The following is a 71,752-nucleotide window of genomic DNA, read 5'->3' as shown; positions in this document are numbered from 1 at the left end:
ATGGCTATTCCGGAAATTTGCCTTGCCTGCATGAAGGCTCTCTCTGCTGACAGCATCAAGTGCAAAAATTGCTATCACGTGGGCCAATGCTCAGCCATAACCAAAACGGCCTTCAAGAAAGTGGCGAAGAAAGATATCGATGCTTGGACGTCCCCTACCTCTTTAGCAGGTGCCTCAAGGCCCTTAAGGACGCAGAGCGAAAGTCGGTCAGACAACACTGACGATGGTAGTCGGCCGAATGAGCTCTCTCTGAAAGATGTTCTGGCCTGTGTTAAGTCATTGTCAACAAAAATGACTGATGTGATAAACCGGCTAGATAAACTAGAAAAGACAAATGAGCTTCAAACAAATAAACACGACGATGTGTTAAGTGAACTAAAAGAACAACGGGAAAAGATGACGGCGATAGAAACCTCGGTAGAGCACATGTCTGCTCAGTACGACAGTGTACTGCTGACCATCAAGGGCCATATTGATGACCTAAAGGGTTTACAGGAAAAAAAGCCTTTCCATGCAGACGGCTATTGTAAAGCAGCAATCTGAGCTGGAAGAAGTAAAATATGCCGTATAAGATTTAGAAGAGTATTCGCGAAAAAGGCACATTGAAAGACATGGTGTGCCACAAATTCCAAAGGAGAACTTGAGAAACACACTTCGATTGTTGGCGCAACGACTTGAGTTGACTGAACTTTTGAATGAACATGTGGAGGCTATTCACCGCATGAAGGCTGAAGAAGGGTTGGTCCCTCCAATACTTGCAAGATTCGCAAGTACAACGATAAGGGACACGTGGCTTCAAAAACGACGTGCGTTGATGGAGGATAGCATCTATATCAACGAAAACTTGACCGCTCACTGCAAAACACTGTTGTGGCTGGTAAAAAACAAGCGAAAGAGAAATCGTATGAATTTGCTTGGGTGAGGAACGGTAAGGTTTTCGTGAGTGAGGAAACAGGAGGGTGCACCTTCTATAGGAATTGCGAGGTTGGACCATCTAAAATATATAAAGTAACATGACCCAAGTTGTCCAATCGTTTGACGAATGGCAGTCATACTACGAAAAGCACTTAGAAGATGAGAAAAAAGTTCAAGCTTTAGGCCTTATTCATGCAAATGTTAGAAGCTTACGAAAGTATTGGGATTATCTCGAACTGTACCTAAGAAAATGTATTACAAACTTGGATGTAATTGTTCTTACTGAGGTTAACGTAGATACTGAAGCTGCAAAGCTATATCAAATTCCCGGTTTCCACAGCTTTCATTGTGCCGGGATGGCAGGAGGGGAAGAGGTGTATTGGTGTATGTTAAAATGTATTGGTTGTGCGAAGTGAAGGAACTTTCGTTCTTAGAAGCGGAGACAAAAATGATTACTGCTGAAGACAAGGAGCTATTGTTTGTTATCTTAGCGGTGTATAGGCCTCCTGCTAAAGATATTAAAGTTTATCTTGATAAACTCGAGTATACGTTACAGAAACTTGATAAACATGATAATGTGATACTTGTGGGGGACTTTAAAGGGACCCTGCAACACTTGCCATCGACTACTAGTAATGTATTTTGGGATAAATTCTATTGTCCCAGAAATCTCCTCCCACAAGAATTATGAAAATCCGTTCACAATTAACGAAACCACGCGCGATGAGAAATCGCGCATAATCGTTCCCGCTCAACTCGACCGCGAACAACGCGACGAAAGCTGCGCGCTCTCTCCCGGAGAGGGGGGCGGCTCGCGGCGTTCTCTTCGGCGGCCTTCGATATATGACATGTCGGGTAGTTTTCTCCTTTTCTCCGCAATGCGGAGGGGCCTATTTCCGGTCTGCTGCCACAAAAAGCAGGCATAGGTGCCTGCTCGCAATTGCGCGCTCGGGCTGGTAAGGCATTTTTGAAGCAATAAACGTTTGTAGTCGAGTGGTAACGTTGAAAGGAAAGTATTGAGCTCATCACTCAAGCTCCGCGCGCACTCAGAACACAAAAGAAACGGCAAAACTGTGCCTACAGGTTCAGGCATAGAAGAGGTTCGTACACAGCGATGACGACGATGGAAATGGGAGAATCTAGCCACGAAGTTGACCAGTGACACCCGATCGGGCAGACATGGCCTATGTCACGTCCCTTACCAGGGGTTGCATAATGAGGACAACTGAAGAGAGAGCGGTTGGTTTTTCCGCGTCTTTCACATCGATTTGCGCGCTCACCGCTTCACGTGCAAGTGTAATATTTGGCTCAGGTATTCCTGGCAGTTTAATCTAAACGTCGCGCAGGTTTACTTGCACTGCTCAAAGAGTGTTGCAGGGTACCTTTAACATTGATATACTTTCACCAAACAAATTTTGCGTTCCTGACTACTTAACAATCACATCTGGATATGGCTTCGAACACCTTTACTCGAGAAGAACCACATGGAACCGGTCTTACACGCTCCTGCATTGATAATATAAATGTTCGTATTCCAGACATGAATGTGATTTCCGGAATTATAACACAGAAAGTTGCGGATCATTACTTCGTAACTATGTCAATTCTTCGTCGTGGGCATTGCAGTTAGACAGAATGCAAGCGGGACCTAAATACGTACTTCATAATAGAAAAATAGATGAGCTAGTTAATGACTTTGATTGGGATTATCTCATTCAGAATGACCATTCTTTGACTTATGATCAATTTATAGGTAAGTTTCAGGAAATATACCGAGAATGCACTAAAAAAATTACCTTGAAAAGACGGAAGGTTGAAAAGCCTTGGATAAACAATGAAATAATGGAACTAAGTTTCCCAAAGGAGCGACTGTGGCATCGATCTAAGAAAGACCAATCTAACCTGTCTTTAAAAGAAGAATTAAGGCAGTTGAGAAATAAGCTCATCCCTAAGTTACGAATGGCAAAAAATTGGTACTACAAAATGAAATAAATAAATGAAGGAAAGACCCGAGGAAAACCTGGAACATAGTAAACTCATTAAGCGGGAGAACAAAAAAAAGTAGTATCGACGAAACTATTACAACCAACTTTCAAGGCATTGAAAGGCACACGTTAGCAAATAATTTCAATAAGTGTTTCACTAATCCCGCTGTTAAATTGCGAAGTAGAAATTCACCAGTACCGATTTCGAATTCAACTGTGCAATCAAACATGCACTCAGCATACATGTATGATTTGACTGAGCTGGAAATATTTTCCGCACTGAGAACTTTGTCCTTGACAAGATCTGCAGGACACGATCAAATCCGCGTTAGGGATATTTTTATCAGTTTTCAAAAATTAAAGAAGTTACTTTATTACATTTTTCAAGCATTTCAAGTACGGGGGTGATTCCATCACAAATAAAAGTTTCCTTAATAAAACCTATCTACAAAGGTGGGCTGAAGCAACGGTATGATAATTATAGACGCATTGCAATATTACCTGCTGTGTCGTGTTTGCTCGAAAAAATTATGTATAGAAGGATGTCTTCATTTAGTGAAAAGTACAAGCTTCTATAAAATACCCAATACGGATTTCGCGAGGGTAAAAGTACAATTACACCATTTGAAGACCTTTCAGACTATGTAAATGAGGGAATCGATAATAATAAAGTTGTAGAAGGTCTTTTTTTAAATTTGCAAAAGGAATTCGATACAATAGACCATACTGTGTTAATAAATAAGTTATCTTGTTCAGGATTTCGCGGGGTATATGCAAAGCTATTTTTAAGCTATTTCCAGGAACGATATCAGATGGTAAGGATTAATGACACTAATAGTGACTTGTTACCATTGACGTATGGTGTCCCACAAGGGTCAATTTTAGGACCTTTATTGTTTAATTTTTACATACATGATTTGGCTCCGTTATCTTTACATTCCAAAATATTCCAGTACGCAGATGACACGGCACTTTTAATGGTTAGTGAGAGTTACATGGCTGGAATAAAATTAATGCAAGAAGATATATCTAGATTAATTACATGGTTTCACAGTAACTTTATTTTTATTAATCATGATAAAACGCAATTAACCTGTTTTCACAGCCCATACAGAAAAATTGATTCTTCGTTTGAACTGTTTCTTTATGAATATCCTTGCAACAATTGTACATGCCAATACCTCAATTACCTCACGAAAGCAAAATATTGTTACGAAGACAAGGACGAAGCAGTTGTCTTGAATGAGAAATACGTTTATTGGAGCGAACTTGTGCTCCCCTAACAACTCAAAAGAATACAGAGGCGGCGAAGCAGCGGTCAACAAAGCGACTTGCGTCGGCGAGCGTCGCAGAATCGAATGCCGCGGCGTCTGCAGTGCAGGCTTTTATCTTTCGGCGCGAGAGTTTCTGGAACCGTCGATTCACATCCAGAACATTGTAGATCAAAGAAGATTATTCTGGGCTAGGGGCGTTAGGACGAAACACTCTGCTTATCGGAATGAGATAGCCCGTGCGGCATAAAAATAAAGAATGGAACACGGGCTTCGCATGGGACACAGATAACAGATCCGGGACCGGCCGGGCATTAAAAACAAACGATAAATAAACAAACCCGTATATGGTTCGCGGCAATACTTAGGTCTTTTCCCAGATGACAAATTTTCATTTATCCATCATATCGAGCACGTTGCGCGCAAAGTAAGAGCAGTTTGTGGTGTTATTTATAAATTAAGAACGGTTTGTGATGTCCGTCTATGAAAGATGCTGTACAAATCTTTGGGTGAATCGATATTGAGGTACGGGATAACAATTTATGGGTGGGCTTCAAAAGAGAAATTAAATATTTTAAATACCATTATTTGTAAAATAGCAAGATACGTTGTTTATGGATCAACATGCAGTACGGCAGCCATTGCAGATATACTGTGTAGTCACTCTATGAACCAGTGCAAAAACCTTCTGGTGGCTACATTGCTCACAAAACACCTTTTTTTAGATAAATACAAAATAAAGAACAGGAAAACCCGGGACCTCCGTCATATAGAACGTTTTATCAGAGCTAGAGCTTACACAGGGTAAGGTAAGAGAACACGAGCCTTCTATGTACCTTTATATTTTAATAAATTTCTTACAGACTCTTCAGTGGCTTCAGCTAGCAAACTGAAAAAGCGTATAAATGATTGGGTGCAATCATCAAACATAGAGTAGTGTGTATTGTCACTCTGTAATGTTATTTCAACTGTGGTGTATAGAATTGCCTGTTCTTTTATGTGTGCTCTCTTCTTGGTTGACACTCATGAAAATCATGGTATTAGTTATTCACTTCTCCTATATGCTTAGTTATGTATGTGCTTTTTCTTCGTTATGTAAGTGCTTTGCTGCTCTTAGTTAATTTTTGTTTTTATGTGCACAGTTCATGCACAGTTTTGTTATTCAATTGCGCTGTCAGTTGCTTTCTGTCTATTGTTATAAGATGATTGGGTGATTGATGTATGTGTGACCACTGGGCTGCCCCGTCCGCATACAAGCTGCTTCGAGTGCTTCTGCGGGGAGGCAAGAAAATATATTGTATCATTAGCGAAATAAACTCAACTTCAACTTCTACTCCTCAATTATATTAACGAAAAGTTTCCAGCAAACCCTCGAGGAAAGTGTCCTTCCTGCTCAATTTAAAATCGGGAAGGTGTTTCCCCTACATAAGTCCAGTAACAAGCATTCTCCGCTCAATTACAGGCCCATTTCACTAACCAGCATTCCATGTAAAATCCCCGATCATATCCTCTTTTCGAATATGAGTAAATTCCTGGAGTCGAATTCATTTTTTCTCTATATGACAGCATGGCTTTCGAAAGACCTATTCATGTGAAACACAGCTACTTTCCTTCACACATAAGCTTAACCTGAGTCTCGAATTGCATTTTTTTAGACTTTTCTAACGCTTTCGATAAAGTTTCTCACAAATTACTCCTACATAAACGGCGCTCGCTTAACCTGGATGACAAGCTAATAACATGGCTAGAAGTTTTCCTTGCTAATCGCTCCCAGTTCGTTGAAGCTAACAATTATGACTCTGAGCCCAGCGGCGTTCATTTAGGTGTTCCTCAGGGCTCTATATTGGGTCCTCTTTTCCTAATTTATATTAACAATTTACCGTTTTGCATTTCTGCCCACACCAATTAGTTCAGTGATGATTGTATCATTTATCGACAAATAATCTCTGACAACGACGCAACAACATTATAAGAAGATCTAAAAGCTGTAACATCTTGGTGTAAAATCTGGTGCATGGAGCTAAACACTAACAAGTGCAAGTACATGCACGTGTCCCGAACTCCTCAAGAGCTACCTTCGTACTCGATTAATAACTCCCTTCTATAAAATGTGTCACGCTCTAAATACCTAGGTGTTCGCCTTTCAGCTGACTTTACATGGAACATTCATACAGATTATGTCGTCAATAACGCTAACCGAGCATTAGGATACCTTCGACGTAATTTTTCAAGAGCGCATTCTTTACTAAAACTACTACTTTGCAAGACGCTGGTTTGGCCAAAGCTTGATTATGCGGCAGCACTCTGGGATTCAAGCCAAGTCAACCTGACCCAACAAAAATAATTAGTTCAGAATAACGGGGCCCGTTACATACTATCCGATTATAACCGTACCGCCAGTGTCACACACATGAAATTGAGCCTTAACCTACAATCTCTAGCGTCTCGTTGTAAAGTTCCTTCTCTGTGTCTTTTCCATAAAATATTCTATCGCCCCGAACTACGCAGCGAATTCATCCTAGCGCCTCATTACATTTCTGCTCGTTTAGACTACTCAAATAAAGTCAGGATACCCCATGCACGGACTAACACCTTCTCACAGTCATTTTTTTTCCCCGGACTGCCTCAGACTGGAACCACCTTCCCGACTGTATTGCCAGTATGCAAAGTCCGGTATTGTTCAAAAACACCTTAGCTAATATTGTATATTAACAGTTTTTCGTACTTACTTGCCTCTAATTACGGCTTACTGTACTTATTTGCTTTGTAACCTCGACAACATTGTATAGTTGGAAAATGTTTGTGCTTCATATTGCCTCTAATTTCACTCACTGTATTTGTGTATTACCCACTCCCCTGTGTAATGCATTCGGGCCCTGGGGGTATAATAAAAAATAATAAATAAATAATAAATAAATGTACGCTTTATGCGCGCTGCGTGCCTTTTTCGCACCGTATGTGCGCATGAAAGGCGCAGACGAGAGTGGTTTTCTTCAGTTCGGTACCTAAATGTTCAATGTATTGCATGGAAGCAGGTATAAGCTTTCATTTCTCCGCCGAAAAAGCGGCGACTCATCGGGTATCACTGAACGGCCGAAATAATGGCGATGAACCGGTACACCGTGGTTCGTAGCACGCTCAATCTCTCACGAGTATTTGCGTTCCTTTTCAAAATACCTTGAATAATAATAGAATTATGGACACATCAAGAAGCACCATCAAGAAGAAAAGGAGGGATCGTCGGTGTATTTTACAGATGTCAGTCATTTTTCGTCTACGGAAACAGGAATCGCAACCTTTTTATACGCCACTTGTCGCTAATTTCCCTACAAACGCCATTTTTCTGCCCGCGAAATGTCACCTCCCTAGAAGAGCACTCTATCGCTCTTGCCATAGAACATGCTGCTCGCACAACCTCCACCGAACACTCCACTTACATCTTCAAATTCGCAATCCGCCATCAGAAATTATTTACGCTCTACCGTCAACCCCTTTTCTTCTAACCTAGTGACTGACTCTCAAAAGCCATCCTTCTCCCCTCTTTGTCCTAGTATGGGTACGTGGCCACGCTAACATGGACGGCAACGCAAGAGAAAACGCGCTTTCCCGAGATCAATCCCCGGGTGACTTTGGCCAACCTCATACCATCCTCTTTCCTTTGCAGTGAGGATAACCTCGCCTTTGGCCAACCTCATACCAACCTCATACTATGCTTTGGCCAACCTCATACCATCCTCCTTCCACTCGTCTTCACGATCGCGCGACCCGTAAATTCACTTTACTTTCCTATCGCCTCGCCCTCCAAGTCTACGCTTCTCCTGACCCGCGCCTCACTCGCGCCCAAACCGTTCTGTTGCACCAGGCTTATACCCGCTGCCTTCCATCTCATCCCATTCTACATAGCATATGTACGTGCTCCGGACCACGACCTGTACTTGCGGCGCATGCCCCTCTATTCCACCCACCTACTGGGACTGCCACCCCCCGAAGCTTCCCCCGTCCCTCTTCCGCATCACCTCATGGGACACTTGGCTGGCTCTTCCATCCCGAACAGATGCTCGGGCCGCCCGCGAGGCTCCCTGCCTTCATATCCAGAAGATCTCCAAGGACATTCTGGTCTACTATGAAGACAGTGACGCCTCAGTCTCCGTCGTTTCGCTGACCTGAGCTTAGGTCGGTGACTGGGAAATAGATGTTTTCTTTCTCCCATTCTCATCTTCGGGAACTTCCAGAAAAGAAAACCACTCAAGTTGTTTACCCGTGACTTTTTAACTGTGCCGAAGAATTGAATACCAATACAAAAACGAAGTTTAGTGCACAACGCAGCGCAGTTACGGGGGACCCGTTCAGTTATTTCGAAACGAAAAGTAAAGAGAAACGTTTTTTAATACCTTTTACTGGGCAAATTTATTTGCCGTTTTTATGGTTTTCTGACGGAATATTTCAAACACATCTCGCTGTTCTAAGCACTTGTTATATTTTAAAAGGAACGCAAATGGTCAACAGCGCAGCCGTAACAGAAAATGTGTGCTCACTGCAAGTTCCAAGAAGCTTGGTTTACAGTAGTGTAACCCTGCTAGCCACCTTGCAAAAATCTAGGTGCACATATGTTGATTGTACTGCAGGCATTAGTAACTTTCTTCGCAATTTCCCTTGCGATGAAAGACTGCAATAACTGACCCGACACTGTTATTCACCAAACCTGCCTCAAAATTGCTCAAATTTCACTTAATAAGGCTGCGCGTAAAAGACCCGTTTGAACGTTTGCATTTACATCTCTGCGCTGATTAAAATTCAGACATTATATGTTACCTTCCGTATGCAAAAAAAGGATATCGCAAGTTCTTACAGAAGTGTTGGGGCAGTGAAGCCCTCTTACCGTTTCAGTACATCCCACAAATGCAATTATGCGTAATGTTACGAATGAAAGCGACTAAAAATGCTGTCGTCATCTGGGTTCGGTGGAGGTTGTGCGAGCAGCATGTTCTATGGCAAGAGCGATAGAGTGCTCTTCTAGGGAGGTGGCATCTCGCGGGGAGAAAAAATGGCGTTTGTAGGGAAACCAGCGACAAGTGGCGTATAAAAAGGTTGCGATTCCTGTTTCCGTAGACGAAAAATGACTGACATCTGTAAAATACACCGACGATCCCTCCTTTTCTAGGAAGGAGACACGTTTGGTCAGGGCTTTACATCGTAGAAGGCGGCCGGTGACATGCCTGGAGCGGTTCATATTATACAGGTGATGGCTACAGTGTTCTCAAATCACCTACAGTTGTAGAGAACGCTTCACCCGAAAAGTGAAATATTCAAGCAACTTTAAACGAAAGCAAATAGATATGAACAACAAAATTATGCGTGCTTTATCCTTATATCCTTGACTCATTCAAACTACGTCAAGAAGCTGCTGATACAACGCATTCACTACCACCAAATGCAACGCATTTACTTGAGTCCCCCTCGTGGGGAGATGGGCCCTTTTTTTATCTGGTTCGAAAGAAATTGACAGCGAGAGCGAACGCCGAGAATCGCCCCATCACGGCACAACCGCGCCACGACCACGTCACGACTACCTCACGATCATGCCAAAACTGTTGTTGCTCCCGCGCCAAACTACGACGCATGCGCGCCCCACCTGTTGCTGAACGCGACCCGAGCACGCAGAGAACACCCGAGGAGCAGCGGAGAGCAGGCGAGGAGGAGTGGGGGAGAGGGCGCACCTGGAACGGCTGTTGCGGACGCCGAGGCACGCCAACGCCGGCTAACATCGTGAGTTAAAGAAAGGCTCTGCATTTAAAAGACAGTCCGAACATACAACAACAAAAAGTCCGTCATCTTGCATAGTAAGGTTTCAAGCGAACCACGTGGACGACTTCGGGCCGTGCTCGTCGTCGTGATGTTCCGGAATCACCATCGCGGATCCCCTCGTAGTTAAGTTGGCCGACACGTCGTACAATCTGGTAGGGTGCGAAATACGGTCGCAGAAGCTTCTCACTGAGTTCACGTCGTCGGGTGGGAATCGAAACCCAAACGCGATCCCCTGGTTGGGACTCGGCGTCTCGGCGTCGGAGGTTGTAGCGCCCGGCATCCGTCAGCTGCTGTTTAACACAATTGAAAGTTGGGCGAGTTGGTGATACATCTTGGGAAAAAGCGCGAAAAACGACTACACGTAGAAAAGAATACAGGACGGCGCGCTTGGTCCGTTGTACGAAATGAGCGAGCTGGCGGGCCTCCTCCGTACGATAAAGGTATCGTTGGACGTCGAGGTTGACGTCGTCGTCTTCCACATGCGGAAGCATGGCGTCAAGCATCGTAGTCGGCCGTCTTCCACAGACAAGCTCGAACGGCTTCATCTGCGTAGTTTCCTGGATAGCTGTGTTGTACGCAAACGTGATATACGGGAGCACTTCTTCGCAAGTCGTATGTTCAACGACGACGTACATTGACAGCATATCCGGGATTGTCGTGTTCAGACGTTCCGTTAGTCCCTTCGTTTCGGGGTGGTACGCCGTCGTTCTTCGGTGATCCGTGTTGCTGTAGCGTAATATGTCTTGCATCATCTCCGCAGTAAAGGACCTACCGCGGCCCGTGATTAGGACTTGCGGGGCTCCATGTCGCAGCCCAACTTGGCTTATGAAGAACATTGCGACTTCTTGCGCAGTCCCCCTCGGAAAAGTGGTGGTCTGTGCGTAGGGCGTCATGTAGTCTGTCGCTCCGACAATCCACTTGTTCTCGGATCGGGATGTAGGGAACGGGCCCACAAGGTGCATTCCAATCTGTTGGAAGGGCCTCGATGGGATGGCGATTGGCTGCAGAAGTCCGGCGGGTTTCGTCGGTGGCGTTTTTCGTCGCTGGTAGTCACGGCAGCTCCGGACGCACTGGGTGATGTCGGATGTAAGGCGGGGCCAGTAGTAGCTCGCCTTGATTCTTCCAATTGTGCGGGCTGTGCCGAGATGTCCGGAAGAGGGGTCGTCGTGGCACGCTTCCAAAATATCGTCACGAAGGTCAGTGGGGATGACAAGCAGATACTTCGTTCTCGTTCCGGGGCTGAAATTCGTCTTCACGAGAACGGAGTTTTTCAGGCTGAATGCTAGTAGATTGCGTTTGAAGGTCCTAGGCACGGCGACATTGCATCCTTCGAGGTAGTCGATTATGACGCGTAATACCCCTGTCACACGGGCACTTTCCATCGCGATTGAAGTGAATCGCGATCGAGTTTTCGAACGCGCTCGACGTACTGCCGCTGCTACACAACACGTTTCAATCGCGATCGAGAAGTTGCACGGGTTGCACTCGTGTTCGCCAGATGGCGCTTATAATGTACTTGCAGCTGGCGTCTGGTAATTCGCGCGGTCGTAGGTATATGTAACTATGTAAATATTACCTCACGCATATTTGGGTCAAGTTATTTGACACCATTTGTGGCGTTAGTTGAAGTTGTCACCTTCTGTGCCATTACTGAGCGGGGTCGCGAGTATCGCCGCTTTCGTTCGATCGCGCTTGGAAGCCTCGATCGCGCTTGAGAAACCAGGATTGAGTTCGAGCGGGATCGAGCTGGATCGCGATTGAAACTGCCGTGTAGCAGGGGCCCGATCCGGATTGAGCTCGATCCGGATCGACTCAATCGCGATTGAAAGTGCCCGTGTGACAGGGGTATAAGTCGGGGTTGGCACGCTGCTGGACAGCTAGGTCACTCTCCGTCACGACTCCGAAGAACGCGCTGTCTTCATCAGAGTCTTGTGGTGTTGGGTCGACGGTAGCGCGGGACAGGCAGTCGGCGTCGGATTGTTTCGTGCCGGATTTATGGACGATTGTAACGTCAAACTCTTGCAGGCGCAAGCTCCACCACCCGACAAGCCAAGAGGGGTCCTTCAAATTTGCGAGCCAGCACAGCGCATGGTGGTCTGTAACAACCTTGAATGGTCTACCATAAACGTATCGGCGAAATTTTTAAATCGCGAGGCACTCTTTTTCAGACGTTGAGTAGTTTTTCTCCTCTTTCGTCAGACCATGGCTGGCAAAGGCGATTACTTTTTCGCAACCGCTTTGTTTTTGGACGAGGACGGCACCTACGCCTACATCACTGGCGTCCGTGTGCATTTCCGTTTCGGCGTCTTCGTTGAAATCGGCGAGCACGGGTGAGCTTTGCAGGTGTTTTTGCAGCTCGCAGAATGCTTCTTCTTGCTCGTTTTCCCAGCTAAAAGGGGTGCTATCTTTCGTCAAGCGTGTGAGTGGCTCTGCAATGCATGCGAAGTTTGCGACGAAGCGCCTGTAGTATGCGCACAGTTCGAGAAATCTTCGCATGCCATTCTCGTCTTTCGGCCTTGGGAAGTTCGCAATGGCTGAAGTTTTGGCCGGGTCAGGTAGTATTCCCGTGGCGTTGACGAAGTAGCCCAAAAACTTGAGCTCCTCGTACGCGAAACGGCACTTTTCAGACTTCAGCGTTAACCCCGACGTACGAATGGCCCCGAGTACAGACTCCAACCTTTGAAGGTGTTCGTCGAAAGTCCGGGCGAATTCCACAACGTCGTCGAGGTATACGAGGCAGTTGTGCCACTTCAGGCTAGCTAGCACAGTGTACGTGACTCTGAAACGTTGCTGGCGCCGTGCACAGCCCAAACGGCATCACCTTGAACTCGTATAGTCCGTCCGGGGTTATAAATGCGGTCTTCTCTCGGTCTGTCTCGTCCACTTCAATTTGCCAGTAGCCTGTCTTCAGATCCATCGATGAGAAGTACTTCGCATGGCAGAGGTGGTCGAGGGCGTCGTCGATTCGTGGCAGGGGGTACACGTCCTTTTTGGTGATTTTGTTCAGTCGCCGGTACTCAACGCAAAACCTTAATGTGCCGTCTTTTTTCTTCACCAGTACGACCGACGCAGCCCAGGGGCTTTTCAATGGCTGTATAATGTTGTCGCTGAGCATGTCGTCGACTTGAGTCCGGATGGCTTCCCGCTGGTGTGAAGAGACGCGGTATGGTGACTGTCGCGTGGGTCAGGCTCCATCTTCGGTTATTATTCGGTGCTTCGCTAGAAGTGTCTGGCGTGGTTTTGAATTCGACGAAAAACACTCCCTGTAGCGACGCAGCAAACCAATAATTTGTTCCGTTTTGCTTGCGGTAACGCCGGATTCACGTCGAAAGGATTTCGAAGCTTGAAGGTGTCTTTGGGTACGCGTTCAAATTCGGCAACCACGATCACGTCACTTGCTTCTTGCGTTTCTTCGAGGAACGCAATTGCAGAGCCCTTGTTTAAATGCTGGTACTCGTCGGTGAAATTAGTGACCAAACCATGGGATTGGCGTTGCCTAAGTCGCGCAATGCCTCTTGCGACAGAGACACCATGACCGAGAAGCAGCCTCTACGACATCGTCAGTCTCTACGACATCGTCGGCATCAGGAACCGCATCTTCACAGTAGACGCTGATCATCAGGATTGCGCGGGGTTGCAGGGTGACATGATCGTCGGAAATCCTTACAGCAGCCCGGTGTTCGGGGTTCGGCTCCGCCGTCATGCACTGATCGGAGGAAAATGTTATAGACTTGGCCAGCAGATCAATTATTGCAACATTGTCCGTCAAAAAGTCCATTCCGAGAATTACGTCGCGGGAGCAGTTAGGCAAAACGACGAACGCCGCAATGTGCAGTCTATGGTGACGCGCGATGTGCACGTTCCACTTGGCATCACGAGATGGCCTCCTGCTGTGCGTATGTGTGGACCGTCCCATGTGGTCATGAAGACGCAAATGTGGTTATAAAGACGCAAATTAGAGAGTAGTCGACTCGCGTGTGTATGAGGGCGACTACATCAAAGCCGACAATGGACACCTTGACGGCGGACGCCGCCTTCCTCGAGTTCCGGGTGCGTCGGGGCGTCGCCTTTCGGCTTGTGCGTGTTGACGGTCGGGCACTGTGCGTCGTCGTTGTCTTCGTCTTTTCAGTGGCAGTCTCGGTCGTTTCGGGTACGCGTCGCGCCGTGTAGCTGTCGTCGTGCTCGGGAGTCTCGTCAGGGTTAGATTTGGTCGTCGGGATGAGGGCATGTTGTGTATCACTGTCTTCGGCGCGTCCTTGCGTCGTTGGAGGGTTTCCGGTTTTTCGCCGTGGAGGAACTTCGCCTCCAGAAGTTGCTGCTTTTAATGTCCCCTACGTGGGCTTGGGGAACTCCCACGCGTGCAGTCTGCATTGCTTCGATGGCTTGGCTATCGGTATGGGTAGGGTGATGGCGAACGGTTAAAGCGCGCTGGACCTTGATTGGCGTTGGACAGGTAATCATCGATTTCAGTAGGGCACTGGCAGGGCCGGGGGCGTGGTGCCTCAACGGAGAACCCTTGCAAACCGAGCCTCTTGTAGGGGCAGCGACGGTAGATGTGGTCGGCCTCTCCACAGTGGTAGAACAGCGGTCGATTATCTGGCGTTCGCCTCACCTCGGTCTCTCTTAGGGCGGGGGTTTGCACCGCAGGTGGTCGGGCCGGCGACAGGGGACGACGGTATGGAGGCTTGTGACGATAGGGTGCAGGCGGGCGAGGTCGACGGACAGCAGCCGCGTAGGCCATGGCTTGCGCCTCGCGGGGTGCTTTTGGCGTCGTTGAAGTTCCCAGCGTTGGCTGCACTTCTTCACTAATCACGTCGCTAAGGGAAGCGACTTGGGGTTGCGGCGGCATTGGGAGAAGGTTCCGCAGCTCCTCTCTGACTATTGCACGGATAGTTTCGCATAAGCTGTCGTACGGAATTCACGTGCTGTCGAAGTAGTTCGCATTGACCACGCTAACTACTTGCGATCATACTGCTTAGCACGCATTTCGAGGGCCTTCTCTATTGTGCTGGCTTCGGTCACAAATTCGGCGACGGTTTTGGGTGGATTGCGGACAAGTCGAGCAAACAGTTCCTCCTTCACACCACGCATCAAGAAGCGTAACTTTTTTCTTCCGCCATGCACGCCTTCCAAGGGTCAGCGCGCCTGGAAAGCCTCTTCATCTCCTCTACGAACACAGCACTGCTTTCGTTAGGTTGTTGTGTCCGCGTCTGCAGCAATACTTCGGCCCGCTCTTTCCGCACAACCGTGGTGAACGTCGTTAAAGGGGTCCTAAAACACCTTCCGCCGATGCATGGATGTACACGCAACCAAATAAAACAATGTATTAACAATCTCCTCCTGCAAGAATTTTGTTAAAGCGATGAGTATGAGCTGAGAAACCGTAAATCAAAAACTGCACATTATCGTCGCACCGAATTTCCCCCTTTCAATTTTTCTCCGCTGTTGACGGCGCGGAAGCCTTCCCTCCCACGATGCTGCGCTCCTCAGTGGTGACGTACTTCCACTATTGCGCTCTTCAGGCTGGCGTCTGCTACGGGCAAACTCTTTCGGTTTTTTATCTTTGTTGACGCCATGGACATGGATCCCGCACTCCGCTCAAGGCTGGAAAAGCGAACGAAAGACCTGGCCGCATGTGTGTGGCCTGGCCTTCCCCTTTTGAGGTGTACGTTGCTGCACTTGCGATCGGCGGCACGTGACTTTTTTATCGGCGGCGAACTCGCAGCCGCACGGGGAGAATCGTGCGCTCGTTCTCTTTGATGCACCGCCCAGTGTTTATCTAAAAAGCGACGTCTCAGATGTGGCCCAGCCGGTTCCAGGTCTTATTTTGCGGCGGTGGTAATTCCTACCGGCGGCATTTGAAAAAGACATTTTAAACCGACACAGAACCTGTGCACAAAACGCACCGTATCAGATGGCTTTATGAGTGGCAATGAACGGGAAGGCGCAGAGCAAATCAGCGCCGCACTGAAGCAGCGAGCACCCGCGTGCTGACAAGCTGCACCTATGTTTTGCATTCAACACTGACGGGAAACGTTTGTTTGCACTTGTTTGGATAGTCGTAAAATTTCCAGGCACTCCGGCGCTCTCTAGCAGATCAGCCGGCGAGTCATTTCGCAAAACATTCGACAGACGGCGCCGTATGCATTAGCGTGTCGCTACGCAAAACTGATGAGACGCTCTACTAAAACTCCCCTCGCGGTGTTTAGTAGTGGGACACAAACAATTAGCGTTTAGCGTATGCAAAACAAAATTAGCAGCAAAATAGCGTGCGTACGTGAGGCCGCTTGCGTCTCCAACATAGCGGCAAGTAGCGCGATATGGAGAAAATATTTTTTGCTTCCGATGAACCAAGTTCTTTTCCCCTGTGTTTTCTATACGTCAAGTGGTTAGCACGTCGCCCTCACGCAGCTCTGTATCGTCGTAACATCACTGACTGTCCGAACGAAGCTTGCAGCTAAGCCAAGGCAGCGACCGAAACTGTGTGTGCGTGTGTGTGCATCATCTCCTGTGTGTTGTGGACGCGTTCATTTCGCGTTGAAATGCGACGTTGTACTCTTTCGGGTGAATAGTGCTTCCCATGGTTTGGATTATCTTTCTCGAGCGACGTACGACTCAACCTCGTATGGGGTATGTGCAGTGTGCCTGGCTAAAAGCCTTCTCGGCTTGCGCGCTGTTCGCCCCGCAAACCGGGCGCGAGGTGAGTGCCGAATTTATGACGGGCAGGAGGAGGCCCCCATCGTCTGTCAATCGAGGTTCAGACTTGCAACGCATGTTGTGACGTTGTGTTCGTTCGAAACGCATCTCTGGATTGTTTTGAAGTTGAATAAAATGTATGCGTCAAACCCGCGCATTCGGCTCAGGGCGTTCTCTGCGATTGCACGAAAGAAGTGACACGGGGCTTCGACGCTTTCTTTATGGTACGTACTCACGTAAGAAAATATCCATGTCGTGTTATGCCCGTGTTGCATTCAATACAAATGGTTAAGAGTTTGTTTACACTTGTTTCGTTTGTCGTAAAATATCCAAGCACTCCGGCACTCCGCTGGCAGATCAGATGGCGAGCCGACGCTGAGCAGACGACACATATCTTTGCCGGAAGTGCGTAAAAAAGCCGCCCAATAGCAGGATGTCTAGCTCATGACAAAAATCTGGGAATCGATAACGTAGACATGTGAAGATGGCGGCGTCCAAAAACACGAAGGGAAGGGTGAGAAAAAAAGCCACAAACTTTGCAACAAAAGTATGAGCTTTCCGCTGCACGTAAAAGAGTAATACTTGGCATAGCTGATGTTGAGGACCCAATCTAATGATTGCGCTAGTTCATTTAGCGTGCTCAAAACGCCCTTTTTGGGCCCCTTTAAAAATTGTATTCTGAAAGAGTTACAAGAATGTAGGGAGCTCTCATGGTTTTCGAACCAGATCCGCGCAGAGTCCTTAAAGTAGGAGAACACTTCCCTCAGTGCCTCCGCGTCATCCCATCGATTGAACAGCCTGAACCGCTCGACCTGCTCCAACCAGTCTTCGGGGTCCTCCGCCGGCGACCCATGGAATGATGGATGCTCCCTGGGCTGCTGAAGAACGAGGGCAGGATTGGAAGCGCTGGTCATGGTGCTTGCGTTGATCATGGTGGTTTTCACGACGTCTTATTTCTTCACTTTATCCGGAAGCAGTGCAAACTCTGGCTGAAGACCTTGCTGTCGGCGGCTGACACGACTTGGGCTTGCTTGTCGGCTTGACGAGGGTTTATGGTTCATGTACCCCACACCTTACCAGATGCCACGAAGCCAAAAACGACGCAGTTGTCTTCAAGGAAAACAAGTTTATTGGAGCGAACTTGTGCTCCCCTAACAACTCGAAGAATACACATGCGGCGAAACAGTAGTCAGAAAAGTGACGTGCGCGAGCGAGCCTCGCAGATTCGAATGCCGCGGCGTCTGCTCTGCAGGCTTTTATCTTTCGGCGGGAGTGTTTCTGGAACCGTCGATTTACATCTAGAACATTGTAGATGAAAGAAGAAGATTCCGGGCTAGTGACGTTAGGGCGAAACAGTCTGCCTATCTGAATGAGATAGCCCGTGCGGCATAAAAATTAATGAATGGAAGACGCGCTTAGCTTGGGACAGACGCGGGCGTGGCGGGGCAGTAAAAACAAACAGTAAATAAACAAACCTATGCATGGTTCGCGACAATATGCTAAAACTGTCTACTCTCGCACATCCTCAAAGATATACGTCAAACTATACATAAAAATTAACAAGAATGTCGCACAGTATCCGCAACGACCGTCCAGAAATGGTATTTATTTTTAAAATGAAACGAATACAATTCCCTGACATAGGCTATTTTCGTGTGTGAAATACGTCCCCCGTAAAGTATTGGCGATAGCTCCCGGGTCGTGTTCCGAATAATATTTTTTCTTGTTTTTCGTCTTTCTAACAGAAACAGCGCACAGCGCAATTTTACAGTGGTGCGTAAAATGTACGGTTATACACGAGTCTTGTCGTCTCTTGCCGGTTCCGTGTAGTTACCATTTCTCCTTTAATTAACCCCCCCCCCCCTTCCCGCCGCCTTCAACAAAGCACGCTTTGACGTTCCTAGAGCAGCAGACGACGGCACTCATCGGTAAGAAAATCCAAACTGTAGAAACAATGTTTTTAATATGTTTCACTCCCAAGCGGTAACCACGGCGACGATGTTTCGCGAAACTAAACAAACACTTTATACCGCAACGGCCGCTGATTATTGCGTCCCTAAATGAAATTCGCTGGCAGCGGTAACAATGCGATTACTGATGCCAGACAAGCACACATTTTCGTTTTGTGTGTGTGTGTGTGCAGCCCGCGCCTTGCTCTGCTCGCAGCGGGAACGAGCAGCCGACGCCCGAGCGGCATCCACACTAGGGGCGCTTCGTCCCGCCGCCGCCAGGGGCCGACTGTGTTCGTTCTCGGGGCGAATAGAGGTGTCATTTTGAGAGTACAAGGGACTAATTTTAACTTTTCGCTGCCTAATGCTCGCAATAAGGACAAACATCTTTCCCTTTTTTGCGTCCAGCAAAATTCGACATGCGGCAGTATCTGTAGCCCATTATTACATTCTTGGCGCGGCTCTTCCTTCTCTGTCAGGCTCTATTCTTTGTCATAGTGCCACAAACTCTGTCAAACTGTCACTCAACCACCTTCCTTGACCTCTATCCTTTTTCTCCAATTACAAAATTCCCGTGAACTAAATAATTTAGGCAATATATCATCTGGTTTGTACGAAACAGCTACGTTGGACATTCACAATGCAGCAATAGACCTGTTATACATGTGCCGCATGGGCATTTTGAAGGAGGTAGAACATATTTTTCCCACAGTCAATGGCGAATTGCAGGCTCACTACCAGGCTCACTTCGATGGCCGTAAACCAGCTGACCATCTAGTGAGCGTGGGAGCCTCAACACCACTTGGAAGTTTGTAATCCCGTATGCATGCGAAGCATAACGGCTACACTGAACCATGGCGTACAATTTCGTGCACAAAAAATGATGCCCGCTGCCGCTAACCCAGCAGCTATCATAAATGGTCATTTTTATATTTCACTTAGCCTGCCATTTACTATTAGTGCACTAGAGAAGGCAAACATGGGAGGGGGCGGCAGAAAGTTAAATGGGCTGATGAGATCAAGAAGTTTGCGGTGATAAATTGGTGGCAGTTAGCACAGGACCGGAATTATTTGAGATCCATGGGAGAGGCCTTTGGCCTTCAGTGGGCGTAGATAGGCTGAGGATGATCATGATTTACTACCACCCGCCATTTACTTCTTCATAACCCAGTGGTAATCTGAATCGACATACTCGCCGCATTCTCTCAGTAGCGGCCAGTGTGTAATGCTGCTAGATCCGAGGACACAGGTCTGATCCTGGGCGTGGCGTACGTTTTTTGATGGAGGCAAGCAACTGGCACACCAATGTGTCGCTATTTAAGCGCACGTAAAGGTCCCACGGTGGCATAAACGATTACGTGGATCTTGACGACGTCTAATCTTGTAGCCCAAGGGCAGCTTGGGCGCGTTAAACCACATAATTTGAATTCTTTTAATCTAGAATGCCACGCAGCCGTGAGTGAGTTTGTGATTAACCTTTCTTCAGTTAGCACCAGATGCAGATGGTCAGGCACCCGCCCCATGGATGGCATTCTGCTCGTCATCCACTGCTCGTAGGTTTCGATGGCATTGGGGGGGAGGTAAAGGGTTTGCTGACACTCCAATACCTCGTGGTACAGGGTGCCAAGAGAAGGACAGAAATTACAAGTGGCAGTGAACTTAGTGGGGCTGAAGATGGATACTGGGGGATATGTATTTGCTTGAAGTCATTGAAGAGTTGTGGCTTCATATCTCCATCGCCATGAGTGCCGTGTCTGCTATTTTCTTCTGTCAAGACGGTAGTGGGCAAGACTCTCAAATTGTTGATCACTAATTTGGTCTAGGGAGCAACACATGAGGTTTTAGCTTCTTCGGTAATGATCTCATGCGTATGTGCCGCCTCATTATCTTGGAGAGATTCATGACCGGGTACCCAGGCGAGGTGTACTTCAGGGAGCCGGGAATCGGGCTTTAGGAGGCGTATCGCTGTTTTAGATATGCGTCCGCGTAGGTAATTACGACTGGTTATCTCCGAATCTGTGAACAGTGTTGTAGAATTGACACCTGCTTGCCCTTTGAGGCAATTGCAATTTTTCGGCGACTTCTGCAGATTTTGGGCGAGTGGTGAGGGCGATAGGTTCTTACTCCGCTGCGTTGGTCACGCATATAGCGTGGGCTGGCTGATGCGCATACGAGTGAGTAGAAAGTTATGGCGGCAGGCTATAAACTATATTACAGATATCTCTAGAGTGTAATAAATCTCCGAAGTGTATAGGCCTCGGTATAGGACATTCGTTTCTAGTGTGGCTGCCGCTTAAATACGTGTCAACAGAGTGAAGGGTGAGAGAAAGTCAAAAGTATTTGCATCAATCGTGTACTGGTGTTGTTTTGGGATGCGTAAAACGTCACGGCCGTAAAAAATATTCGGCCCTTCAATCTGGCCACAGAGTGGGGCAGTGTTCTTGAAGTGCCGATCACTTTAGGGGCTCGCCTTGTCGCCGTAGCTCGCTCGCTGGACCGAGCCGCACGGCGTTCCGCCGTCGCGACGTAACCCAACGGCTTCCAAAGCCACGCGGTTTATATAGTCATAAGCGTTCGAAACTCGTGAAGCACTCGCGCTTGTCATACATCTTCTCGTTGTTTAGCGGAAAGAATACTGTTGGTACATTTGAAGCAAAATATACTTAACTAACCGCCAGTGCCCGCGGTCATTTGGTTAGGAACGCTCGTTCGGTTGGTTTTTACGATAGTAAGAGAAAAAAGTGGCAGTATAACGCCGGCACGTGCGGGAGGAAAAGCACGCACAAAAAGCAGTTTCAGGCAGTAGGCGCGCGAGCACTGCGAAGGCGGGAATTTTGAATTTCATTGGGTGGTAGCAGTGAGTTGTTAACGGCGCTACAGCCCATTATGGCGAATCACTGTTCTTCACTTCCGACCCAACATTGAATGGAACGGCTTTAATTTTTTTTTTTTTTTTGTGAAGGCCACGCTTCGCCAAACATTCGCTCATTCTCGAGAATTTGCTTAAAACAGCCCTTGAAATATTGGGTTCTCCAAGGTATTTTCGTTCACTCTCTTTTCTTTTTGAGCGTATTGGCACAATAAAATCTATTGCTACCTTGCCGTGTGACGAAAGATAAGGACTGAGAAATGTCCGGACGTAGTAAAAACTCCCTAAAACTCGACAGGTGCTTGTGTTTGCTATATTTCCGAACTCTTCGGCCAAGGCTATTACAGCTCGCGTGACACATGAGTGCCCACCAAATTTGTGTCCGGCAGAACCGTTTCTAAACGGCTCACTGGAATTCCAATAGCATCTACAATTGTATAAACCAGCTCTAGCTTTCCCGATAACACACAGGTATGGTGGAGGGAGCGAAAATCGAAAACGGCAGAAGAGCCGACTACAGTAGACCTAACAAGATTTGACACAATAGCATGACCGTGGATTGGAGCACTACACGTGCGTCTGAAGGCGCACGCAAACCAAAATGCATGATTGAACAACTGAGGGCATGTAAGGGAAGCATACTACAAAGATGTTGGCGGTCGCCGCAAGCATCCCCGCTGAGATTTGAAGTTCAGGGAAAAAACCAGTGGAAACACGCTACACAAGAGGAGAGGCAAGACAAGGGCAGTCACTGGGAATTAGATTTAGAGTTCTCGCCAGAAAATAAAGTGTGATTACAGTCGAGTTTATAGGCAGCAAACAGCAAGGTTCGCAGAACGGATGAAGGAAGCAAACGGATGTGGCGATTTAGGCATACCCTAGGTCCCACGCTCGTTACTGTGGGTAATTTTTAAGTTTTTCTAGGATGTTAAGTGCCTGGAGCCATCAAGCTGTGGATCCTAGGCAGCAATTATACAAAAAAAGAGGGCCGAACGTGGCAAATCTAGCCGATTAATGTGCCTCAATTCACGTTAAGGAGGAGAAACACCATAGGCTTTCCGACAAAGGAGACGCCGCGCAGCAGGGGAGGGCGCCGGCAGTAACGAGAAAGTAGAATGCGACCCGCCGGCGAAAACACCTCCCTCGGAATCAGAGAAGTCAGGTGCCGAACCCTGACCATGTGAAGCGAACAGTCTACTCCAGCGTAGCATATTTAAAGCCTAAATAGCTTACCTGTTACAGCTTTATTTCCCACAGGTCAGATCGCCCTAGGCCACCGGAGGTGCTAAACATTTTCACTTGCATCTGGGAGCCCATTGATTCCGGTAAGCTTCAAGGTCATCATAATTTCTATTGCGGTGCTACAGTAAAGACTGTGGCAGGCTCGGACAGATAAGAGTGTTTCCGCAGAGCGAAAAATCGAGACTAGAATGGCTCACTGCAGTAGATGAGCGTGACTGGGCGTGCGCAGAGGAACACGCATTGGCAGGTGCGCACGCCGGCATCACCTACCGGGTGCCGTTCCTAGTTGGGATTCCCGCATGGCTATTACTCTGATAAATATCATAATAGATTCCAACCAAATGTACAGTATGAGGAGAACCCGACATTTCGAAACTAGCTCGGTTCCTTCCTCAGGGGTAACTGGGACACGGATGAGTGGCGCTTATATTCTTCTAGCGCGATCGGCCTCTCACAAAGCTTCTTGCCGAGGGGAGGAGCCCGTGCGTGTACAAAGACGGGAATATTCAAAGGCAGCTATTCATGTTTTGTGGAGTTGACTGAATGTGCCACGACTCACCTAGAAGTATCTCGCTCCAGTTGGTTTCCTTCTCACTGACGGCCGTTCGGGGCGGAGTACATTTTGTGGTAACATGTCTCGCAGTTCTCGGCGATGGCGCAGCGCTCCATGTTTTGTTTCGGGACGTTGTTCCTATGTTGCCTTATTCCTGCCGACAGATATTTGATCTCGCCAGTGCATGATAACAGGCACTCAGCGCACGGAATCTGGTATACTACACCGGGCGTTTTGTCTTTCATCGCACGGTTTTTACCGCGGGAAAGGACAAAACGCCCGGTGTAGTATACCGGACTCCGTGCACTGAGTGCCTGTTGTCATGCACTGGCGAGATCAAATATCTGTCGGCAGGAATAAGGCAACATAGGAACAACGTCCCGAAACAAAACATGGAGTGCAGCGACATCGCCGAGCACTGCGAGATATGTTACCACAAAATTTATTTCGCCCCGAACGGCTATCATTGAGAACGAAACCAACTGGAGCGAGATACTTCTAGCGGAGTCGTGGCACATTCAGTCGACTACACCAAACATGAATAGCTCCCTTTGTATATTCCCGTCTGTGTACACGCAAGGGCTCCGTTTTAATGCGAACCAGGGTAGCGTGTTCGAAGTCGACCGTGGTTGCTGTTGGGACGGGGCAGTCATGATGACGAAAATGAAGGAGAAGTAAACTGTATGTACAAGTATTTACCTCTCGATCTAAGAGAACAGGCACTGCGCTCCTGCGCGCGAGACATCAAATAGGCACGTTGGGTCCGTTCCCTTTCACCCTTTTCCTCGGCGGACGTCAGGATGCACCAGTCACAAAATTCATGGCGCTGATAGTAGCGCCCCCACGCACGCACGCACGCACGCACACACACACACGCACACACACACACACACACACACACACACACACACACACACACACACACACACACACACACACACCCTCTCTCACACACACGCACACGCACACACGCACGCACGCGCGCACACACACACACACATACACACACACGCACTCGCACACGCACACACGCACACGAGGCACGCACACACGCACACGAGGCACGCTCCTCCCTTGCGCAGCTGAGCGTTAGGCTGCCTCTGCCGTGGCAGTCCGCCTGAGGTCGGAGCCGCCATTGTCCTGGTGATGTTGCACGACCGGGAAGACATCTTGCATTCCTCTGTCGTAATGTTCGTCGGATGGTTCTTTAAAGACATCTCCAGCATCGTCAGACATGTCACAAAAGCGCATGGCAATGATACGCATGCACGCCACCGAAGCTTGCAGTGCGGGGCGTCAAGCGATGCTATTGCACTTTCCAGCAACGGTGGCGCCACCGTACGCCTTTTTTCCGAAGCTGTTTGTAGATGATCGGCGTCCCGGGCGAAGGTAGCCGGAGCGTTCGGAAACGTGGGGATTGAGAAGGCAAAACCAAAAAGCAGTCGAATGTGCTGTGTACCGCAGTATAGAAATCGCTCAGTGCCGGGAAAAGCCAGCGTTCACACCTTTCCTAGAGATGAAAAAGGCCGAAAGGTTTGGATAACTATGTTCCGCATTGGAAAAGGTACCAGCAACACAATGGGGTTTGCAGTAGTCACTTCACGAAAGCTGACTTCTTCGGGAACTATATCCGTAAGTTTAGTTCGCTCTCTAGTTGTGTTTTTCGTGCAAGTTGAGTGTGTCGTTTATTAATAGATGGCCTGCAGCCACTGAAACCGCGGTTGAAGAAAGGTGCCGTGCCACCACGTAACGTTCCACAGGGTGTCCCAGCTATAATGCACCAAGATTTGAAAAAAAAAGCAATGGTGTTACTCGAGAAAAACCAGGTGCATAATGTTTGCAGTACTGTGGAGAAGCGGACAGTAATTCTTTTCTTAATGGGACTTTACTAAATAATTGTAAATAATTACCTAACTCGAGAATTACCGTCCTAATCACAGAAGTGTCAATGAGGCACTTGTAGGTACCCACGAGGCGCATCTAACTGCGTTACTCTCAGCGGCGAACTAAATGCGTACTCATTTATTCTGACTGATAAAGAAAACCCACGAAATATGAAAAATACCACGTGACGGCGCTTCCGCGCGCATTGTAAAGCAGCGTCCCCAAATAAGCTTATTGAAAGCAACTGCTTCGCCTGTCACCCGCCCAAAGAGACAGCGCATCACCTTGATAATGACATGCATGGAAGGAGCAGCAACAGCAAGATTCGTGGGGCGCATGTGCAGATAAGGCACAAACTCGGTCGCGATTTCTTCTTTTGTTTATTTCAGTCTGGCTACAGAGGCAGCCTGTTTGAGGGCATTGCTTTCCGATTCGCGCTAATGGGCGCGGAGGCGCCGTCACGTGGTATTTTTCATATTTCGCGGGTTTTCTTTATCAGACAGAATAAATGAGTACGCAATTAGTTCGTCGCTGAAAGTACCGCAGTTAGATGCCCCTCGTGGGTACCTACAAGTGCCTCATTGACACTTCAGTGATTAGGACAGTAATTTATTTATTTATTTATTTATTTATTTATTTATTTATTTATTTATTTATTGTACCCTCATGGCATACAGCATTATAGAGGGGAGTGGGTTTAGGAGACAAGTAAAGTACAAGTGAAACATGAAAAACAAATCACATTTAGTACATGCATATAACTCTCAAAAACAGCGTGTAAACGACAATGCATACAAAATGTACACAATATCTAGAAAGAATCAAACAAGGAAGCACCGCGACAAAAAATACCGTAATGACAATTTAATGCACAAAGGAAGTGCCGGTGCAAAAAAATTAAAAAATGGCGTAAAATTACTGCGAGACACAAGTGAACGGTAAACGAACAACAGCAAACAACAAGGAAAAAAATGCGTTGAGCAAATCAACGCATAAAATTTTCGAGTGCCTCCCGAAAGCGTTCATGGTTAGTAATGGTGACTAGTGACGCATGCAGGTTGTTCCAATCATGACATGTTTGAGGTAAAAAAGAATACGAGTATGTTACGGTGTTTTGGCGCGGAATATGAACCTTGTAATGATGGCCGAGGCGTTCAGAAAGAAAAAAGGGAGGTTTTAGCCAACGTGATTTAAGTACCGGGTTATGGCGATATGCTTTATGCAGCACACAAAAAGGCGAGCCAGTTTCGGGCGAGTGGCAAGAGTAGCAAGGTCAAGGCTGGATTTCATGTTAGTTACACTGGAAGTGCGGTGATAGTTAGAAAGTATAAACCTTGCGGAGCGGTTTTGCACAGCTTCAATTTTGTTAGATAGTGTTACATAGCCAGGGTCCCAAACTGAGTTAGATAATTCTCGAGTTAGATAATTAATTACAATTATTTATTTAAGTCTCATTAAGGAAAAAATTACTGTCCGCTTCTCCACAGTACTGCAAACATTACACACCAGGTTTTCTTCGAGTGACGACATTACTCTTTTTTTTTAATCTTTGTGCATGATAGCTGGGACACCCTGTATATGTGCACGCACGAGAAGAAAATAAAGCCAAGAACCAACAGGAGAACGTCATTGTTCTAGTATTAACGCGCTGGTTTATTTTAATAAATGCTGCATTCCAGTTGCATTTTGTGCTTTGTTGGGTTGTTTGTGCTTCTTTCTCTTTTTAGCATTTGTGTGATTACTGTGTTGAACTTGCTGCTTTGTTTTTATTTCTCCAACCCCCCTCAAGGAATGGGCGATGTAGGTATATGTAATTAATAAATAAATTTGTTACTGCTGCATCGTCGTTTCCGACCGCGCGCTGAAAGCACAGCACGGCTGATGTAACAGGCCCTACCGTAGAGGCGTCAGCGTTTGATATTTAGTCTCGGTATTTTTATTATTACCTGTAACCGGCATAAACGCCGTTGGATCTTTCCTCGTAAAAACAGCCCACAAAATTATAATTATAATAATTACAATATAATTTTACGCGGATTATTCGCACTTAACCCACACAATTGCGGAGGGGGCAACAACAAAACACTGTGCGCGGTTGCGTCTACCAAGCTCTGCTTTGTGCCTAATAAATATTCGCAAAGAGTGCTTGAATAATTTTACGAGCATAGATGCAAGTGTAGCATCATTTACCGAACCTGCAGTGCCAACACATTCACGCAGTGCGGTTGGCTGGTGACGCCATTCGGTTGCAGGCACAATCCATACATGCTCAGCATGTCATCGGTTGCCTCCCTGATGCCGCAAAACACTGTGTGACTGGAGTTATAAACTGCTTCGCCTTCGACAAAGCACCTTAGTGTCTCATGGGCAAGGGAAAAGATGGTCTGAGAAGACACTAATGGGCCCGGATCGGCTTTTTCCTCCAGACGCGCGCGCTTCCGCGACGTCCCGATCATCGTCCCGTCCTCCATTTTGGATACCCGGTTGCGCCACCTATATTCGCTGGAAAGTGCGAATTGCCAGCACTGCCGCTGGCCGGTTGGCGCTTGAGGGGCCGCGAGGTCGCTGGAAGGGGTATTGTCCAGTAGCTGCATAGTTCGCCATTGTGGACACTCCGGGTCGTAGAACGTCAATTAGGGAAGACCGACAGCAGGTTTTTGGTGGTTCACGCGAGTGCAGTAGGCTGGTTGCGTAACAGCATCGAAACAGCCCCCCCGCCGCCAGAGAATGCACCACGAGGACGAGCTGCTCATCGAGGCTTGGCTGAGATGATGCAGGTGGATAGCAGGTCCATCCATGGCTCGAGGCGGAGTTCTCCGAAGTGCTACTTTCTTTCTCGGATCTCCTCCGTGAACCCACAGAAGGCACGAACACACGGCTCCTGCAGAAATGACGAACTCGACAGGACAACCATTGTCGAACCACACTTGATGCGGAAAGCGCCTTCTGAACACCCCTCGGGCTGCCAGACCCTGACATCAGAACAAACAAAATAAACCTGACTGCTAAAATATTACACCCCTTTAGAACGATTCGAAGCGCTCATCTCGAGGCACAAGTTCAAAATCAGGCCTGAATTTCTGGTGTTGTTACAATAACAACTACGACAGAGGAAAAGAATCATGAATGTTCTATAGGAGCTCTATGAGGCGGATGACGCAAACGAGCGAAGAATTTTGAAGGTAATAGCGCACAGAAACGGGGACAAAGAAAGGAACACACGGACAAGCGCCTATTACCTTCAAAATGAATCAGTTCCAACTAGGCCGGCTCGCAGTGATGCTTCGAGCGAAGAAGACAACAGGAAATCAAAAGGAATTCCCCTTTTTGCCCAGGGCGATTTGTCAAAGCTACTTATCTAGAACTGCCGCACGAAGCAAAACGCCTTTCGCCACCGTCTACAGCACAAAAGTCAAAATTACGAGACCGATACGACGGTACAGCAAAACAAAGTATGACTTTACGCGACTCTTTCAAAAACATTACACAATACACAGCTCATTACATTACACAATACACAGACACACAATACACAGCTGTTTTTTGCCACCCGTCCAAGCCGCAACGGTGGCACGTTGAGACGTACACCCTACACCAGTATCTAGAATGGCATGCCACTTTACCTGAGCAGAGCCGCTTGCCGACGTACCGGCTGCCGCGTGCATTTCTGGAGGCCGCTGGGCTGGTGACTGCACGAGAAGTAACGCAGGACACACAATACACAGCTGTTTTTTGCCACCCGTCCGAGCCGCAACGGTGGCACGTTGAGACGTACACCCTATACCAGTACCTAGAATGGCATCCCACTTTACCTTAGCAAAACTGCTTGCCAATGGGCCAGCTCCCATGTTCACATTGAAAGACTGCTGGACAGTGGGCTGCATCATTAGGAGTAACGCAGCTGTTTTTGTCCCCTGTACTAGCACCAACTTCAGCACGTGGAAACTTACAGCTTCAGATTACAGACTCTTTCAACCCAGATACATCCATCCATTTAGATCACCACTTCCTTGGACAGCCTAGTTGTATACATCATGCTTTTGACACCACCAGTTATTTTTAATTTTTAACCCTTGCACTGAACTTTGAGTACAAATACTGAAGCCTCTGTAGGTCTTCTCCAGACTCGCAAAGACAAAAGGACAATGTAGAAATTGCTTCATTTCTACAGATAATGTAAGAACTAATGGGAGTAGCCAGAAGTAGAAAGTTGGACTTTATACAAAGGAAGTTTGCACAATGACCCAATGAGCTTCATAATGAGCAGAAAATGCACTGCACAGAATATCTAACAGGACATACATACAGCAGTACTTACTTGTGCACAGCCTCCAGAACCAGAAGGGCCCGCAGCTGTCTCTTCTATATCACTTGAAGCTTGAACCCAGTGGTCCAACTGAATGTACAAAGAGGTGCAAGAAAATTTCTAGAACTGCCAATGATTAGCACAGGGGATGAAAGCAGTAACCTGCTGTGACATAGGTGTCTACCTTACCACTTGATAAGCTGATCGAAGTTTGTACGGGCTAAACTACTTTTACTACAGTTCTGCACTCATACTGAATGAGTCCCCCGATTCTGTCTCTAGGCTTTTTAAAGCAAAGCTTTCCACCACTACCAGCCAACAATTCCTCCGTGACGTGCGCTACAAGAACGCAGATCAGAAGGAGGGCGGTTTTCACTCGTGAAGATCAGTGTAGATGGCGAGGCGATAGGGTGATTTTACCCAGCTTTGCCTGCATGCAGCTGCCTGCTTGCAACGGCGGGCACATTGGAGGGACGACTTTGTCTTCTGCTTTAGCAACAGTTGTTTTTGGCCTGCTCTGGCATGCTTCGTGTTCATTGCACTCTCCCTTTGCAAACTTGATTAACTTGTTCAACAGCCCCTCCTAAGTAGGCCAGACCCGACAGAATTAAGTTGTCGTACAGCAAAGATGCGTTAAGGATTGGTAAATACCCTGCCATCGTTTGGGTACCGCTGCCATAGGTCAGGCCTGGGGGTATCTGCCAGGTCCAGCAGCCTCTCTGTAAAAGACAGTAACAGTTAATAAGACAACAGGCCCTCATTATTTTCCACGCCGAAACTACTAATTTGTACTTTTTAGGTAATACTACTACGGTACAACAAAACTAAAGGACACAAAAAGAATTCTAAGTGATATCCACACACTAAGTTCCAGACGCCACTCTTGTTTCTTTCCATACACCAATCAGAAACCTCTTACAAAAAGAGGCTTGGACTTACCAATTTTTGTGTAAACCAGCTCTTGAAGGCGGCGGTTGCATCCCCGTTCTTCAAGCAGCTGGTCCTCGAGGAGCCTGATTCTTTTCTGAGCGGTGTTTAGAGCTCTCCTCTCAACAAGCTCGTCATCATCAGTGTTGTCCGAGGACTCCGGCCGCTTCCTCTTTTTCAAGATGCAGCGCTGTTTGTGTGCCCTTGCCGCCAGGACTCTTTTCTTCTTTTCCTGGTTGGCTTTCCTTGGCTTCTCTTTTTGCTGTGCGAAAAAAAAAAAACTACTTAGGTGAAGTATTTGTATGTGGCATACATCTGCCACCAATGACGTGACAAAAAAGGGCAAAACAGGACTACTGCTGGCACAGCCCATCCTGCAACGTGCAGGCAATCTGCCATAGTCAATCCCTAAAAGCATTTACAAATTTGAAAAATAAATTAATCCCAAGAAGCTATTGATGCCTTTTCGTAATAAGGTGCTACTGGAGCAGTGCACCACAAATTATACCTTTGGAGGAGCCGAGACTTCTTGCGCTGGTGGATCAAAAATGACGTCCGGAACTGCTATTTTCTTCTTTGTCATTCGAAGAATCAGGTCCGGTCTGGTTGCTGCAAAAATTCACAAAACTTTACAGTTTGTGTGCATTAGCAGTACAAAGCACAACATCAAAACCAAAAATCAAGCCCACGGAGAATGCAACTTGGGATGATAGCTCCATTATCAGAGGCGCAACCCCTACACAAGATACAGTATTGGAGTGTTGCCAAATCAGCCGGTTTTCCTTTCGTCGGTATGATATGATACAAATTTCACCGTCGGCTCTGTCGGAACGGAACGCTAAGATCTCAGCTGGGTTACGTCTGGAAAGAACGCTAGCCACAGCGAACAGTTTATGGGAACCTTCAAAGGATGTATTTTGTTTAAAATATTGGGTTTACAAGAGCGTTTAACTCTCAGATGTTCTTAAAATGACGTCACTGCTAGTTGTGCTGCCAACCGATTGCTTCTGATGTGCCTCAAAATGAGCATTTCAAAGGTGTCTCCTAAATTATAAACAATGAATTATGAAAATATCTTGAATTTACGTTTTAGAAGGTTGGTGAATCTAATAAAATCAAGGAACGGCAAATGCATTTTCTCTTCCCTTTAAAAGAATGGGTCATACCGCAATGGGTGGGTGTTCGCCAGCCCAGGTCATGTTTATAGACAATTGGGTGAAACCAAACACACACTACAAAGACCCTAAAGACCAAAAATAAGTCCTTGTACTCACCGCCAAGCATGAGCACGTCGCCGTCATAGTACCCTTCCTCCCGGTCCTCCCGGCTGCCGTCTGCTGGTGCCAAAGATCGCCAATACACCTTCCTGTCCTTCGCGAGGTCCTCCAACCCTTCTGGGCTGAATTTTTTTATCAGCCCAACTGGGACGAGGGCTTTTGCCCCGTCATGGTAACGCACGTATGCGTACGTGGGAGCGGGCATTGCCTGGAATTGCAAGTGTACCACTCAAAATGGAAGTGTGCAAGCCAAGCCACATGATTGCAGGCAATGCGGAAATAAAGGGGCGGAACAAATGGCCCCATAATAGGAAAAGCTGCAGCTTTCTGTGTTGATATGAAGAGTCACTGTTATTGATTAATCATGATAAATAGTTTTAAATTTGAATATAAATTTAAATCACTTTTAATTGTCGTGCAAGGGCAACTGGCCTTCGAATAGTTCGACCTGCCTATCTTCTTAATTTTTGTTAATGTTAGAATTGTGCCAGTAATTTTTCCAGCCCACACAATGCTTGCAGTTAATGTATATTATTGGAGACAAATTCTCGTGGTATAGAGATTGTTTGCTACAAGCTCTGCACCCGCGAAATGACTCGGCCATTGCTCCGATACACAAAGGCGCATTCTTGGCGGCCAGCTCATTGTTCAATTTCCAAGCCACTGCATAACGAACGCAAAACATTGCAGTGCCATCATAACTTAGACGGCATGCATTTATTTTTGTCTTCATTTGTGGCGAGTTTTCTTCAAAAAAGCGTGATGACCTCAACAGCATGCCTTACGAGGGCGTGCTCGCGGTTCCCGCGCAAGCACTTGCCTGCCGCAGCTACAGGCAGCTACGCGCCGCATTGCTGTCAACGCGACCAACACCTTCAGCTGCAGCGGCGGTAGTACTTTCAGTCCTTGCAACGCTCTTGCGGCATGGCGGCAAGGCAAGCATGCGAGCGAGAAGAGAGCAACATATCGCAGTGGAACACGCAGCCTCGCTCCCGCCATCTCAACTGCGCATGTCCGCGCGTTTTCGAAGGCCGCTGTCAGTTTACGGCACCGGTATCTTCGGCCGTGCGCTCCGCGGTTTGCATTTGAATTGTCCATGACTGTACGGCATCTGGAGCGGGAACAGGGATCAAACGTTGACGTAGCCCTTGTTTTCAGCTTTAAATGAACAAGAATGTCCTTAAAACTCGAGTTTCCGCGCCTGCAGGATAATCTGCGTACACAATGCTCGCCGCACACGCGTGAATGTGCCGCTATCAAAACAGGCGCGTAGCGAGCAATCACATCGACAAGAAAAATGAGATGGACGGGGACACAATGCAATGTTTGCTGTGGGATAAATCGATAGTATGTACTACGTACCAGGGGTCTCCGAACAAGATGATGCAAAAAAAGCTGCGCACCACTGCAAGCCAGCCAAAACTCTCAGGCGGAATGCCGGGCCAGATCCCCGGATGCTGTACAGTTGTTACTGCAGGGCCGCAGCGTCGTAGCAACGTCGTGGTAGCGCTCGTTTGAAGTTGTAAATTAATAGTGGTATGTTTAATATAAATAGTATTTACGTAATACCGTATTAGAGGTGGTAAAACATTTGCATATAGTTCAAGTTTAGGTGAGCCAGCTGCAATCCGCTGGCTCACGACCGCAGCCTGGCTAGAGTGTGCTAGAAGAGATAAGTGGGACGAGCCGCAGGCTCCGCGCCTGCTTCGTCGCGAAGCACAGTGGGTGGAAAGTTGGTGCGGCGGCGCTGCAGTCGCAGTAGATTGTGTTGTGCCGGTGCGAACTGCAAGCGGCGGAATAGATCAGAGGTCCCACAGTCGTTTTCAGTCATTTGTTTTAGAAATTTACGGCACCGCTGCTTCTGTTTACCACTCTGTGTTAACTGTTGTGATGTGATCAGCCTTTAGTTTTTAATTTTACCGTCCTCGGCATGCCCTTAGTCACGTCGCCCGCTGCGCCCTCTGTTCAATCTACAGTCGCCGCTTCAGCTGGAGCGTCCCACTCAACTCCTTCTAGTACACTCGAGCCTGGCTATGCAGCCGGCCCCAAACTGCCAAAACTCATTTTCTATTGTGCGCAATAACGAGAGCTCGCCTGCGTTCATCTCGCGCAGGGTCTTTTCCTTGTTTCTCCTTTCATTGATTAGTATCCGTGTGTGCGCCTGTCATGCATCCGATATCGGAAAAGAATAGACGCAAGTCTTACATGCACAAAGGTCGGCCGTTTGTCTTGCCGCGCTCAACGGCGTGGAGGTTGCGGCGTGTAGCGTGGTTGCCCCAACAGCCAGCATCAGGAAATGCCGAAGCTCCTTTGCCCAGGGAGCCAAGAATAGACCCTGTACCAACTGGCTGTACCGACTGCCTGCAGACCGAAGATCTGTTGGGTTCTACGTCGGCGGCTGCTGCCCCACCGTGCCATCCAGCGTGCCAAGATGAAGCCCAAACAAATGCTGGAGTGCCCAATGTGCCGCTCGCTGATGATGAACCGAGCCGTGACGAACCTCCTTTGCCCTCATTCTTTGACTCAGCCAGTGCGTTCGCTACCTGTCTTGATGAGTACGGAAACGATACGCTACCAAGTTCAACGACAACCAAGGCCATGGCCATCGTCCTCATTATGGCATTCGTTGTTGCCCACAACTTACCCTGGACCGCACTGGATGACCTGTTGCGGCTTATTGACGCCCTTTTCGGGTCAAAGCAAGCATTGCTGCCTACAAGCAAGTATCTTTTCAGAAAGTTATGGGCGGAGCACTCTGACAAGTGCGCACAGCGTCACTATTACTGTGATGCGTGTGGCGGCGTCCAGACGCCGACTGCAAGTAACGGGCTGTACTGCCATCACTGTAAAACAACAACGAGTCAGGCGCAAGCGCACTACAAGGGACGATTCTTCACAATATTCGACATCAAGGAGCAAATTCGGCACATCATATCGAAAACAAAAGACTCCCTCGGAAAAAATTTGATGGAAATAAAAAACAAACTCTTATCAAGTTCCAACGTCATCACGGACATAGTTGATGGAAAAGTTTACAGAAATCTCTGGAAGAGTGGTGCATTAAGCTTTGGGGACCTCACCATCATGTTTAACACAGATGGCAGCCCTATCTACAAGTCTTCAAATGTGTCAGTGTGGCCTATACAATTCATTGTAAATGAGCTGCCAACAGGAGAGCGATTTCAACATGCTGGTGTCGGAGGACTGTGGTTTGGGGCTCAACACCCAGACATGCTTGCTTTTCTGGACAAGTTCGTCGACTGCATCAATTCAATAGGCACGCTAACATGGCAACATGCATCTGGAACAGTACAATCCAAGGTGCATGTCATCTGCTGCTCTGTTGACTCCCCAGCCCGAGCCCTCGTCTGCAACCAAAACCAGTTTAATGGCCAATTCGGCTGTCAGTGGTGCTTGGCATTTGCTTCACGTCAGGAAGGTATGTTTTCAGTCTTGTGTACCTGCTTTATGCCTGCTGGTGCCTTATTGCACGGGAACTTGTGAAAGGCCAGAAAATAAGCACGAGCTATCAGAATCATTGTACGCTTCCATAGGGAACTCCTGCTTTTAACTGTACTGTACACAAGCTTGCAGTGTGTGTGCGCCACATTATCATACGTGTACAAGCAAAGTAACAGCACCAACAGCACGTAAAAGATTACGTATTCATTTCTTTCCCTTGCATGTTTTTTTTCTGCTTTACAAGGGCCAGGTGGAAGTCAAATAAGACAGGCTGCAGTTTTTAATGTGTCTCTGTGGAACGGTATTTTCAATTTCAGGTGCATACCGCTACCTGGGGAAAACGCCATCGACTGCACGGTCGTCCCAAGGGGTCTTGGCAAACATGAAGCTTGCTCTAAGTGAGCAGGTCCCTGTCAATGGGCTCAAGGGGCTGTCGCCACTCGTCAACTTGCCAGGCTATGACCTTGTCCGAGGTCAAGCAGTGGAATACATGCACAGTGTTCTTCTTGGCGTGTCGAGGCAGGTGGCAAGCTTTTGGTTTGATACGTCCAATTCCAACAAGACCTATTACATAGGTAACACCGTTTTCATTGCATTTGCACACAATTGCTACGGAGTGGAAAGTGTAAAAATGGGATGCTACTTCAGAAATTTTTGGCTTTGCCTTGGTTGGATATCACTGCCTTTATAATCGCAACTCTCTTGCCCAACAGTGCAAACTGAGAAATACTATATCTTGTTCTTGAATTCATATTTAGTACCGCCAGTCAACTCTTTTATGACCCCGGGAAATTTAATTGATTTTTAGGGGTCGAAGAAAACATTTTTGTATGCTAAAAAAGTTGGTTAGGCAGTAATTACAGAAACACAAAATGCAGATTATTTAACAACCTTTCCAATAACGCGAGTTTTTAGATGTTTTCATGCATCATAGTTGTGAAAAAAATATCAAAATCACACTTTTTGGCAAGTTGTCAAAGAAAACGATAAGAAAGAAGACTATAACAAACCACCAGTAGTAGAAAAAAATTAGAATATACATTTTGTTGGGAAAATTTAAAAACATGCCCTAGAAAATATGTCCTCGTGCGCAGAACAGTTTGTCAGATATTTTAAAAAAGTGAGCATGTGTGGTGCTTGTGCGATGCGGTGAAGCCCAGCCTCCATTTTAAAATGTGCAATTTCGGGTGGTTCCCTGGAAGAAATGTTCACGGTTCGACATTATCAGAGGCACCAATTTGCCCCCACATAATCTAAAAACATCTTGTCAATGACTAACTTTGCATTTATGGCCACCACAGTATTGGGACAAGCACGCTATGCAGAAAAACATTTATGAAATTGAAAACGCTACCCCTTCGTTGATGCTTCTTGACGTTCACTTTCAGTTATCGCTCAAAACATAGACGTGCGCTTTATTATGGTCTTCTGACTCACTATTGTAGCCTTGCTTGCCGGAATGAGGTGCGATGCGCTAGAATTCGTGCCCAGCAAACTTTGGCTGAGTAGCTGTTGCGCGATAAAAAAGATATGCATACGAGCCTCCTGCATATCAGTGCCACCTAACATTTCTGAAATGAAACAGTACAAAACTTATTGGAGATTCCGTCTGAATAAACAGTTCAACTAAGAAGCAACACTAGGTTTTTGATTTGATTCTAGAATTTAACTCACCGGCACAATGCAGCTGGTGATGAGGCGTGCCATATGAAAGGCTCTGGGTTAATTTTGACCACCTGGGGATCTGTAACGCGCACCGAAATCTCATACACACAAGCATTTTTGCTTATCGCCTCCATCAAAAAAGTGGCTGCCGCGGCCGGGTATCGAGCCCACTTCCTCGTACTCAGCAGTACAACGCCTTGGCCACGGAGCACCGCGGCGGGTCCAAGCAACACTAGACCTAAAGAGATACCCTCAATGGATACGAAACTGGCAGGTGAACAGCTGGCTGTGTGCAAGGCCAGTTTGAAACGTTCTTCTCATCGGAACAGATATCGGGCAACTGGGTGTTATCATTCCACTTGCATCGGAAGTTCTTATCGCAGAAATGAGGTTAGGGTTTGGTGAAATCAGGAGCAGCATGCTTTTTTTTGAGAATCAGTCGCGGACGGTCAAGGCTCCATGGCAGGTAGCCTTGAAGTTGGGTAACTGCGTAGTAGCGCCAAATGTGAATTTGGTGGTGCAGAAGCGAACCCGAAACTGTTGTAAACTGTTTATGAATGGTCCTGTGGTAAGTAGAACTACAACACAACTTAGAACGTGTGCAAAAGCAATAAAACTGCCTAAAACTGTAAAGTAGCTTTGCAAACAGGCACTGCTTGACATTTTCAGCCAATTTCTTGGATTATTACCGTCAGAATGCGAACCTGACGATTGAAAATCATCTGATTCAGCGTTCATGCCCAGATAACAAAAACCAAACGCTGATTTAGAGTAATTACAAGTGGCACGCATTCTTCGTTGGTAGCAGTGACGTGCGATGATCACGCCCCTTTTCCATACCCAGGTGATGCAAATGCGTGAAAAAACTCACATTTTTGTCGCAAAAATGGAAACGAAAGTCATTTTGAAAGGGCATTTTCTGAGCTAACTCTAAATAGCTTTACTTGTTCCAGCAACGCCTGGAATGCTATGAAAACGGGCTACTAAAGTATCGTTCAACTTGAATGATGTTGAATAGGCGCGTTAACGAAAGAAATAAATGTGTTTGTGTACAGGGAGATCTATTTGAACTAACTATTTGCAGGCTGTCCCCCAAAGCTCTCGAAGGTGGTCCAACGTCTGACAGCAATTAAACCACCTGACCTGATCACACGTTTGCCAAGGTCAATTCGGGAACGGTCCTACTGGAAAGCAACTGAGTGGAAGCACTGGCTCTTGTACTACAGCCTGCCTTGCTGCATTCAAATCCTCCCACATCAGTACTGGAGCCATTTTGCCCTCCTCGTGGCAGCAGTGTTTACACTGCTGTCTGACAAGCTGACAGCTGCTGACATTGCTTATGCTGGTATGCTTTATTCGAATTTTCTTGGATTGAAGTTTTACTTCTAAGAATTGCCAAGCATGAAAACGCATATGTGAGATTTAATTTCAGATTCTGTAATTTACAATATTTCATTCCTACTGCCTTACAGTATATCTTGACTTTTATTTCACACAGAAAGCATGCTGCAGAGCTTTGTCGCAAGGGCTGAACGGCTTTATGGACCCACCTTCATGACCTTCAATGTACATTTGTTGCTGCACCTTGGAAACAGTGTGAGGAACTTAGGACCGTTGTGGGCTCACTCAGCCTTCGTATTTGAAGGTGGTAATGGTGCCATCACGAGATGTGTAACAGCTGCGAAGGGTATCCCACGCCAAATCGTTGAACGTGTTGCGATGTCACAGCTGCTGACTGAGTATTTGATCACTAACCCACCGGAAGCACAAGTTTTGGGGCTGTGCCAGGACATGTTGGGCTACAAAAAAGTACAAAGGTCTGAGGTAGTTGACGGTGCACGAGTATTTGGTATACCTAAAGCTTCTGTAGTGCTATCTGCTGCTGAAATCAATGCCCTTGACAGGGGTTGTGATGGCTGGGTGGACGTTGTCGAGTACTTCCGCTTTGGTTACCTTGGCACAATATTTTGGAGTACACAATACACAAGGGCAGTACGGAAGGACAGCAGTGTGTTTCAATGCCAACGAGGTAACTACTTTGTTATTGACCGCATTTTCAAAGTGTCAAGACGTTGCGGAGGGGCAACACTCGTGCTACTTTGCAGAGCTTTAGTTGATATGGACAGTTCACGGAAATTTCCGGCTCATATCATGGAATGTTTTGTTTCTCTTGCACGACCTGTCACTGCAGTTTCAGTGTCATCACTTGCAAGGCCGTGTGTATTGATGAACTTTCCAGATGAAGAAATGCAGTGTGTTTCTGCAGTTCCAAACCTTGTTGAAAGGGATTAAGCCTTTTTTGTGTCTATAAATTTTAGGGGACAGGGCTAAGCACGTATTCATGACGGTATTCATGAGTTGTTGCAATTGATGTTGTAATACTTTCTAAGTTATGCTGTGTGTTATGTTGCCTTTCAGTTTCAGAACGTGAGTTGAGTCGTGTTCCCTTTGAGGAGAGCATTTTACTCAGATTTACATAATTGTGTACAAGAAGGTGCAATGTTGTTATTGATCTCGTTGCTTCTGCATCTCAAAATTGGCATTGCATGATAGCTGGAAGCCATTTTCTCTATTTTAGAAGTGACGTTCTTGTGTTCAGAATAAAACTATTGACGTGCTTTTCTTGTGTATTTTTGGTTCAACCTAATGCAAATCCCACATAATAAATGGGAATTGAATGTGCTCATTTGCGGGTTATTTTATTTAAGCAGAATAAAAAATTTGAGCAAATTTATCAATTTAGTTTTCGGCATTTCCAGCTTGAGCCATCAACACCAATTACTACTGGTCATAAAAAAAACATGTTCATATAAAATGCCAAAGAAATTTCTCAAATATTGCTTCAAGCAAACAATCGCCTTCCTCTATCAAGGCTAATTATTTCAAAGTTCTTGCGAAGTTTACAGTGCTGTGGTGTGGCTTTGGGAGATACCCTCCAGGCCCCACAATCCAGAAGCACACATGGTGAAAGAATGCAGTCATGATTCCAGGATACCAAGAAACAATCAAGAAATGCTTGTGAAGGCAGACAAGCAATTAGCCTAGTGTAAATAAAGTGAGTTACTAGGGGCTTAATATGATCCTGGGATGAGATGGCAACGGAAGTAGATAGTGGAAACTCAAAAAATGCTTATGTACAGTCGTGGAGAATTGAAAACACAAAAATGTTAACCAGAACACGTAAAATCAAAGAATTTGGTTCATGGTGCTGACAATGACAGGGTTGTATATTTAGAGCATCACGTGGCGTTCCAAATATACCACGTTTAAAAATTCTGGTGCTGTTATGGGGTAATGCAACAATGACTCAGACGGAAGTTGCGCTGCTTGTGTGCTCCCATTCACATTTGTGCGTTTGTAATTCATTTGTCCAGGACTACATTATAAGACCACTAAAATAAATGTGAACCTAAACGTGCACTTTGCGTGGTGCGCAATTATTCTTGCAGTGCCATCTTGCATTCCAGTTTTGAGATAGGTGCCAGATGCTTTGCAAGAAAAAAAATATGCTCCTAAAGTGGTGCGCTCAAAACAGTGGGAGCAGAATTGTGGCCTTCGCAGCTTATGTGCTTGGAAATTTACCTGTATCCCAGCAGGGAAGTGATTGACAACTCACGTTGGTTGACCTTCTTTAGAAGAGTTATTTCTGTTTTAAGAATAAATGTCTCTTTTATGAGCCATTTTTTGCAGCTAGGTACCAATAAGTGGCACCACATTGCAGGAACTGCGGGTAGCCGCACATCTTAAGTGAAAGTACTGACACTTCCGTGTACCATAGCATAAGCGTAGCCATTTGGTGCATCATCATGTCTTCCCCACCCCCTTTTATTTTTGAGTTTTTGACAGCACTGCTTTCGAAACCCTGTACAAAAATGCATTGTCGCTCAGCATTCCACTGACTCCGAGGTCTAGTACACAAATAACCCAGGCAGTTGAGGAGGATACAATACTAACGATGGAGTCCTAATGAAGCTTAAGCGTGCAAAAAAGAGCTCAGTACAAGTCATGTAGCATGAAATACCTAATAACTTCTAGAAGTATGAGATTGAAACGAGAATATGTAGTGTGCCACAATATTTACCTCTAAAATTTAAAACTGCAAGTGCCAACTTCTCACATCAAAAGTTATTTGTGTACGTTTATTTCTTTGCTTGTGTACTCATTTGGGGGAAATGTTGGCTTAAATTGTCTACAGTGGGATAAATAAGATTTCATTCTTCAAATTTTACTCTTCACATGAGAAGCAAACTTTCATAGCCCGCACTTGCATTGGGAATTTTATTGCGTCATATCACACATTAAAATTAAAGCACTTAATTAATCAGTCTTCTATTTCTTAATTGCAACGCTTAGGCCGGCATTGGCCTGAGCGACGGATTATCACATTGCAACTGATTTGATGAAAGCCAGTCGCTCATAATCTTCTGTTTAGCTGCCCGGCCGAGTTTCACAATTAGGTGCCCCCTGCAGTTGTCTTTCTCCCCAGTGCAGTCCGACATAGCGCGGAAGCGCCCAATATATAGCGGCCCCGTATGAGCTCAAACAAGTATGCTCTGACCCCAGTAAAGCCGCCGATCTAAACCCGTTTGCCGAACCAGTCCTGTCCGCGGTCGAGCAGGCCTGATTTGCACCTGTATACGGAGCCAAACAGGGCCCCGTTAGGCCTGTATGATCGACATACTGGGCCCCGCTAGGCCTGTATGATCGTCATACAGGGCCCCGTTAGGCCTGTATGATCGTCATACAGGGCCCCGTTAGGCCTGTATGGTCGACCATACAGGGCCCCGTTAGGCCTGTATGGTCGACATACAGGGCCCTGTTAGGCCTGTATGATCGTCATACCGGGCCCTGTTAGGCCTGTCTGATGCACAAACAGGGCCCGGTTAGACCTGTATAATTCTCAAACGGGCCTGGTTTAAACCCGTGTAACCTGTACGGCCGTCAGACTGGTCCGGTACGAACCCGTTTGATTTTGAACAGGATTTTTCAATAGGGACATGAACCCTACGCCCTCGTCAAGCCAACAAGCAAGTCCCACACGTGCCAGCCGCCGACAACAAGGTCTTCAGCCGGAGTTTGGACTGCTTCCGGATAAAGTGAAGAAAGAAGACGTCGTGACCACCACCATGATCAACGCAGTCACCATGACCATCGCTCCCAGTCCTCCCCTCGTTCCTCAGCAATCCAGGGAGCCCCCATCATTGCATGGATCACCTTCGGAGGACCCCGAAGACTGGTTGGAGCAAGTCGAACGGGTCAGGCTGTTCAATCGATGGGACGACGCAGAGACACAGAGGAGAGGCAAGTGTTCTTCCTCTTTGAGGAGGGAGGAGCTGCGTAAACGTCTCCCCACGCCGCCGCAGCCGCAAGTCACTTCCCTTACCGTTGTGATTAGGGAAGAAGTGCAGCAAGCGCTGGGAACCTCAACGACGTCAGAAGCACCCGCGAGCCGCAAGCCATGTCCTACGCGGCTGCTGTTCGCCGGCCTCGCCCAACTGCGCCCTACCGTCACGAAACTCCGTACCGTCAACCCCTGTCGCCGGCCCGACCACCTGCGGTGCAACCCCCCGCCCCAAGGATGACCGAGGTGTGGCGAACTCCCGATAATCGACCGCTGTGCTACCACTGCGGAGAGGCCGACCAAATCTACCGTCGCTGCCCCTACAAGAGGCTCAGTTTGCGAGGCTTCTCCGTCGTCGCACCACGCCCCCAACCCGGCCAGCGCCCTACTGAGATCGAAGACTACCAGTCCAACACCAACCGAGGACCAGCCCGATTCCACCGTTCACAGTTGCGCTACCCGTACCAGTCGCCAAACCGTCGCAGCATTGCTGAATTCTCACGTGGAAGGTTCCCCAGCCCACGCAGGGGAAACTAAAAGCAGCAACTTCTGGAGGTAAAGTTGCAGGACCGCGGAAAAATGAATACCCTCCAACGACGCAGCGACTCGCTGAAGACCATGACTCACGACATGCCCTCAGCCCGACGACAAGATCTAACCCTGACGTGACTTCCGAACACGACGAGAGCAAAACAGCGCGACGCGTACCCGACACGACCGAACCTGCCGCTGAGCATATGACGCAGACGACTTCGCATAGTGCCCGCCTGTCAACACGTACCAGCAGAGATACAACGCCACGACGCACCCAGAGCTCGAGGAAGGCGGGGTCCGACGTTAAGCTGTCCATCGATGGCTTTGATGTAGTCGCTCTCATAGACACGGGATCCGACTACTCAGTAATCAGCGGGTCATTCGCGTCTAAGATGAAAAAAGTTATGACCAGATGGGAACATCATACGCACAGCAGGAGGCCACCTCGTGACGCCAAGTGGAACGTGCACATCGCGCGTCACCATAGACGGCACAACGTACCCTGCGGCGTTCGTCATTCTGCCTAACTGCTCCCGCGACGTAATTCTTGGAATGGATTTTTTGATGGACAACGGTGCAATAACCGATCTGCAGACCAAGTCAATAACTTTTTCTCCCCTTCATTTCATGACGCTGGAACCGAACCCGGAACGTCGTGCTGCTGTAAGGATTGCCGATTATCATATCACCCTGCCACCCCGCGCAAGCTTGATGATCGCAGTCTACTGTGAAGATGCTGCTCCTGACGTCGATGCTTTCGTAGACAGTGATCAAAGGTTGCTTCTCAACCGTGGTGTCTCTGTCGCAGGAGGCATTACGCGCTTCAGGGAACACCAATCCCACGTTTTGGTTACTAATTTCACCGAGGAGTACCCGCATTTAAACAAGGGCGCGGCGATTGCATTCCTCGAAGAAACGCAAGAAGCAAGTGAAGTGATCTCGGTCGCCGACTTTGAACAGACACCCGTAGAAACTTTCAAGCTCCCGCAGCCCTTCGACGTGAATCCGGCGCTACCGCAAAAACAACGGAACAAATTATGGGCTTTACTGCGTCGCTATAGCGAATGTTTCTCGTCGAGAGCAAAAATACGTCAGACACCTCTAGCGAAGCACCCAATAATAACCGAAGATGGAGCCCAGCCTACCCGACAGTCACCGTACCGCGTCTCTTCCCAAGAGCGGGAAGCCATCAGGTCTCAAGTCGACGACATGCTCAGCGACAACATTATACAGCGATCGAAAAGCACCTGGGCTGCGCCGTTCGTACTGGTGAAAAAAAAGACGGCACATTAAGATTTTGCGTTGACTACCGGTGACTGAAAAAATCACCAAAAAGGACGTGTACCACCTGCCACGAATCGACGACGCCCTCGACCACCTCTGCCATGCGAAGTACTTCTCATCTCGGAACATTGCTGGCGCAAGGCGGGACAAAGACGACGAATTACACACAACTGTAGTGCACTCGTCCTTCGTCCAGCCTAGCGCCATCGTCCTAGGCGCTAGGCGCTATGCGGAATTCGTCGTCCTTGTCCCGCCTAGCGCCAGCAATGTTCCGAGTAAGGAACCAACTAGCCCCATTTCAAGCTCTGGTTCACTATACTTCTCATCGATGGACCGGAAGACCGGCTACTGACATATTGAAGTGCACGAGAGAGACCGAGAGAAGACCGCATTTATAACCCCGGACGGCCTATACGAGTTTAAGGTGACGCCGTTTGGGCTGTGCACAGCACCAGCGACGTTTCAAAGAGTCATGGACACTGTGCTAGCTGGCCTTAAGTGGCACACCTGTCTCGTATACCTCGGCGACGTTGTGGTATTCGCCCGGACTTTCGACGAACACCTTGCAAGGTTGAAGTCTGTACTCGAGGCCATTCGTACGTCGGGGTTAACGCTGAAGCCTGAAAAGTCCCGTTTCGCATACGAGGAACTCAAGTTCTTGTGCCACATCGTCAACGCCGCGGGAGTCCTACCTGACCCGGCAAAAACTTCAGCCATTGCGAATTTCCCAATGCCGAAAGACAAGAAGGGCGTGCGAAGATTTCTCGGGTTGTGCGCATACTACCGGCGCTTCGTCGCAAACTTCGCACGCATTGCAGAGCCACTCACGCGCTTGACGAAAGATAGCAGCTGGGAAAAGGACCACGAAAAAGCATTCGGCGAGCTGCGAAAACGCTTGCAAAGCCCACCCATGCTCGCTCATTTCGACAAAAACGCTGAAACGGAAATGCACACGGACGCCAGTGATATAGGCTTGGGTGCCGTCCTTGTCCAAAAGCAAAGCGGTTGCGAAAAGGTAATCGCCTATGCCAACCGTGGTCTGTCGAAACAGGAGAAAAACTACTCTGCCTCTGAGAAAGAGTGTCTGGCTATTATATGGGCGATTTCAAAATTTCGCCCATACGTGTATGGAAGACCATTCAAGGTTGTGACAGACCACCACGCGCTGTGTTGGCTCGCCATTTTTGAAGGACCCCTCCGGCCGCCTTTGGCGGTGAAGCTTACCCCTGCAGGAGTTCGACGTTACAGTCGTCTATAAATGCGGCAGAAAACACTCCGACGCCGACTGCCTGCCCCGCGCCCCCGTCGACCCACCATCACAAGACTGACGAAGACAGCGCGTTCTTCGGAATCATGACGGAGAGCGACCTAGCCGCCCAGCAGCGTGCCGACCCCAACTTACGCGTCATAATCGACTACCTCGAGGGATGCAACGTTGCCGTTCCTAGGACCTTCAAACGCAGCGTACCAGCATTCAGCATGAGAAACTCCGTCCTCGTGAAGAAGAATTTCAGCCCTGGAACAAGAGCGAATAACCTTCTTGTCACCCCCGCCGACCTTCGTGACGAAATTTTGGAAGCGTGCCACGATGACCCATCATCCAGACATCTCGGCACAGCTCGCCCTATTGGAAAAATCAAGGCGAGGTACTACTGGCCCGGCCTTACCTCTGACGTCACCCGCTACGTCTGGAGCTGCCGTGACTGCCAGCGACGATAAACGCCGCCGATGAGACAGGCCGGACGTTTGCAGCCAATCACCGTCCCATCGAGGCCCTTCCAACAGATTGGAATGCAGCTTGTGGGCCCGTTCCCTACATCCCGATCCGAGAACAAGTGGATTGTTGGAGCGACAGACTACATGACGCGCTACGAAGAGACGGCCGCTCTTTCGAGGGGGACTGCACAAGAAGTCGCGAAGTTCTTTATTAGCCAAGTTGTGCTGCGACATGGAGCCCCTGAAGTCCTAATCACGGACCACGGAACGGCCTTCACTGCGGAGCTGATGCAAGGAATCTTACGCTTCAGCAACACGGATCACCGAAGAACGACGGCGTACCACCCCCAAACGAAGGGACTAACGGAAAGTCTGAACAAGACGATCATGGATATGCTGTCTATGTACGTCGACATTGAACATGAGACTTGGGACGAAGTCTTCCCGTATGTCACGTTTGCGTACAACACAGCGACCCAGGAGACTACGCAGATGACACCGTTCGACCTTGTCTACGGAAGACGGCCGAATTCGATGCTCGACGCCATGCTTCCGCATGTAGAAGACGACAACCTCAACGCCGACGGCCAAGATTACCTTCAACGTGCGGAGGAGGCCTGCCAGCTCGCTCGAGTTCGTGTAACGGACCAGCAGCTGGTGGATGCCGGCCGCTACAACCTCCGACGCCGAGACGCCGAGCACCAACAAGGGGATCGTGTGTTGGTTTGGACTCCCATCCGACGACGCGGACTCAGTGAGAAGCTTCTGTGACGGTATTTCGGACCCTACCAGATTCTACGACGTGTTGCCAATTAACCTACGAAGTGATCCCCAATGGTGATTCCGGCACATCACGACGATGCACACGACCCGTAGTCGTCCACGTGGTTCGCCTCAAACCGTACTAAGCAAGATGACGGACTTTTTTTTAGCGTTTTGTTGTTGCTGTTTGTTCGGACTTGTTTTATTTTAGCATCGGGTCGATGCACTCTGAGAAGGGGGGGTAGCTCCGCGAACCATGTACGGGTTTATTTATTGTTTGTTTTTAATGCACGGCCGCGGCCGACTCTGCTGTCTGTGTCCCATGGGAAGCGCGTGTTCCATTCTTTATTTTTATGCCGCACGGGCTATCTAATTCAGATAAGCAGACTGTTTCGCCCTAACGTCACTAGCCCAGAATAATCTTCTGTGATCTACAATGTTCTGGATGTGAATCGACTGCTCCAGACACCCTCGCGCCGAAAGATAAAAGCCTGCAGAGCAGACGCCACGGTATTCGGTTCGACGACACTCGCCTGCGCGAGTCACTTTGTTGACCGCTGCTTCGCCGCCTCTGTATTCTTTTGAGTTGTTAGGGGAGCACATGTTCGCTCCAATAAACTTGTTTCTCCTGCAAGACAACTGCGTCGTCCTTAACTCTGTGACAATATTTTAGGTCCCAGGGGCACTCACGCCCTGCAATCTACCTGGATGACATTTTTTTCTCGTGCAATTCACAAAAAAATAAACATAACATGTATAAACACAAATATATAATTATTACTAACAATTTATGTAAGCTTTCCACCCGCGTACCCCCTTAAAAATTCCTTCTAATCAACGTTTCCCCTTATAATAACTTCGGTGTTCAATTCTCTAACAACCTTTTATGTCAGGCTGATGTTCATTGCATACCATGTGACATAATCGCACTCTTCGCTGTTTGTCAAAATTTCCCCATAGCTTCCTTTAACCCAAAGCATATTCTCAACAAAACATTGCTGCGGCCAAAACCTGAACAGCATCATCGATATCAACAACAGCCCACTAAATTTACTGCAGGACGAAGGCCTCTCCCATCGACCTCCAACCGCTTTTGTCCTGCACCGCTCGTGTCCATTCTTTGCCTCAGAAATTCTCCATTGCGTCCCTCCCCCGACAAATTCGCATTCCTCTTTTTTTAGACCCACGTCTCGGTGTTCACTCTGTCACCATGGTAGTCCACCGATTGTCGTTTCCCCTAAGAACGTGGCCAGCCCAAGTTCACTTCTTTTTCTTCATTTGAACTATCATATCTTCTACTCTAGTTTGTTCTCTGATATAGCTAGCTCGTTTCCTGTCTCTAAGTGGTACTCCGGTCATTATCCATTCTTTTGCCTGTTGATCCAGTCTAACTTTGCTTTCAAGTTGATTCGTAAGGCGCCAAGTTTCCGCAGCGCCATATGTCATTACCGGCAGGACCCATTGCTTGTATATTCTCCTTTTCAGCGATAGAGGTAGCTCACTTTTCTTTATCTGGGAGCGTTTGCCGAATGCACACCATCCCATACCAATGGTGGGCCTGATTTCCCTCGGGATCAGCACAGATGACCTGACTGGGGTAGTTATAATCTTCTAGTTTCTCCAGAGTTTCCCTATTTATGCTGAACAGGGCACTTTCGCATGTTTGTTTTATTATTATTAAGTTCGTCATATTTATGTTTCGTCTATTTAGTTCATCATATTAGCCCGCTCATAGACAACATTGCAGGCATTCAAAAAGTCTGGGCGGGTTTTATTTTTCCCAATTATTATCGATCTCCCAGTCTCACATCGACGGGGGCTAATCTCAACTCCTGCAGCCTTTAATCACAACGCGACAAGTTACCTGCCTCTTTCGATCACACACGCTCACACTAATAGAGCCTTCTCTGATTCGCAATGTTAGGTACATATCATTACGCAGTGGGGCCCAAGCAAAGTTAGCATTCATTTCTTCCACATGAATAGCAGTTTCAAGTTTCTTCTTTCAAACATACACCGACTGGACCCAGCTTCCCGCATCGATCACTTCGATCACAGACGCAGCCTTCAAAGCAACAATTAGTAATGACTGATTGTTTTCACTCAAGCCTGCCTTTATTACTGTATATTTCTCATTTGGTGGCCTACCCTTCTCTCTAATGAGAAATGTGTTCAAAGCAAATCGTAATGTATGGAATGACATGGTAAGCGTAAACAATCTGTTTGACTCATGTTTAATGCGCGACAATCTGCTGCACCCGCACGTGTAGCAGAGGGAAAAGAATGACGCGTTCCTTCCACACGCCTCGCGCATGCACCTGACCTCATGCGCTGGGCAAGCATTCCATCGAACATGGTGTCAGAAGCGGGATGTGCTGGCCGGTGCTCTCCGCCTGAAGGACACGTCAGCACACAAAACCACCCGCCGTCCTGAAGCCGCAGCTAGCCTGCTGGTTCGGCCGCTTCTGCCTCGTCTACGGACCTTATATCGACTAGCGACCAGCCTGTGACCTTCTCGGGCGACTCATCATTAATGGCCAAAAAAAACGGCGGCGCTGTCTCGTTCCAGATGGCGGCACCTGACCCGTTCACCTTCTCCTCACCGTCAGACTGGGCCTAATGGAAGAAACGCTTTCTCCGCCACCGGGATGCTTCAGGGCTAAGCGATCGACCGAAAAATGCGAGGTGGGCGCACTGGTCTATTTCATTGGACCCCAGGCAGAAGACATCTTTAACATATTCAAGTATGCCCCTGACGAGCAGAATAACTTCAACGCTGTGCTTAAGGGCTTCGAGGACTACTTCATCCCTCGCTGAAACATGATCTACGAGCGGGCCAAATTGGACACTCGAGTCCACATTGATGATGAGTGCGTAGAAAATTTCGCCCCAGCCCTGCACGCACGAGCAGAGACTTGTAACTATGTGGAACTCCGCGAAGGGTTAATCCGTAACAGACTAGTCGTGGGCCTCAAGAACCCAAACTGTCGCGAACTCTGCAGCTTGACCCCAGGTTAGACCTCATGACAGCTTTAACCATCGCTCGTCAGAATGATGGAGTCCAACAGCAGCAGGCAGAACTCCTTTCGGTCACTCCAAAAGAAACAGTCTAAAGATGCTCTAAAACACGACGTAATAGACCTGCTAAAGACTCCGCTGGAGGGCCACCTCAAACCGCACTCCACACGAGACGCTCACACAAAAAGGTCCCATTATGTGGCTGGTGCGCCAAGGAACGTCACGCGAGGGCCACATGTCCTGCTAAACACTGCATCTTCCAGAAATGCACGAAAAAGGGCCATTTATCAACCGTTTGCCGCTAATCAGACGCTCTACAAAACATCGAGCAGGAGCCAGATTTCCTGGTCCTCACGGTGACGATGGCTTTATTCAGGTGGGAGGTCTCTCCTCTCGTCGAGTCCCAGACACTAGTCCTCAAAATCGACACGGGAGCGGGCGAAACTGTTATCCCGGAGCGACAATTTTGACAGCTCTTCAAGCACGGCCCTCTCAATCCCGCCGTCCGGAGGCTTCAGGGTTAGGATGGAAAGACTGCGCATCTCAGGACTAGCAAGACTTCATTTCTAACTCAACAGCCAAGAAAGCGTGGAAAGCGTCTGCATCCTACCTGGTCTACGCACAGCCCTATTTGGAAAACCAGCCACCACCAACGTTGGTTTGTTCCCGTTGGTTAAGAGTACTTTGTACTTAAACGTCACACGAGACTTTCCTGACTTCTTCCAAGGGCTCGGAAAGCTGCAACAGGAGTATGACATCGTCCTCCAACCCGACGACACTCCCTTTGCTCTGACGTCCCCACAACGGGTACTACTTCCTCTCTGCGAGAAGACCAGGGCAGAGCTTCAGCGAATGCAGAAAGTTGGCGTTATTGCTCCTGTCACACAACCCACACCATGGTGCGCACCAGTGGTCATCGTACGTAAGCCGTCGGGGACACTCCGCATTTGTGTAGACAGGCCGCACAGGAGAATGCATTTGGCAAATTGAAGACGCTACTCTCATCAAGCCCACTTCTATCCGTATGCATCAACGACAGAGTGACGAAGATCACAGCGGATGCGTAATCCGACGGGCTCGATGCCGTCTTGCGCTAAAAGAAAAAGAACGGCCACTTCGCTGTAATCGCCTACGCCTCTCGAGTACTGACTGAAACGGAACGTCGATACGCCCAGACTGAAAAGGAAGGACTCGCTCTCGCCTGGGCATGCGAGAAGTTCCATGACTACGTCTTCAGCGTGACGTTTTGCCTTGGGACAGATCAAAACCCCTTGCACCGCTTTTCGGCTCAAAGCCCCTCGGCGACTTGACGCCTCATCTATAGAGGAGGTGGATGCGCTTAATGCGTTACGCATGCGAGGTCATTTACGCCCCAGGCAAAGAACAGACCGCAGAAGATGCCCTATCAAGATCTACCGTAAACCACAACGAGACGAATGAGCTCGAGAGAGAGATCGAGGGACACGTGGGTTAGCTGTTATCGATGCTCCCAGTTTCACCTCCCTCCTCAAAGGTATTAAAAAGGAGCAACAATGCGAGGAACTTTGCCGCCTTCTCCGTCTCGACCCCCAGCCAAACCTAAAGAAATTCTGGTTGCATAAAGACAGCGCCACAAACTTCGATGACGTCCTGATGCATGGCTTTAGGATATTCGTGCCCAAAAAGCGACAAGAGCCAGCTCTCCGAATATTGCACGAAGGCCATTTCGGCATCGACAAGTGCCGTGCTAGAGCAAGAACTGTTGTCTGGTGGCCTACAATTGACACTGACATCGAGAATCTGGTAAAGTCCTGCGGGATCTGCCTCCAGCACAAGCCCAGCCGGAAAATGCCGCTGCAGCCGACAGAATTTTCCGAATGGCCTTGGCAGCAAGTCGGCATGGCCATCTTCATCATTGGAGGAGCATGGTGGCTAATCGTTACCGACTACTACTCGAGGTACCCGAGTTTTCGGAACTCACGAGCCTGACTGGGAAGGCAGTAGTATATCACTTCACGTCATTTTTTTTCAAGGCATGGTATCCCCGAATGAGTCGTCACTGACAACGGCGCACAATTTTCAAAGGGACCTGACTCGCCGTTCGCAGCCTTCACAAAAGAATGCGGCTTTAAACATGTCACACTGAGTCCTCGGTACAGTCACATCAACGGGCTCACGGGAGCAGCCGCAAAAGTTATCAAGGGCTCCCTCGAGAACACGGGCAATGCCTACACAACGCTGTTGGCGTACAGGACGATCCCGTACAAGAACGGCTACTCTCCCGCTGAACTCGTAATGGGTAGACGATTTCCGCACTACTTTGCCAGTTTCTGCGGACGGCCTAGTCTCCTGCCTCCCGGACAGAGACAAGCTGAGGACATACCAGGCTGACAGCAGGAGGAAGCAACAGCGTCACTTCAACAAACCTTTCAGATTTGGACCCTGATGCTGACGACTGGATCGTGGATCTTGAAAAATTCGGCACGGTTCAAGGGCATTTTAAGGAACCGAGGTCTTACTGGGTGTACACGGATTATGGATCGGTTCGCCACAACACCACTCATCTGGTCGCAATAACTCAGCCGGCCAACGAGTCGCAGCAACAAGAGACAGTCCCGCGGAACCCATTCTGCACATGCAGTGACCATCCTCCCAGCAAGAGTGGCCGGTGCATAATTCCGCCGTCGCAGTTTGAACAGCGGCCTTCCTAGGAACGGGAGGATGTGGAACTATCTGCTGCACCCGAACATGTAGCAGAGTGAAGAGAATAATGCGCTCTTCCCACGCGCCTCCCGCCATGCACCTGACGTCACGCGCGCGTCGCTGCGCAAGCCTTCCATCCAACATTTAAAAGCTCATTCCCTTGCTCACATGTTTCTCGGGAAAAGTGATGCATTAAGCCAGCAGCGTTGGCAAGCCCACACCGTACGGTGAGAACAATTCATAGCCGGCAGTTGCTGGACGTCGTTCGACGCGTACAATCCCTCGGATATGTTGTGATTCTTACTACCATAATGCTGCACGTACGAGGTTTTCTTTCGTCATTTCTAATTTCGGAGGAGCCGTTCCCATGTTAAGTTTGTTGTTTTGCATCACGTTGAAAACACCATTTGCGTAATTCCTTAGTTATAGTCACCCACATAATTTGTTAGTGGTTTAATGTTGCCCTCGAATTTAGAATTATTTAAATCTGCATGGCCACAATGTGTTCTGCCTACCCATGTACAATTACGTGCGCTGATGTACTTCTCATACGGAATGTGCCGTTTATTTGAATTACAGGGTCATGTTGTCTGTTATGAATATATACGTAAACATCACTTGCCACCGACTTCATGGTTACATTAGGGTGCTCGTGTTTTAGGTGCTTTTATCTAGCCATTTGCCATCCTTTTTATGTATTGATTTTGGCAGAAAATTACCAAATGTGATGCAGCATCACTTCATTTTTTCGTATGTTGTGCCTGTTAACCAAATTATTCCTTCATTCCTTCCTTCATCTCAACCGGCAACGGCACAGTTGACACAGTCCTACAAATCTAGTCTTTTGGTTGTATATTGTTTAGAACGTAAGTTATCTCTTGCTTATTATGTTTATATTCCAAAATAATAATGGATACTATGATTCAATGACAAAGGATGCAGTTTCTGGCGGGTTTCATCAAAATCAATACATTCGTTAGCAGATTTTGGGACATTATAAATTGTGTCTGGGTGTTGTATGGAGAAATATTACGTTTAAGAGTTTGAAAATTACACAACCAAGGAATGGGTGAAACTAACGCTGGCCTTTTAATCTTATGGACAGAACTCGGCTCTAGTTGCTCGCGCCGCCAGCAAGAACTTCCCCCGGAAAAGTTGCAGCAGTCGATGAAAATAATAATTTAGCGACACCAATGGTGCTAATCAGCTGACTTTGGCAATGTTTGTGAATGACCTGCAGAGAAAGTCGAATCCATTTTTTAACTTTCTGCGTTGGCTTAGACTGAAAAAACGCCAGACTTAGCAGAGCAAACGAGTAGTCTAGGAAAGTAACTAAAAGATGGCGCCATGTGATTATGTTGAGGTAGTTTTATTTTAATATTTCTAGCGCCTTCACAACCCCCAAGAGGGTCTGTATTTATTTTATCCCCTCTATAAAGGTGGTGCGAATCGAGATAACGAAGGAGAACCTGTTGTTTACAGCATTTAAAGCCCTGTTACTGGCAATTTCCATCAAACACAATCTCACTCGAAAGAGGCCTTCTTGAAATCCAAATCCCAGATTGGCCGCCGGTCGAACTGGCTCTCGTCACGGCACGCGTCGTACAAAACCTTGGCAACAATTGTGAGAGGCGCGGCGAACATGACGATTCCGTGAATGGTGTCGCTCCACACAACACCGCGAAGACCGCCCTTGATAAGAGGAAGAAAGAACACGAAACTATTAATTATTACGTATCTTGTCGATTTAGTCTCGTTATACATAACCTGATCACTTTTGTGCACACGCATCACACACTGATCCCACACCCCTGTTGAGCTTGCCTATAGAAAGCCCAACGGGTGTGCGTAGCTTTCAGTGTAGTTTGAAAGCCATAAATTGTCATGAGTATTCTGAGAACAGGCTGATTCATCTCTAGGATTTGTTCCTCAAGGTCGTCTCTCTTCTGTCTCCCCCATATATGCTTCAAGTACTGTCCTCTCGTCTATCCTTTTCTGAGAGCTGCTACGTATGGTGAGTGCGCCAAAGGTAAACAGCTTGCGAGAACGGTGAACCCAGTAATCCATTTGTCCATGCAAAATGAATTTTCTAAACTAACGAGCGGACCGTTTATTTGTCCACTATCATGCAAATTGGCTCGATTATATGGCAATTACATCAAAGGTTACAGTAGCTTTGTCATTGCGCTTGTTTTATTACTTGTTTTATTTATTAGCACTTCGAAGATGAACTCAGATTTATACCATCCAGTCGGCGCTGCATTGGTTATCGCCGCAGTGCTTTGTAAACAAACAAAACTCGTTTAAAGATTGAATATCCATTCACCCATGATTCAGTGCAATAGGAGAAAGTAGCGCCAGCAAATACAATGTTGTTCCCTTTATATCCTGAAAGGCTCCTCTGTTTATTTGTAACGCACTGCAGGACATATCTCCACTGCGTCAATGGGTCCCCCGTCTTGGACATAGATGTTTTGGTGATCGTGACCGCAACCTCCGCCATTTCATTTCAACAGGTCAAAGCCACTCGCTGCATGCCTGGTCCCTTGCATGAAAAGTGTAGGCTGAAGCGTCAGCTCCCTGTTTGTCCTTGTCTACATGCATTTTGAACAATTCTGGAATGTTTTTTAACGTTTTTTAAATATTTTTTAAACAATCATTTGCCTTTTCAATATTCTTTTAAGTTCCCAAATAGGTTTCATGTAGTAGGCGCAATATTGGAGGCTTCTAGCCATCCGGGACTACTACTCCTGCCCTTTTCAACGTTTAGTTAATGCTGAAACGTTTGGTTGAAGGCGAGAGGAGGTAATTTGTAACATTTTGTTAATGGCGAAACTGAAACAATGGCTCCAACTCTTGGTGTAGGTGTCTCTGGAAAGGACATTTTTTGCTCCAAAATTTCCGCGTCTAACCCCACAGTTGGGCAGCCTTCTGACTATTCCGAAGCAGCTAGATGCAGGCTCGATTACTTAGAACGTTTTGCGTGATCTGCCTAACAAAGGCATCTATTTCATTAACCAGTTCACGGGATTCTGGGTGTGGGATGGCCGATGGGTGAGGTGCGCTAGAGAGAGCACCAGCAGTCAAAGCTCTTTGCAGGTACGTACGACATGATATAAATGTAGCGCATCATGCCGATGAGAAGTCTCTGTAACCTTAGTGTAAAATCATGAAGATTCTTCGTGATAAAAACCGGCACGAGAGGCTCGTGGTCAGTTTCTAGGAGAAGTTGCTTGCCATCGAGACAGTCCTAAAATTTCTCGCATCCCTTCGCCTCTTTCTCAAACTGTGCGTACTGCTTTCAGTGTCTGCTAGATGTCGAGAAGGGTAAGCGAATACTGCGAAGTCGCTGTGGATTGCCGCTGACAAAGAGCGGCGCCAAGTCCGAAAGGTGAAGCATCTGCCGTGACTATTGTCTCTGTTGTGGGGTCGTAAACGGAGAGAACTGGTCTCTTAGGCAGACGCTTTTTCCTCTTGTTGAACGCTTCTTGTTGCGGCGCGCCCCAAACAAACTCCTGTTTTTTTTTTGCAGCAGCAGCAGCGTAAGAGGCTGCAGGTTGTCTGAGAGGTTTGGAACGAACCGAGCAATATATGCCGCAATAACAGTATGTTTTGCAGCGCTGTTCTGGTTGTGAGAGTTTTCATATCCGAAACAGCCGTGATCTTGAATTCACGAAGCCTGATGCACTGCTATACATTCTTGTGTCCCAGCTATTTCAGTTGTGCAACACAGAACGTGCCCTCACTGAGCGCGGCGCCGGCTGCCATGAGTCTCCGCAGAAATTAACGAAGAGACTCGTTGTGCTCCTTTTTTGTGTCTCCCCATAAAAATATTTCGTCTATGTGCCACATGACATGGCTCACACCTTGCCGCATGTAGCCATATGCCTCTAAAACAACTCTGGAGCAGACGACGTACCATTTGCGAGTCGGTGAAACCTAAACCTAAAACAAAACGTTATGAAAGTCGTAAACTCCTTGCTATCATCTGGGATATGAATCTCCCAAAATCCAGAGTTGCCGTCAAGCTTTCAGAACCCTTTCGCTCCAGAGGGAATCCCGAGTGTCTGTTCAATAGATGGGATCGACTGCCATTCTCGGAGAACAAAGCGGTTGAGCTCTGTGAACTCCTCAAGGCTTGGGCATGGCCACCCTCGCTGAACACGATTCGGTTGCCTGCTCGACTGAAGAGATAACTGCTATCTTCTCCATTCCTTGGTGTTCTTGTTTGGTCTTCTCATACAACGGAATCGGAACGCGCTGGGCCTCAGTGCAACACAAATGACTTGCACCGTCTTGAAGTCGAATGACTGCTATTTTCCCACTGTTCGGTATTTTTTGGCAGCCTTGAATCTTCTTTCTAGGCTTACTTGAGTGGGCGATGATGGTGTAGAACTTGTGTAAAATCTCAGCATCAAGGGTTTCCACGCGCAGTTTCTGTGGCTTCAATCCCATGTTGGCGTCGACGGCAATGATGCCGCTGATCAGATGGCGCGGATTGCGCTGTCGTCTGCACCTAGTGTTACAGTTTTGTGCGCCCAGCGGATCACCTTCAAAAGGGCAGTTGGCGACCATTTCAAGGCCTTGTGTGGTTCCCATCATCAACGTTGCGTCACAAATGGATACACAAGAGCGGGAGCCACTTCGCTGTACAACATCCGAACGGGCTCAGCGAAGACCGAACCTTGGCGAGTCGAGATGAGCTTCGTGTGATCACCTCTGAGCTCGTTATGTGCAGTGCTAGTGGATGTTTAACATACTTAATGTGCTGCCTAGAGCGTGCCGCAGAGCAGACGACACTCCTCTTAGCAATGAAAAGCTTGGTAACCCCACACACCGCTCTAGACCACATCGTCCTCCCATTGGGCCAACGTTTGGTCTATTCTTTTTTGGGGAGGCGGAACTGGTCGACTTGTGGTGAAGAGGCGATGTTATTAAGCAATTAGGAGGCACTCGGGCCGAACAATTGCTGGCGCATCTCGCCAGACTAAGAGCACCTTATCCAACAAAGCAAACGACCAAACTTGAACAGCTGCCATGGCGGTAGACGCTCCAGAGTACATCGCGCTCGAAAGAGCACCACCCGGAAAAACGTGTCTTTTTTAGCGATTGTTGGATCTTGTTACCTTTATCATGGCCATTTCGCCGTTCCGACGGTGTCTTTTTCTCTCGATTACTGTGACTCAGAAAGTTGGCAAGTCGCCCTTCTTTACCCTAAATATACGCTACTAGCGAGAACGTGATATGCTGCTTAGGTGTAATTAACGTGCTCATATTACTTCTCTAGGACTAGGTACACGTCTCAAACGCGCATTTATAAGTCGAAGACTGCTGAGTTCACTGAGTTCACCACTAGACGAACCACTGAGTTCACCGCAAGGCGATCAGAGCCACAGGATCGGACGTGTTGTAGTGGATGCGCGATCGACTCGTATTTCAGAGGCCCGGATTCAAAGCCCGGGTTAAAGCTAGAAAATTTTCTTCACTTTTGTTAATCATTGAGCCATTCGTCATATGTGGAACAATCCTGGCTCCCGCCGCCAGCGGATGTTTTGCGTAAGCGGGCATTTATGTCCTTGCAATAATGAGAGAAAATTAGATACAGAATGAAGTTGTGTGCGAGAAACCGGCCTCCGCGCAATACGTGTTTCCTTCAGGAAACGAACTTGTAATATTCGTAACCTCTGTACGGCCTAGAGTTTAACAGATTATGATAAGGCTTCCCGGCAACGCTCTGGCATAAAACAATTTCAGCCTGTGCGGCTTATCCCACCTCACATTTCCCACACGACCCCTATGATGTGTGATAGAAACACTTACTATCACTGTGTATGCCGTCCCCACGATACCAATCACGATGTTCCACACGATAAAGGGGGCTCCCACCACTGTAACAAAGGGCGGATAAGAAATCAATCATAAAATAGTTTCCTAATACGAATAATAAAAAGCCTGGCTTCAACCCTATTTCCCCGTTCTGTTCATGAACCAGTCATATTTTACTGTGTGTTGACCGATCTCTGCAGGTACCAGTCTTACTTTATTTTGTGTTGACCTATCTCTGCGGGCGCGCAACATGAAACGAAGTAATAAGTTTCCCAGTAAATAAATATTGAGGGCTGCTTTGCTTTTCTGTGTAACTTAGTTTATTGACTATTGATGTCATTGTTCGCTCAAAATGTGTCTACTTGTTCTCACGCATTTCGTTGTATTTTAGAGCAAACGACGTGAATTAACTTCCGCTAAAGAGTTCCATGTTACTTTTAAAGAGAGAACGGAAACAATGGCGGTATTTGTTTTCGAAAATTGAGTTTGTTTATCTAAAAAAAGTAGAGGGATATCTTTCGATCGCAGAGTAGTTTGCCATTACTGTCACAGCCTAATTTCTGAGAAGCCAAATTTTTCTGTCGCCCCACAATCACTATTATCTTGGTAGAGATGTGTAGTTACTCGAAAAGGCTGTTTGGACATACCTTTTTTCTACTGGTCATTTATTGCACACTCGGCCGTTCCTTTCACGTAGAAGAAAATCGGTCATCTACTTTTATCAACGTAAAGATTTGGGGAAGTTTGTGATGCGTGTTGAACTGTAGCACAGTAGGCAAGACGACGTAGTTAGAAGTTCCAACAAAGGCAACACTTGCAACTGATTTTCTTTTCTCCGAATACGCACCCTATAAACGAATACTAAAAAAAAGAAACCATTGAAACTACACGCAAACATCACAACTACCAGATATCATCACGTGCCCTAGTCATACAGTGGAGATCTTTCTCCGTGATTGTAGTCGAAGCCGCACTGTTCCATTCCTCCCCCGTCCCTCAATCTCGGAAGCCTCGATAATTTCTCCATTATGCTCGTCCACATTTTGGCCAAGTAGGCTGCAATTTTTATACCGTGGCTTGCCAGTACACGCGACAGTGTGGGTGGCGAGATGTTCATGCGCTTTCTATTTTACGTTATTGTAGTGACCCTGGATACGGTCCTCAAGACAACCCTGAGTTTGACTGATACACCTCTTTCTGCAAGTCGAGGAAAGGTTTTGCACCACTGTTTCTATGCCACAAAGGCTTTTGGTTGCTTTATTTGACGCAAATGTTTTCCCTTCCTCAAGCAGCAGTTCATGCTGCGGAGCGCCGGTAACTCCTTTAGGACCGAAAATACACTTGAATGCCTGCTCTCTCAGGTATATTGATTTATTGTCTGATACGGTATGTAGGTACATCATAAATGCCACTATTTCATATATTTGCCGTATGTTGTTGGTCTTCGGTTTTCTAGTCTCAGAAATTCTGTTTCTTGCCTTTAAAGTACCTTCTGCCACACAGGAAAGAAGCTGCCTGGGGAAGTCTAAACTGGTAACACGAATAGCCTCAGCTCTAAAAATGGCTTGAGCAGTGTGGCCCTTAGTGGCAGGATTTGTTAAACAATGCACGATATCCCAATTTTTACTAATTTTCAATGTTCCGGTGAGGATTACACCGCAACCGTGAACCGCTTGGATGATTTGCCAAACAGACAAAATTAACAGAAAAGTGTAGCTTAAGTTCCCGGAGCGTGATGTAATTACAAACCGCATTTTATGCACAGGCTTAAACAGTTTCACCATGTTTACAGTCCCCTAGAGACTGGTTGATCAGTACATGCCGCGGTACATTCAAGTATATTGACGAAATCATCCACATGCCGAAAAATTTTGAACACGCTGCTCTCCGAAAGCCACTAGACAATGGTGCGCGTGAATGTCAAATACCAAGTCACTGAGTACAGCAGCCATACACGATCCCATACAAATGTGTTATTTCTTTCCATGCCGCAAGCAATGACTTCAGATACATAAATAACAATTTGAGGCAGCCACCGACATTTATTTCTGCCGCGTTTTGAGACGGTACAGACCCAAACCTGCCCAAGCAGTCTTGCGTACAAGAAAATTTTGTTTCTTGGGCAAGGTGGCATTACAAATCATTGGTGCGTATTCAGAAAGCCACACGCACAATAATACGGCCGGAAGCAGAGCAAAGGGGCAAGACCATTAAGGTTGACTACGCTGCGAGCAGGTGAACGAAGTTGAAAAAAAGTAAAGAAAAAGGTTGCTTGGACCACTGCAGATTAGTCACGGGGATGGTGCACAAGCTGTTTCTCAAAGTAAACACGGCAGTACCATCGAGCGCATTCGCTGAACGCCTATTTAGCGTAGGCGCGGACGTTTTTACCAAGAAGCGAGGTAAAATGTCAGATGCCAACTTCGAAATTCAGCTGTTGCTAAAGTACAACAGCAGAGTGTGCTTCGGGTAACGGAGGAACTTGTTCACAGCAACTATCTGCACTTCGACATGTTGTGAATAAAATACATTCAAAGTTTCAATCTCGGCTGGTCTTAATTTCTTTGCTAATGAGGGAGGCCGGTTCTTGTGTTAAGTTCCGTGCCAACATGTTATAAATCATCTTCATATATACTTCCGCGTTTTTCCCTGTAACGATTCGGGTGAAACCCTAAAAAAGAGAGGGTAATTAAGTTAATTAAGGTAATTAAGGGTAATTAATGGCACTTACGCACATATCAAACGTCGAAACAGGAGACAGCAAATGTTTTAGTTCGTGAATGAAAATTAACGCAACAGGGACGTGCGTTGCTTTTTATCAGTAACGGTAACGGTAACGCGTTCCTTTTATTTTAAGGTGACGTAGGTCGGTAACGCGTTACTTTTATTTGCAAGTAACAAGTAACGTATTTAGATACTTTTTTTCGGTAACGCCTACAACACTGCCACGAACCCTCCCTCCTTATCAGCTGTAAGCTACTTTAGCTCGTGGGTATGAATCTAACAGCTAAGAGCAGGTGCGTGCTAAGAAGGATTCATTCAATGCGTGTTGAAGTCGGGCAAACACGTCCACAACTCAGAGGACGCAGCTTTCAATAGCCCCAGCAGGAACATGCCTAGACGATGTTTGTGAAGAAAATCCAGTCAGTTGTAAGACAGCGCTTCGGGCGTGCTTGTATCTTTCGTATTTTTCTTGATTGCTGTGCTGTTGTTCAACATACTCCAATCAAAAACGTGAACAGCATAAAAATACCGATTGCTTTCGTGAGCTCCGATTCAACTTCGGCGAAATGGAGCATCACTGCCTTGTGAGCATTGATGGTTTGTACACATTTCCTGCTCTTCTTAGTTTGTTTCTGAATGCATGAAAACTCGTAGGACACCTGACCACCATTTAATGGTTGGCAATGATAAAGCAGGAATGTCCAGCCTCGCTTCCCCTTCATGGTGTTGAAGGGCTTTGTAATCTTGCCGCATGAGACGCTTTGCTTTCCCATTCAGCTTAGCGCTTTGAGTGGCCTTCACCTATCTCCTACTCGTCGCACCACTAGTGATGCCTGGCGAAGCTTTTCAGCTTTTCAATAGCGAAGCTTTTCAGCTACAACTACACAATTCCTTTTCGAATACATTAAAAAATGCCTTGCTAAGCTGGACTGACTCACCACGCGTAGACGGCGTGTACGCAACCCTTTAATGTAAAAGTGAGGTTATCTGTTCCTTGGTTTCCTTTCTGTCTCGAACAGCATGATTGTTTTCCGCTAGCTGCTCCATGAAATCCTGGTGTCTTTTGTTCGAGCCTCACAGCTTGCTACTACCATGGTGATTTGCCGCTGTGCCCAGGGGATTCACGTAGGTTGCACCTGTTTTTACTGGTTCCTTGGAAGCATTTTTTGAAAGTTGAACCCCGTAAATTTGAATATAACTATGTCGCGAAGATCTGTAGCCGCATTGGAAGCCGCTTCGATTGCTCACCCTTGTAACTAGGGACGTAGCCGGCCGTGCCTGAAAGCTATATATACAAACTGGCTCAAAACTTATTTTCTTTTTCCCTCAGGAGTGCGGCTTAGGAAGGTATAAAACAGACTTCAGGCAGTTCTACGGCCCCAGGGACAAGTTTTCTTTTGTGCGGTGGACGACAGGCAGACAAGCGTGTTTTCTTTGAGTGCAACATGATGACATCGTCTGGGCGAGCTTAAATTTTACTTTGGTGGGCGTTTTTACAGAATTCAATTGGGTCACAAGAGATGGCATTGTCCTGTGAAGCATGCTGTCTATCTCCTTTTGTGTCTATTGTGTTCTCTCAGTTGGTTTCCCCTCACGTTGGGGAACCCCCTCCGCCGCCACCACACACACACACTTTCTGCCTAGATGAAAGATAGGCAGAAAGCAGGTTATACAGTAGGTGCCCTGCGACACAAGTTTGATGCAAAGCTCCCCAATACCCTTAAGCACAGAGGTCGCGTCCTACATAAGCCTCAATGAGACCCTTGTTGCAAGCTGTAGCAAGATTTTCCGTTCTGATCCTAATAGAGAAGAGTAACCACTTCATATCGAATTGCGCTGAGTATACTACGACGAATCGGACAACAACGCGACTGGAACGAAGGGCGAACTTCAACAGTTTATTGAAAAATTCCCCCCCCTTTTCCCCGAGGGGGAGAATGTGAAAGTGCGAATGCACGGTTGTCGGCCCGCTTGCGGCGCTTGCGCTCGGCCCCCGCAGCCCACCGCTTCGCCGCCTTCTCTTCCATCTCTTCCATCGGGTGTGTAGTATCACGTGTACACCACGCAGTTATCAAGCGGCTATAACGCCGCTGAGTCGCCAACGCACGCCGCTGACGACGTAGTTTGAATGCGTTAAAGATATAAGGCGCGTCACTAACGCTGATATCACGTCGCGTCCGTGGCTTGGTCGGTAGAGCGTCGCGCTGCGGCCGCAAAGTCCGCGGATCGAAACCTGGCGCCGGATGCTGTTTTTCTTTATAGAGGAGCACTGCGGACGCCAACGCCGCCGGCGGTGGATGGTTTGGGGTCGCTTATAAAGTGCATTCGCACTTAAAAGGCAACAAAAACGGGGGACACGTAAAGGATATATACGTATGGCCGCTACGCTCGCTTGCGCGGCAAAACAGTTGCACGCAGGCTGTTAGCAGCTGAAAATACTTCCTACAACTACAGTACGGGTCTTCTGGGTCTGTATACGTGGTCACCGTGTTGTACATCCTTCTCTATTGTACATCCTACAACAATGTATCTCTACTTATGCCTATAGTTCCTGCTCAAATAAAAAATGGACTGAACGCACCAGCGCTCTTTCCCAATCCGCTCTCGGCGGATATGCGTGTTCCAAACAGGACAAATAAACAGCTTACTTGTTGAGAGACAAATGGCACAGCTGAAGATTGCAAGCCCGCCTAACACCTCCTGAAAAAAAAAGGAAATTACATTGCCTCTAATTTGCTCAAGAGGACACAGGGTGCCATTCTGTACCTGTTCCTGCGGCTTTTGTCAGGTTTTTTTTTTTTTTTTTTGCGCAAAAGCAACACCAAGGCTACGATTCGTGCCGTAATGGAGATCTCCGGTTCAATTTCAACAATGTGGGCGTGTTTCAATTGCGCCGAAATCTCTACAGAAGGGCGTTTCTCTTTTTCGCCTCCATCAGAAATACGACTTCCGAAGCCGGGATCGAACTCACGGCTTTGGCGCAGCCGTAGAACGTGTTATACCCCTGTCACACGGCAGATCTAATGACATTTACAGCAAATGTAATTCGCTCTAAATGTCATTAATTCGGCGCTACACGAGAATACCGAATGACATTCAAGGCGAATGACGTTTACCGGCTAACTGAGGTCCCGAACCTCAGTTAAACCTCAGTTGGCGGCCGAATGAGTAGCCTCGACAGCAGTAGCGCGTCCCTAGACAGGAAAATTCAGTAACAAACCAAATAATACTGCTTCTAAAAACTGTCAGTAAACTTATAGTTTCTTTTTTGTATTGTTGTTCTAATAAAGAAAGACCAGCAAATACTAACAAAAAATAAAATCTCGTCCCCAGTGCGCGCGCTACCCTAATCCGGATTTTTTGCAGACTTGTCTCAGCTTGTGATGTCTACTGATGTCACCTAAATCGGTGGTTTTCTTGTTTTTATTTTAAAAAATATTCCTTTGTTACGTTTTTTTTAGATATTACGTGTGAAACATTCTATATGCGCTTGAAATGTAATTTTGCGGTTTTGCGAGCTCGCTAATCGTCACCGCTATCACAATCAAATGACATTTGTTCCACCGTGTAGACCCGCACGGCCGAGCCCAATGTCATTTACAGCTAATGTCATTCAGTTTGATTGACATTAGATTTGCCGTGTGACAGGAGTATTAGCCACTGAAGCTGAGCGGCGAGCTATCGTAATTATTTGCAGTTTTTGACGTTTGGTGTGTAGTATTCTATTGTATACACAAAAAATGAAGGGAGATAACCTTTTAGCTGTGACAATTACTAGGCGGTGTTCCTTTTCAAAATCCTTGATGTCCTCAAGAATGAACGGCTACTAATACAGAACTAAAGCCCGTTAGGAAGGACGGAGGCATCCCAGCTTCTCATGGTGCTCTGGGTAACACGCTATCTTTCTTATCTCTGCAATATACGACAGCTGAGCGTTTTCTCAGTGTGACATTGCATATGAATTCACTTTTCTTAGAATATTCTGGCAAGATTTATTTGCATCAGACTGCAGGATCGGACGCAAAAGGGTTTAAGTGTCGTTTTTCTGGACCATTCTCTAGTGAATAAAATGCAACAGCAAAAAGTCGGAATCAACATGTCAGAAAACTGCGGAGGGCTGGACAAAAAGCGAGAAAGCAAACAGCCGGAATTTATAGATTACTGTGCCGACCTCCTTTACTCGCTGATGTCTAATCTCGCTCATGGTAAAGTGTCGGTGCAATGCAGTTTTTCTTCGTCGCACCCGGCGACCCTAAATACGTGTCTGACAACCACCTGGTCTCGGCACTCCGCTGCGTTGTCACGGTATAAATGTCTACTATGAGTGTCTCTGGACACGGGGCCTATTTTAGACATCAAAACACCTCTCCCAGATGTAGCAATCAACGTCTGTACTTTTCCTTTTTCCGGATATACCTGAGGCCCATCACGCTAAAATGAAAAATTACTTTAGTTTTCTGGCCTTCATCGTGTTGCTAGTCGTTTAGGACAGCACAAAAATTTTCGCAGCAAAATTTTTATTCTAATTAAAAACGGGGTTTGTAACTTGATTTGTGTTTCCCGCATAATGTGCCTCTACGTACTCATTGGTAATTTTGCATTGTGCATAGTATTATTTGTTTAGTGGCCGCATTTATTCTGCTAGTAATCTTAATGTGTCAGGTTTCAAGCCTTGTTGGGCTCCCTACGAGATATCTACGTCACTGTAAAGTGCGGCACAGCGGCTTTGCTGTTGGTCACTTGGGTGCCTTCATGGACCATTGGGTCCAAGACATCAGCGTACCATCATCTGCATTTCTAAGGTGCAGGCTCGAAAGCTCAGAGGGCTTCAAATTCCTTGAACAAGCCTCACCGCTATGCATTTTTGCCTTCGAGGTGGCTTCAAGAAATACCTTAAGGAGAAACCTTCAAAAGACAGCGTAGGTGTTATTCTCAACCTCGTGGGACTGTCCGTACTGTTAACTCTACTAAGTTACGTGTCGTAACGCAATTATTGGCGATGATGTTCTCGGAAGCCTGTGTGAAATTGGCTCCGCGGATGCTGAAAGCTTCGTCTATTGCTAAGCGTTGAAATGTGCGAGAACGTAGTCACATTTGCTTGAAATGCATCAAATTTCACCCGCTTGTTGAAATTTGGTTATTGGAGTGGAACTGCCAGAATATCCATTTAGCCCTTTCATGATTACTTGCAAGGGGGCAAACCCATAAAAATGATTGCCTATACTTTACTCAATGAACGAAAGAGATAACCAGGGCCTAATGTCAAGTCTATGGAAAAGCCGCTTATTGCTCAGGTTTTTCGAATGCATGAAAGTAACGATTTTATGAATTGTTACGAATCAGCACTAGGGGCTGCACCGTTACCCTACGGCAAGCGTCGTTACACTAGCCACGGCTAAATTCTGCACTCGGGGTAATGATTTCCCTCCTTTTGTAAAGCGGTCCCAGCGAAGAACCCTGCATGTTCGAACAAGCTTCTGTAAAGGCCGACTGGTTATCGCCTCAGAGACGTGTGAAAGCCAATGAGACCGCTCCGCAGCCGTGTGCACCACTCGGGGAAACCCCATGGGCAAAAACCTGTACGCTCCCTGGACGCGAGCGTGTTTTTTTTTGCTTGTGTGGTTTAAGGTGGTTTGAAAACCCTTCGTGCCGAGGCATGCTTGACCTTTGGAACGAACGATTCAAGAAGATCACGCCTCGCCGAGCCAGGACCTTGGTTGATACAGGGTTTTAGGGCGTTATGCTGCCCTATTGATTTCTTTTGGCATTCCGTATGCTGCAGCGTGATTTATCTCATTTCAAAATATATTAAAGACAACGTTTGGCCTCTAGCTTTTCGTCGTTAATGCTGAGGTAACTCTCATGTGCAAACCGCCTACCATCCGCAATACCTCGTCCACGCGGGTTACCCGCCACGGTTTCGCAGTGGCTGAGGCGTTGTGCTGCTGAGCCCACGGACGCCGGTTCGGTCCCGGCCACGGTGGCTGCTTTTGAAGTGGAGGCAGAACGCCAAAGCACCCGTGCGTCGAGATCTCAGGGCACGCTAGACATCCCCTGGAGGTTTAATTAATCCAGAGCCCTCGACTACGGCGCGTCTCGTAGCCCGAATGTACCTAGCTTCCGATGCGTTAAACCGCCAAAATTTGATTTTTTTGTCGACACGGGTCGTACTCACGCGCCGGTCCGTAACGCAGTGTAATATATATTTTTCAGAAAAAATGTCTGCTCATGACTTGGATTCAGAGCTGCGTAACTGACTCTTCTGGGGGATCAATGCAGAGCTCATTGCGAGCAACCCACAAAATATAACTGCACTGACGTCAACCACCTTCAAGGCTGGTGTGCAAGTCAACAGTCTTAACAAGGCAGAATCTGTGTTGATCAAGTCCTTCAGCATTGCAGGAGTAAGCACCGCAAACATCCTAAATGCAAAGTACTGCCTGTTGAAGTTTCTTCCTTGCGATTTGAAAGGCGTCTCTTTGAGGGAAACAGTACTTGATGGACATTGATAAAAATCGTATGCATCACTGAGAATTTGAGTACATCCGTACAGATATATTCAAATATTTTTTTTTCTGCCATTACGCTTTGAAGATATTTAGGAGCACAGCGGTGAAGTGGATGCATTATGCGTGGTTCCTTTGCTTGATGTCACTTCGTCAGCTTCTGCGGCAGTTCCATGAGCATGTGGCATCTTCCGATTTCAGGAATGCCGCGCCGTTCCTTTGTGGAATGCACTGAGGAAGAAGTCCCAACTGCTTTCCTCGCGTATCATGAAATGTGGTCTGAATGGGATATTGTCTGTGACGGCAGCCTCGGAGAGAAGTACCTCGCAAACCATCAGTGCAAGCTGTGGCCCGCGGTACAGCGACTTCGAAAGCGGACGGTGTGGTCTACCAGCCTGCTGCCTATGTTTATCTTGCCCTCAGGGGCAGACAGATGAAGACTAGTAACAAAGCGCTACCTCCAACGGTGTTTATCGTCGCCGCAGGCCACGTAAGCTGCATATGCCCTGCGGCGCATACTGAAGAAAGGAAACCGGTGAGCTCTTTTCGGAGCTCCGGAATAAGTAAGGTTATAATTCCGTGGGCTTCACTCACACGTTCTTTGGCCCAGTTTGTGGAAAATTTATCGTCCTCCGATGTGCTTAACCAAATAACGTGGCTCGAGTTCGGCTGCCAACCAAATTCTGCCTGGCGGGTGACAGATAGCCTATATAGCATACAACTTGTTCGATGCACAGTGTTGTTTGATCCTAATTATGTTCCATCAAGAAGTACCTCCACGCAAGTTTGAAAGCACTTCGCTAATTATTCGGAACGACGCAGCTAGTCCTCAACATACAGGAATTGATATATTGCGGGGTTTAACGCGGCGAAGGTACACCTGGACTTTCAGGCGCGCTGTAGTTGTGGGCTCCACCTTATTTTTACCACCTGGAGATCTTTAACGTGCGCCGAAATCTCGCCTTCATCAGAGAAGTAGCTACCGTGGCCAAGATCGAATCCGCGTCTTTGGGCTCAGCCCCACGACGCCTTAGCCACTGATCCGCAGCGGCGGATTACCGACACGAATTACGGGCCACTCCTCTAGTATATCATACCCTGTCTTAACTTCTTACCCTATGAATTGTTCCCTTACCCGGCTGGAAGGCCTAAGTGGTAATTTAGTTCTACTTGCCTCGCCTTCCTACGGCCGGCACAAAAGTAAAAAAGCATAAAAACACCCGTTTTGCACCTCGAAGAGAATTACGCTGTTACGAACCTCGACTTTTTCATATTAATGAAAGGCTTTTTTCTCAGTTTATCACCCTCATAATTTACATAACTTATTTTTGAATAAGAAATGAATGCTTTATATACCTTTATATTCGTGTTATGACCACATCCATGTGCGCGAATTGGCCGTGATTGTACATCGCTAAAACACCTACGAAACGAAAAAAATGTTTGTTGCGGTCCCCGTAAAGTATTCCATTACTCACGCTTGGCAAAACCTTTCCATCAATGCCCACTTTTATACCAGGCGATTTTCAAAAATGTGAGCTCCAACTCACGCAAATCCTTTTCCGTGAGTGATAACTGTTGCCTTCTCTCACCGGGGTTTGATGTGCCTCTTGTTTTAGATAGGGCGAACAGCTGCTTCTACCCGACAACCCGCAAATAACAATACCCCTCTCCGGTTTTTTTTTTAATCGCCATTGATATCGCTGTTTCAACAAAAGTACAGAATAAAGTTATTGGTTCGCTAGAAGCTTATTATCCGTTCAACTAGGTAGTATTATTGCGAGACCACTTAATAATACAAATACACAAGCCGTTTGTTTTCAGTACAGATTTCTAGAGAATCATTTAACCCTTGGTTATTACTGTACGACTGGCGCATCGGCAACGTGTGTATGGTTATTCGAACTTTCACAAGGGGAATATTTCTGCTCCGAATGATTGCCGTCCTTTTGGACTTCTAGTTTTTATTCTGTAACCATACGGCCCATTTTGTATTCTTGTATTCTTCATCTCTGCCGACTTGTTTCCCCACAATCTTCACGCCTTCCGTAAGGGCCACCCATGCGACAGTCAGCTTGCCCTCTTTCTTACGTAATAAGTTTCCACCCAAAAGTCAACATTTTAACTGGCGCAATCTCCGCTGATCTACAAAAAGGGCATACATAATCGCCTATATAAAGTCATACATAATCGCCTACACTACTTAAAGTATCACCCCTAATACCCCCTCTATCCGTTTTCATTTGGATAAAATGGTTTCAGGTGATGGTCAGCTTTTTGTATACGCTATTTCCCATGCATCACCCCTCCTAAACGTGTAGTGGTGGGCCGAAGGCCACAGCTTGCGGCCACTTAATCTTGCAATATGGGATAATTACCGAGCAACGAGTCTCACATGTGACATCATTTCTTCGGTGACGTTTTCGTCATCCATCGGCCTGTAAGTTCTAAAATTGTAGTATCAACAATAAACGATAATTTTTTTTTAATTTCAAGAATGATTTCATAAATGGAGGTTCCTGAATGACGAACAAACCTTCATTTCTTTTTATCGCCATCGGAATCTTGTGCGACCAAAATACTAATAACTTAACCATCGACTCCACTTAGTTAAACGTGGAAGATCCCCAGGTGGTCTAAATGAATTTGTAGACGTCCACTGCGGCATGCCTCATAGCCCAGGTGCGTTTAACCCTGAAAACTTCAATTTGCATTCCTTGGGTGCTCATATTCCCCATAATGCATTCCGGACCCGTCAAGTAACGGCTTAACGACCGCCACTAACCGTGTCCTCGACTGCGTACGACGTATTCTTGGCCTACCTTTCTTTCAGTATAATTACTTCCTTACTAAACTTTTGGGCCGTCTATACTACAATATGCCAGTGATATTTTTGGCCCTGCCCAGACCTGCTTAATTACCACTCTAGAATTACCTGAGATTCCCGCGACTATATTTAATATTTTGAGAGTATGCAAATCATTCCTGCAGATTGACATAAAAGCAATTTTTTCTCATAATAAATCCTGCCGTCCAGTAGCTCCACTCTTTTATTTAGCAGCTTCTATTCCTCACAGCCACACGGAAACTAATACGGCCAACCAAATTACCGCTATTCCTGCTCTAGTCATCCTAGCGCAGTTTACTCAGAACCTGCCTTCAAGTTCATGTTCAAGTTCAAGTTTATTTCAGATTTTTGCATAACATAAACGAGTACAATGACAAAAGAGGTCCCGAAGTTGAGAACTGTCGGGGGGACCTCGTTACATAACGTAATTTTAATAGAACAAATCGCGGCAAGCAGTTGAGCAGGTTTAGGAACATCCTAAAACATAGAACAAGCAAAAACAATATATCGAACAGGAAGCATGCAATAACGCTTCATGGAGAATTGGCACACAAATATTCTAGAAAATCAATCATACAAAGCAAAAACACATATAGTTTACTAGACATGTGGTTCTCTATGAAGATATAATTTAAATAATTTACGAAAGGAATGTAATGTACAACTTGACTTAATTTCTTCAGGTATATTGTTCCATGTCGACACACCAGCAAATTTTGCGGTCTGTTTGCCGTAGTTCGTATGCACTTTTGGCATCAAGAAATTGTTTCGGGCAGAGAATCGGGTGTTATTTGTGTAAATGAGATGCTCCCGGGGCAATCCATCAATGGATATGTGATTATGGACAAGGCGATACATAAATGAAGCCAGATTTAAAATAAATAAGTCGTTTACCGGAAGCACGCCTTAGAAGCACACTTCAACGGGGATTTTTATTGGCCCCTCTCAGCCGTGGAATTTCTCACTGGAGTTTCTCACTGGAGTTTCCCACTGGAGTTTCTCACCTACTCACTGGAGTTTCGTCATCACCGATCTATGCTGCTGCATGAGACCATATAAAAAGTGCCAGTATTATTTCTAAATTTTTCGACCTCACACTTGCGGTTTACCATTATGGCAGAAAACTAACTTTCAAATGCTGTATCAAGTCCACCGCTCATGGAAGGCCCGGTGGTAAATTTGAGTAATTAAAAGTTCCCCCAACATGGTGGTCCGTGCAGAAGGGCAAAGCATGTTTCGTTGCTGTCTTTCCCTGCGAGTCTAAGGCGCAATAGTGATAATTTACGTTGCAATGAACGCACTATACGCACCCCACCCCGGTTGTTCATACACTCTGCGTATCGATCTGAAAAGTGGATATCTTAAAATTCTAAATGCGCCATTAGGACAAAACACAAAGTTGTTAATTTAAATAAATGGCATTTAATGTCGCACTCAAATCAATTTCATCACCGAATGATGTTGTAGCTGAAAAGTATGATTCAACACTTAACATTTTGTGATTTATCGATACACCCCGTCCGCAGTGACGCAATAATGGAAAACTCAAAACAGGAATAAGAAGGTTAATGCATGTTAGCATCTTAAGGGTCGTGTCAAGGGGAACTACGGAGAGGCCTGAAGCCACACAGTCATGTCTCCCATCGGTGGATCTGATCAGCGGCTCACAAATTGCACAAACATGTACCTGTGACAGCACAGGATA

At 47.0% G+C, this 71,752-nt stretch overlaps 2 protein-coding genes and 1 long non-coding RNA gene across 4 annotated transcripts; 1 reads left to right on the top strand and 2 right to left on the bottom strand.

Moving 5' to 3' along the window:
* Positions 1-25,807: 25,807 nt before the first annotated feature.
* LOC144178871 (uncharacterized) lies at positions 25,808-33,159 on the bottom strand. 2 transcript variants are annotated; one of them, XM_077707022.1, is made up of 7 exons: positions 33,042-33,159; positions 31,677-31,887; positions 30,911-31,011; positions 30,415-30,664; positions 30,127-30,194; positions 29,488-29,565; positions 25,808-28,858 (listed from the first exon to the last, which is right to left on the bottom strand). In XM_077707022.1, the coding sequence occupies exons 2-7, from the start codon at positions 31,882-31,884 to the stop codon at positions 28,676-28,678; spliced, it is 888 nt and encodes a 295-aa protein (XP_077563148.1). In that variant the 5' UTR covers positions 31,885-31,887; positions 33,042-33,159; the 3' UTR covers positions 25,808-28,675. The 2 variants fall into 2 exon arrangements, with proteins under 2 accessions (XP_077563148.1, XP_077563157.1); XM_077707031.1 differs by having other exon boundaries at positions 31,677-32,790; positions 33,042-33,127.
* A 547-nt stretch (positions 33,160-33,706) lies between these two features.
* LOC144145692 (uncharacterized) lies at positions 33,707-51,831 on the top strand. Its single transcript, XM_077677406.1, has 4 exons — positions 33,707-35,118; positions 35,459-35,716; positions 37,891-38,151; positions 51,548-51,831. The coding sequence occupies exons 1-4, from the start codon at positions 33,846-33,848 to the stop codon at positions 51,829-51,831; spliced, it is 2,076 nt and encodes a 691-aa protein (XP_077533532.1). The 5' UTR covers positions 33,707-33,845.
* Positions 51,832-53,684: 1,853 nt separating this feature from the next.
* Positions 53,685-63,389, bottom strand: LOC144165286 (uncharacterized). The gene is made up of 3 exons (XR_013321445.1): positions 63,342-63,389; positions 57,964-58,031; positions 53,685-53,835 (listed from the first exon to the last, which is right to left on the bottom strand). It is a non-coding gene; the product is annotated as an uncharacterized LOC144165286 (long non-coding RNA).
* Positions 63,390-71,752: the final 8,363 nt, after the last annotated feature.

This window comes from Haemaphysalis longicornis, unplaced genomic scaffold, assembly GCF_048455015.1.
Source record: "Haemaphysalis longicornis isolate Haplotype H1 unplaced genomic scaffold, Haemaphysalis longicornis Haplotype H1 scaffold_1, whole genome shotgun sequence".
NCBI lineage: Eukaryota > Metazoa > Arthropoda > Arachnida > Ixodida > Ixodidae > Haemaphysalis > Haemaphysalis longicornis.
This window is presented reverse-complemented; position numbering and strand designations above follow the sequence as displayed.

Coding starts and splice junctions, on each gene's coding strand:
- LOC144178871 (XM_077707022.1), bottom strand. CDS start 31,884: ATGCCCGCTCCCACGTACGCATACGTGCGTTACCATGACGGGGCAAAA. Junction 30,195..30,414: donor GCTGGTTTACACAAAAATTG/GTAAGTCCAAGC, acceptor TGTCTTTTACAG/AGAGGCTGCTGGACCTGGCA. Junction 29,566..30,126: donor GGTACCCAAACGATGGCAGG/GTATTTACCAAT, acceptor TTGTACATTCAG/TTGGACCACTGGGTTCAAGC.
- LOC144145692 (XM_077677406.1), top strand. CDS start 33,846: ATGCATCCGATATCGGAAAAGAATAGACGCAAGTCTTACATGCACAAA. Junction 35,119..35,458: donor ATTTGCTTCACGTCAGGAAG/GTATGTTTTCAG, acceptor TTTCAATTTCAG/GTGCATACCGCTACCTGGGG. Junction 35,717..37,890: donor CAACAAGACCTATTACATAG/GTAACACCGTTT, acceptor AACTATTTGCAG/GCTGTCCCCCAAAGCTCTCG.